General features: G+C 35.5%; 1 pseudogene; it reads left to right on the top strand.

Moving 5' to 3' along the window:
- Positions 1 to 12,338: 12,338 nt before the first annotated feature.
- On the top strand, positions 12,339 to 65,673 carry LOC101053847 (U3 small nucleolar RNA-associated protein NOL7 pseudogene; annotated as a pseudogene).
- Positions 65,674 to 72,089: the final 6,416 nt, after the last annotated feature.

Raw genomic sequence — 72,089 nt, 5'->3', positions numbered from 1 at the left:
GCCAGACTGAAAATAACATCAGAAGTACAATCTCTTGCTGTCACCTTCAAAGAAATTCCATGCCTATAATAATTAGAAAAAAAGTATAATTCAAAGATGTTCTTCTTTTTGAGAAATACTTTCCTTCATGAAATTGGAAGTAAGTAGGAGAGAAAAAAATAGTTGGTGCCATTCTCTCAACAGGGTGCATAACAAAACATAAAAATCAGTTATTAAGTCCAGTTAAATCTAACATCAGACTGACAGAATTAGATTTTCCATTTGGAAAACACACTAAATGCAAGTGATTACTATTAAAGGACTAATTCCAAATTCTTTAAACCCTACATGAAATAGGAAGCATATTTCAAAAGTAAGATTTTTTTCAAGAAATAATATAATGTAATATCTATAAAAAGTTACCAGGAATGTTACCTAAATTCAAATATTTTTGAATAATATTCATTGTAACTTTGTGGATATTTTTATCATTTCATGAATAATGTTATAACCTTTGAGAAATTAAACATTTCTCTAAAATTCTGGATATATATTTTCTCATATTATCATTTGATAATATATCAAACAGGGTAAAATGATAACCCAAGTATCAATTTCAGTGCTCACTTTTTTACATATCAAAATCTGTAAAACTAAGGCATTTTTTATAATTTGATAATATACCACAATTGCATTGTATTCTTTGTAAATATTTTGTCCACATGCTGCCAAAAGTGTACTGCCTCTTGGAATAAATGCCATTTTGAGGTTCATTAAAAATGGTATGGATGATGAAAAGTAATTGTAAGAGTAAGAAAATTATTTTTCTTAGATCATTATAAACTCTGTATTTTAAAGCTTAAGCCTCATACATAAAATGATTTTTGGTCTTCTACCAAGATGGCTGAATAGGAATGGCTCTGGAGTGCAGTCCCCAGTGAGAGCAGCACAGAAGGCAAGTGATGTCCGTGTTTCTAACCAAGGTACCAGCTTCATCTCAATGGGACTGGTTGGACAGTGGGTGTAGCCCAAGGAGGGCAAACCAAGGCAGGGTAGAGTGTTGCCTCACCCGGGAAGAGGAATGGGCTGTAGGGCCCTCCCTCCTACCCAACAGAGGACACTGGAGATGTTTCTGGCCACTCCAGAGCTCTGGTTCAGATACTGCACTTCTCCCACTGTCTTTGCAGCCCACAGACCAGGAGATCCCCACCTGCTGACAGGGCCTGCGGATTTCCAGGGCAAAGCTGGGTGACTGATTCAGCTGGCACTGCCAGTTCCCAGTGCAAATCTGAACAGCCATTCTGACTGGTACCTGGAGCGCCTGCAAGACAGAATCACCCATACCCCTGAGAGAAAGGGAGCTGATGACGGGACCCAGGAGATCTGGCTTTGCAGGTCCCATGCTCAAGTAGACCAGCAAACTGAATTTCACTGGCTTGGGATTTTCGCAGCCAGCACAACAGTTTGAGCTGGACTCTGAATGGTGGAGCTCAGTCCCAGGAGGGCAGTCTGCCATTACCAAGGCAGCTCTAACCTTACCTGTGTAAACAAAAGCATAAAGAAGTTTACACAGCAGGTGGGGTGAGCCCAAGGCAGCTCAACAATGCCTATGCAGGCAGACTGTGACTAGACTCTCTCCTTGCTGAGCAGGGCATCTCTGAAAAAGGCAGCAGCCTTTCAAGGACTTATAAATAAAGCCACACCTTTCTGGGATGCAGCACCTGGAAAAAGGAGTGGTTGTGAGTTCCACCGCAGCAGACTTAAACGTCCCTGTCCAGCAGCTCTGAAGGGAGAAATGGAGCTCTCAGCACATGTGAGATGTGACAAGGGACAGACTACCTCTTCAAGTGGCTCTCCTCCCCTGTATATCCAGAGTCACCCCATACAGGAGAGCTCTGGCTAACATCTAGTGGGTACCCTTCTGAGACAAAGCTACCAGAGGAAGGAACAGGCAGCAATCCTTGCTGTTCTGCAGCTCCCCAAGGTGATTTCCAGGCAAGCAGGCTCTGGAGTGGACCACCAGCAGTCTTGCAGCGGGGCGGACGAGCCAGACTGTTAGAAGGAAAACTCAAAAACAGAAAGAAATAGCCTCAACATCAACAAAAAGGACTTCTACTTAGAGACCCCATTCAAAAGACACCAACTTCAAAGATCAAAGGTAGATAAATCCATGAAAAAGGGAAGAAACCAGAGCAAAAAGGATGAAAACACCAAAAACCAGAGTGCTTCTCCTCCTCCAAGGGATCACAACTCCTCACTAAGAGAACAAAACTGGGTGGAGGATGAGTTTGATAAATTGACAGACGCAGGCTTCAGAAGGCGGGTAATAACAAACTCCTCTTAGCTAAAGGAACATGTTCTAACCCAATGCAAAGAAACTAAGAATATTGAAAAAAGGTTAGATGAAATACTAACTAGAATAATGAGCTTAGAGAAGAACATAAATGACTTGATGGAGCTGAAAAACAGCACGAGAAGTTTGTAAAGCATACAGAAGTTTCAATAGCCGAATAGAACAAGCAGAAGAAAGGACATCAAAGATTGAAGATCAACTCAATGAAACAAAGTGAGAAGGCAAGATTAGGCAAAATAAGTGGAAAGAAATGAACAAAGCCTACAAGAAATATGGGATTAGGTGAAAAGACCTAATCTACATTTAATCAGTGTACCTGAATATGATGGGGAGAATGAGTACAAGCTGGAAAACACTCTTCAGGATATTACCCAGGAGAACTTCTCCAACCCAACAAGGTAGGCCAACATTCAAATACAGAAAATAGAGAGAACACCACAAAGATGTTCCTCAAGAAGCACGACCCCAAGGCACATAATTGTCATATTCACCAGGGTTGAAATGGAGGAAAAAAGGCTAAGGGCAGCCGGAGAGAAAGGTCAAGTTACCCACAAAGGGAAGGCCATCAGACTCACAGTGGATCTCTCAGCAGAAACCCTACAAGCCAAAAGACAGTGGGGGCCAATATTCAACATCCTTAAACAAAAGAACTTTCAATTCAGAATTTCACATCCAGCCAAACTAAGCTTCATAAGGGAAGGAGAAATAAAATCTTTTACAGACAAGCAATCGATAAGAGATTTTATCACTACCAGCCCTGCCTTACAAAAGCTCCTAAAGGAAGCGCTAAATATAGAAAGAAATAACCAGTACCAGCCACTGCAAAAATGTACCAAATGGTAAAGACCATTGACACAATGAAAATACTGCATCAACTAATGGACAAAACAACCAGATAGTATCAAAATGGCAGCATCAAATTCACACATAACAATATTAACCTTAAATGCAAATGCACTAAATGCCCCAATCAAAAGACACAACTAGCAAATTGGATAAAAAGACAAGCCCCATTAGTTGCACTGTATTCAGAAGATAACCATTTCACATGCAAAGACACACATAGACTCAAAATTAAGGGGTGGAGGAGGATTTACCAAGCAAACAGAGAACAAAACAAAACAAAACACAACACAACAAAACAAAACAAAACAGGTTGCAATCGTAGTCTCTGACAAAATGGACTTTAAAGTAACAAAGATGAAAAGAGACAAAGAAAGGCATTACATAATGGTAAAGGGACCAATGCATCGAGAAAGGCTAACCTAAATATATATGCACCCAACACAGGAGCACTCAGATTCGTAAAGCAGTTTCTTAACAACCTACAAAGAGACTTAGACTCCCACACAATAATAGTGGGAGACTTTAACACTCCACTGTCAATATTAGACAGATCAATGAGACAAAAAATTAACAAGGACATCCAGGACTTGAATTCAGATCTGGACCAAGTAGACCTAAGAGACATCTACAGAACTCTCCACCCCAAATCCACAGAATATACATTCTTCTCAGCACCACATCACACTTACTCTAAAATTGACCACATAATTGGAAGTAAATCATTCCTCAGCAAATGTAAAAGAACGGAAATCATAGCAACCATTCTCTCAGAACACAGTGCAATCACATTAGAAGTCAGGATTAAGAAACTCATGCAAAACCGCACACCTACATCAAAACTGAACAACCTGCTCCTGAATGACTACTGGATAAATAATTAAATAAAGGCAGAAATAAAGATATTCTTTAAAACTAATGAGAATGAAGACACAATGTACCAGAATCTCTGGGACACATTTAAAGCAGTGTCTAGAGGGAAATTTATAGCACTAAATGCCACATGAGAAGCAAGAAAAGACCGAAAATAGACACCCTATCAGCACAATTAAAAGAACTAGAGTGACAAGATCAAACAAATTCAAAAGCTAGCAGAAGACAAGAAATAACTAAGATGAGAGCAGAACTGAAGGATATGGAGACACAAACACCTTTCAAAAATCAATAAATCAAGGAGCTGTTTTGTTGAAAAGATCAAGAAAATAGAAAGACCACTAGTCAGACTAATAAAAAGAAAGAATTGAATACTTGCAATAAAAAAATAATAAAGGGGATATCACTGCCAACTCTCCAGAAATACAAACTACCATCAGAGATTACAACAAACTCTATGCATATAAAGCAGTAAATCTAGAAAAAATGGATAAATTCCTGGAAATTTACACCCTCCCAAGACTAAACCAGGAAGAAGTTGAACCCCTGAATAGACCAAAAACAAAGTCTGAAGTTGAGGCAGCAATTAATACCCTTCCAACCAAAAACTCCAGGTCCAGATGGGTTCACAGCAGAATTCTACAAGTTGTACAAAGAGGAACTGGTACCATTTTTTTTAAACAATTCAAAACAATAAAAAAAGAGGAAAACCTCCCTAACTCATCTTATAAAAACTGACATCATCCTTGTATGAAAACCTGGCAGAGACACAACTAAAAAAGAAAATTTTAGGCCAATATCCATGAATAACATTGATGCAAAAATCTTCAATAAAATACTGGCAAACCAATTACAACAGGACATCAAAAAGCTTATCCATCATGAAGAATTTGGCTTCATCCTAGGGATGTAAGGCTGGCTCAACATATGCAAATCTATAAACATAATCCATCACATGAACAGAAACAAAGACAAAAACCACATGATTATCTCAGTAGATGCAGAGAAGGCCTTTGACAAAATTCAATAGCCCTTTATGCTAAAAACTGTTGATAAACTAGGATCAATGGAACATATCTCAAAATAGTAAAAGCTATGTATGACAAACCCACAGCCAATATCATACTGAACAGGCAAAAGCCAGAGGCATTCCCTTTGAAATCTGACACTAGACAAGGATGCCAGCTCTCACCACTCCTATTCAATATAGTATTGGAAGTTCTAGCCTGAGCAATCAGGCAAGAAAAAGAAATAAAGGGTATTCAAATAGGAAAGGAAAAAGTCAAATTGTCTCCATTTGCAGACGATATGATTGTATGTTTAGAAGACCCCATCATCTCAGCTCAAAATCTCCTGAAACTGTTAAGCAACTGCAGGCAAAGTCTCAGGATACAAAACGTATGTGCAAAAATCAAAGCATTCCTATACATTAATAATAGACTTAAAAAGAACCAAATAAAGAACAAATTGCCATTCACAATTGCTACAAAGAGAATAAAATACCTAGGAATACAACTAGCAAAGAATGTAAAGGACCTCTTCAAGGAGAACTACAAACCACTGCTCAATGAAATAAGAGAGGACACAAACAGATGGAGAAACATTCCATGCTCACGGTTAGGAAGAATCAATAACATGAAAAAGGCCATACTGCATAAAGTAATTTACAGATTCAACGCTATCCCCATCAAGCTACCAATGACCTTCTTCACAGAAATGGAAAAAACCGCCTTAAACTTCATATGAAACCAAAGAGAGACCACATAGCCAAGTCAATTCTAAGCAAAAAGAACAAAGCTGGAGGCATCACACTACCTGACTTCAAACTATATTACAAGGCTACAGTAATCAAAACAGCATGGTTCCAGTACCACAACAGAGAAATAGACCAATGGAACAGAACAGAGGCCTCAGGGGCAATGCCACACATCTACAGCCATCTGATCTTTGACAAACCTGACAAAAACAAGCAATGGGGAAAGAATTTTTTGTTTAATAAATGATATTGGGAAAACCGGCTAGTCATATGCAGAAAGCAGAAACTGGACCCCTTCCTGACACCTTACACTAAAATTAACTCCAGATGGATTAAAGATTTAAACATCAGACCTAACACCTTAAAAATCCTAGAAGAAAATCTGGCAAAACCATTTAGGACATAGGCATAGGCAAGGACTTCATGACCAAAACACCAAAAGCATTGGCAACGAAAGCCAAAATGGACAAACGGGGCCTAATTAAACTCCACAGCTTCTGCACAGCAAAAGAAACAATCATTAGAGTGAATTGGCAACCAAAAGAATGGAAAAAGTTTTTTTGCAATCTGCCCATCTGACAAAGGGCTAATATCTAGCATCTACAAAGAACTAAAACAGATTTACAAGAAAAAGCAAACAAGTCCATTCAAAAGTGGGTGAAAGATATGAACAGAATCTTTTCGAAAGAAGACATATATGAGGCTAAGAAACATATGAAAAATGCTCATGATCACTGATTATCAGAGAAATGCAAATCAAAACTACGTTGAGATACAATCTTATGCCAGTTAGAATGGTGATCATTAAAAAATCTCGAGACAACAGATGCTAGAGAGGATGTGGAGAAATAGGAACACTTTTACACTGTTGGTGGGAGTGTAAATTAGTTCAACCATTGTGGAAGACAGTGTGGTGATTCCTCAAGGTCCTAGAAATAGAAATTCCATTTGACCCAGCAATGTCATTACTGGGTATACATCCAAAGGATTATAAATCATTTTGTTATAAGGACACATGCATACAAATGTTCATTGCATCACTGTTTACAATAGCAAAGATTTGGAACCAACCCAAATGCCCATTGATGATAGACTGGACAGGGCAAATGCGGCACATATACACCATGGAATACTATGTAGCCATAAAAAACGATGAGTTTGTATTCTTTGTAGGGATGTGGATGAACCTGGAAACCATCATTCTCAGCAAACTGACACAAGAACAGAAAATCAAACACCGTATGTTCTCACTCATAGGTGGGTGTTGAACAATGAGAACACATGGACACAGGGAGGGGAGCATCACACACTGGGGTCTGTGGGAGGGGGAAACTAGGGGAGGGAGAGTGGGGGGTGGGGAGTTGGGGAGAGATAGCATGGGGAGAAATGCCAGATATAGGTGATGGGGAGGAAGGCAGCAAACCACATCGCCGTGTATGTACCTATGCAGCAATCTTGAATGTTCTTCATATGTACCCCAAAACCTAAAATGCAATAAAAAAATATATATTTTAAGAGAGATATTATAATGGCAGATGTATGTCATATATTTTGTAAAAAAAAAAAGAAGAAAGAAATGTATAACACAAAAAGTACTTCCTAATATAAACCATGAACTATAGTTAAAAGTGTACCAGTATTGGTACAATTGTCATAATTATGTCAATTGTTGTAATTGTGCCACACTAATGCAACACATTAATACTAGGGGAAATTGAAGTACAGGAGGTTCTAATTATTTTTTATAAATCTACTACTGATCTGAAATATAAAATCTGTTAATTTAGATTAAAAACAAAATACATCCAAAAGAAGTCTACATAATTAGAAATAAAAATAAATCAGACAATTGTCAATAGTTAAACAAAGCTAGTTGATTATCACAACATTTTATCTAATGAGAAGAAAAGGATGAAAAGAGACAACTTGAATAAGCAGGTCATTGCTCAAGGCTAAGCTCCAGCACATAAAAAATGCTAAATAAATTTATATTTCCGCAACAGTTTGATACTCACCACTAATGACTAGATGTTGAATGAAAATTAAACATTGAAATATGATATTCAATATTATCTTAGATTTAAATAAGATCTACAATTCCTTGAATAATTATCTCCTAGTCCTTTTACTATGCTTCTGACTTTTTCTATTTCTTTTTTTTAATTATTATACTTTAAGTTCTGGGAACATGTATAGAATGTGCAGGTTTGTTACATAGGTATACATGTGACATGGGGGTTTGCTGCATCCAATACCCTGTCATCTACGTTAGGTATTTCTCCTAATGGTATCCCTCCACTAACCCCCACCCATTTCTGCTCTCCTCTAGATCCCATTCCCCTACAGTCCCCAGTGTGTGAGGTTCCCCTCCCTGTGTCCATGTTCACACAAAAACCTAGACACATATGTTTGTAGTAGCTTTATTCATAACTGCTAAAATTTGGTAGCAACCAAGATGTTCTTCAATAGATTAATAAAGAAAAGGTGATACATTCCCATTGTTCAACATCCACTTATGAGCGAGAACATGCAGTGTTTTGTTTTCTGTTTTTGTGTCAGTTTGCTGAGAATAATGGCTTCCAGCTTCATCCAATGTCCCTGCAAAGGGCATAAACTCATCCTTTTTTATGGCTGCTTACATAGTATTTCATATTGTATTATGTGCCATATTTTCTTTGTCCAGTCTATCATTGTTGAGCATTTGGGTTGGTTCCAAGTCTTTGCTATTGTGAACAGTGCTGCAATAAACATATGTGTGCATGTGTCTTTATAATAGAATGATTTATAATCCATTGTGTATATACCCAGTAATGGATTTGCTGGGTCAAATGGTATTTCTAGTTCTAGATCTTTGGGTAATAGCCACACTATCTTCCACAATGGTTGAACTAATTTACACTCCCATCAACAGTGCAAAAGTATTTCTATTTCTCCACATCCTCTCCAGTATCTGTTGTCTCCTGATTTTTTAATGATCGCTATTCTAACTGGCATGAGATGGTATCTCAATGTAGTTTTGATTTGCATTTCTCTAATGACCAGTGATGATGAGTTTTTTTTCATGTTTGTTGGCTGCATAAATGTCTTCTTTTGAGAAGTTTCTGCTCATATGCTTCACCCACTTTTTGAATGAGGTTATTGATTTTTTTCTTGTAAATTTGTTTAAGTTCCTTGTAGATTCAGGATATTAGCCCTTTTTCAGATGGGTAGATTCCAAAAATGTTTTACCATTCTGTTGGCTACCAGTTCACACTAATGATAGTTTCTTTTGTTATGCAGAAGTGTTTTAGTTTAATTGATCCCATTTGTCTATTTTGGCTTTTGTTGCGATTGCTTTTGGTGTTTTAGTCATGAAGTCTTCGCCCATGCTATGTCCTGAATGGTATTGCCTAGGTTTTCTAGGGTGTTAGGTCTTATGTTTAAATCTTTAATCCATCTGGAGTTAATTTTTGTATAAGTTGTTAGGAAAGGATTCAGTTTCACCTTTCTCCATATGGTTAGCATGTTTTTCCAACATCATTTATTAAACAGGGAATCAATTCCCCATTGCTTGTTTTTGTCAGGTTTGTCAAAGATCAGATGGTTGTAGATGTGTGATGTTATTTCTGAGGCCTCTGTCCTGTTCCATTGGTCTATATCTCTGTGTTAGTACCAGTACCATGCTGTTTTGATTAGTGTAGCCTTGTAGAATAGTTTGAAGTCAGATAGAGTGATGCCTTCAGCTTTTTTTCCTCAGGATTATTTTAGCTATGGGGGCTCTTTTTTGCTTCCATGTAAAGTTTAAGGAGGTTTTTTTCCAATTCTGTGAAGAAAATCAATGGTAGCTTGATGGGGATAGCATTGAATCTATAAATTACTTTGTGCAGTATGGCCATTTTCATGATATTGATTCTTAACCATCACCATGAAATGTTTGTCCATCTGTTTGTGTCCTCTCTAATTTCCTTGAGCAGTGGTTTGTAGTTCTCCTTGAAGAGGTCCTTCACATTCCTTGATAGTTGCATTACTAGACATTTTATTCTTTTTGTAACAATTGTGAATGGGAGTTCGCTCATGATTTGGCTCTCCGTTATTGGTGTATAGGAATGCTTGCGATTTTTGCACATTGATTTTTGCATCCTGAGACTTTCCTGAAGTTGCTTATCATCTTAAGGAGATTTGAGGCTGAGAAGATGGGGCCTTCTAAATATACAATCATGTCATCTGCAAATAGAGACAATTTGACTTTCTCTTTTCCTAATTGAATATTCTTTTTTTCTTTTTCTTGCCTGACTATCCTGGCCAAAACCTTCAACACTATGTTGAATAGGATTGGTGAGAGAGGGCATCCTTGTTTTGTGCCAGTTTTCAAAGGGAATGCCTCCAGTTTTTGCCCATTAAGTATGATATTGGCTGTGGGTTTGTGATAAATAAATCTTATTATTTTGAGATACATTCTAGTGATACCTAGTTTAGTGAGAGTTTTTAGCATACAGGGCTGTTAAATTTTGTTGAAGGCCTTCTCTGTATATATTGAGATGATCATGTAGTTTGTGTCTTTGGTTCTGTTATGTGTCTTTGGTTTTATTTATGCCTACTATAGCAAAATATGCCTGTTTATCAATTAACTCCTTGCCTTTGTAACTATTACCTCTGCTTTTAATTTTTAAATTTAACCCAATCGTGTATTGGGGGTTGTTCTATCTTTTATTCAACTGCCCGATCATATATTATCACTGTCAACTAGAGATTGATGTGATTAGATGGGAATAAATCAGATGCTACCTTAGCATACAAACATATATGATCATTGAGTCAATGATATCTTTCATTATTTTTAAAAGACTGTTAGAGTCACTCACCTAATAATATGAGGCTATTTTTTTCATCTAGGATATTATATTAAAAATATTACCAGCACTTTTTTCTTTCCAAAGCATCTACTGCCTTGAAGTTACTTAATTTAGTAATATTTATTTTTTTTTGATAGTAAGTTATATGTAGCTCAATTGTAAGCTTTCACAATGCTTTAATAAAAAACAAAATTATGGATAAAATTTGCTTTGTCTGATACCATTGTAAGTAGTGAGGTTTTTATCTTTTTGTTTTGTCTGATACCATTGGAAATAGTGATGTTTTTATCTTTGCTCCCAATCATGGAATTAATGTTAGTTCTATAGGGCTCTCTGTTTTAAAGAATCCCATTGTCTTTTCTGACTATATTGATAACAATAGAACACTGAACTGAAAATTTCTTAGCAGTGTAGTCTTCTTTGAAAGAAAAAATCCACTTTCTTTGATACTTTCTTAGCAGTTGTCATTCCATTACATTTCAATGTAAACCATTTATTCTGCATTAGTGTTAAGCTCCCCTGTAATTGGCAGATGTATCATATCATGGTGTCCTTGAGCTTCTAACTGACTGCCAGTTCCATAGTTCCATTATCCTGAATGCCACATTTGGTGACAGTGCTCAGAGAATACTCAATTTTACTGATGTTGTTTAGAGACCATTTGGAAATGGAAATTATTTATGTCTTTTTTATTCTCAGTTTGTCATCTCTATGCAGGATAGAGTCATCACTGTACCTTATCAAAAATAAAATAAAAAGTGGTATTAAATGCTATGCCAAAGGCTTTAGGGATTATAGTTTATTTCCATTGTTGATTATCGTTCATTAAAAACCATAAATAATTGCAAGCACTTCTGAAATTATAGATGGCAGTAGCTACTCTGATAAAATCAATAAATCTAATTGTGTATTTGTCATTAAACATTGAATACCAACCATTGTGGAAATACTTTTCTTATTTGTAGCTTTCATTATGAGACATGGATTTTTATAAGAAAAATTTAAAAAAATTCTTAACTGAAATTGACAAAATTTTATCCCTAATTTATATTTACAATTCCACATGTCTTAAATATCTGTTTTCTAATGTTTAAACTTTACATAGAAACACAGATGTTGATTTGGTACACATTTCAATGATTTTCATGCTATTGTTTTTGTGGTTTCAGCATTAAATTTATTTCTTAAATAAAATATTTATTGTATCAATATCCTTGTATTCAAACTACAGTTAATAAGTTTCTTGTTTAGATGTCTTTCTTTATTATCCATCATGTAATTTAAAATATTATCTTTCCTTAATATTACAAAACAGTATTTGCTTAAGAATCTTAGTTTAGTTTATATACATTCTCATTTATTCCTCCAACAGTGATGTTTACTTCCTAATTGCTATAGAAATTCAGTCTTTTATTTCTTTCATTATGTGTTTTACATTGTACACAAATGCACAAACATTTAAATTAAAAGCTTAAAAAATGGTCATGCAGCATTAAATGGCTTACAGTTAAAATGACTTCTCTGTCTAAAATATTTCATTGAAAGCTATTTCTATGATATTCCCTAAGGGTATTGATTTGATAGCCAATATTTGTGTGTACGTGTTTGCATATATATATATATATATATATATATATATAGTCAAAAATATTAAAAATGGTTTCTCAAAACTCCAGAGAAACAAAACTTTGAGAATTCAGAAATGGCCCAGGAAATGATAGAAGGCTTGGATTTGGGGATAATTATGAATGATGAGAAATACAAATCAGCAAAGTTGAAGAATGTAAGAGGAACTTGGAAGAATACTGATTATAGTACAGTTGACTCTTGAAAATTACAGGCTTGAATTATATCACTCCACTTTCATAATTTTTTACAAGTAAATAGATTGAAAATTTTTTGGAGATTTGCAAATATTTGAAAAAAAACCTTACAAAGAATCTGTGCAGAAATATCCAAAAAAGGGAAAAAAGATCTGTCATAAATGGACAAAGTACATGCATATACTAGCATATTTTATCATTTATTATCATAAAATACAGATTATTGTAAAAAGTTAAAATTGATCAAAACTTACAAATACATATACAGATTATACATAGTGCCATTCACAGCTGAGAGAAATATAAATAAATGTAAATATGTAGTATTAAATTATAACTGCATACAATTACCTGTAGTACATACTGTACTGCTGTAATAGTTTGGTGGCCACCTCCTATTGGTATTGTGGTGAGTTCTTGTGTTGCAGGTAACCCCTTACAACACCATGTAATGCTAATTATCTCCACTTGAGCAGTTTGTCTCTAGTAAATTGTGTATGGCAGTAAAATGTGATCCCTTGCAGTTCTAATATATTTTTCGTGTGTTTAGTGTAATATCATAAACCTTGAATAACACCATGGAATCCATGCAAAGTGCCACTAGTGATGCTGAAAGTACTCCCAAAAACAAAGGGTCATGACATTAAAATGTAAAGTTGAATTGCCTGATATGTACCACAGATTTAGGTCTGCAATTGCAATTGCCCAGCATTTCAGACAGAGGACTTCTTTTTTTTTGTAAACAGATGATGTAAACTCATAGTATTATTAAATACAGTATAGTACTGAAATGTATTTGCTTTTCCTTTTATTTTCTTAACAGCATTTCTTTAGCTCATTTATTGTAAGAATGCAATATATAATTCATATGTTATCTGTAAGGCTTTTGGTCAACAAGAGGCTATTAGAAGCTAAGTTTTGGGGAAGTCAAAAGTTATATGTGAATTCTCAACTGTGGAAGGAGGTGGGCGTCTGTGTCTCCCAACTTCCTGTTTTTAAAGGGTCAATTGTATTTGATTTGTTCCTTGTTCTGATTTGGGTTCTAATCTCTGCTTTCCTATCACACCCCTGCTATCTCAAAACTTTTGTAAAAGTGTCACCACTGTAAACTTGCATTGACTTTTCTCTGAGAAATTAAAGTTGAAAAATACACAAGCGAACAGAGCTGAAGGCGAAGCAGTCAGCTTTGACAGATGATAATTGAGACTAGTTCTGGGAGCAGATATCAGGAGGAAGAAATTATAGATGAACATAACCAACTGTTTAGGAACCCTCAGAAGTATGATGACATGATAGTAGGAGATTTTCAACAGGATCTGGGATGGTACCTGGGACCATTTTATTTGGATTATGGAAACAAAGTAACTGTAAAACAGAAGAAGACCAGGAACCCAAAGGGTTATATATGTTAAAATATTGAAAAAAAAACTTTAAATGATTTTAAGCATATGTGGAATGCTAACGATTTGAACAGGTGTATATCTTCCTTAATTACATTAATTAAAACATTCTTAGAATAGTGATTCTGATTAAAGCCGGCAGATAAAACTGAAAGGGAAAGAGACATAAAGAATGACAATTTGCTAATCCAGAGTAGACCAGCTGTTGCAAATGAAAATTTTACAACAAAATTCAGAAATATGGAAGCAGTAATCAGATGAGGTAAAAATGCCAAGTAGAAATTCATGAATAAATTAAATAAAAGAATGAAAATTCAGGGGGGCCGGGCGCGTTGGCTCAAGCCTGTAATCCCAGCACTTTGGGAGGTCGAGGCGGGTGGATCACAAGGTCAAGAGATCAAGACCATCCTGGTCAACATGGTGAAACCCCGTCTCTACTAAAAATACAAAACATTAGCTGGGCATGGTGGCACGTGCCTGTAATCCCAGCTACTCAGGAGGCGGAGGTTGCGGTGAGCCGAGATCGCGCCATTGCACTCCAGCCTGGGTAACAAGAGTGAAACTCCATCTCAAAAAAAAAAAAAAAAGAATGAAAATTCAGCCCACTTACTTCCTCCCTTCCCACTGCTATGTTCCTTGCACAACTTATGTGAATTGAAAGGGAAGTTGTTTAAGTAACTTCAAGAATAATAGGAGTGTTTACTCAGTTATTAAATCTGACATTGAAATTGGGAAAATGATTTGTTCGGTAACTCTGTAGAACATCATTGTGGAGACGTGTATGTGAGACGTGTAGTTCTAATAAAACCTCTGCATCACAAATTCAAAAAGCTGCTCCATGGCTGATGACCGACAGATTTATCCATAGTCTAAGCACTTTTAAAAAGAAAGAAGATAATATCTGAAACGTTGATACCTAGTCATAGAAATCACAGAAATCAGTTTTGAACTGTTACCAGGGATGGCAGAAGAATATGCACTGAGAAGTGAGAAGTTCTAAATTGTTTACTTAGTAAGGAAACGGACTTACTTAACCAGTCTGGCAGTTTCTATTCATTCCTCCTTTTGTCTACTTGCTTTGTTTGATGCAGGTCAGGGACAAAATCTATTATATCCTATGCATTTGCTAAGCATGTCTTCCTTTCATTATCACGTATTTTTGTGTTCAAAGGATATTTGATGTATGTGGCAGCTTTTGTACCACAGGATGAAAATAAAGAAAAAATCAAATAATACTTTGAATTCACATCAAATACACACCAACATTTCAGAAGATAAACTGATTAGAGTTTGCTAAATTCCACGAGCAATTTATTTTGAATGAGAGAAAATAATTAGTCCTGAAAAATGTTTTTTATCTGCAATTGACAGAATAAACAATTATAGAAGATCCATTCAATATGCTCTATCCCAATTAAAAACAAATACTCCTGATCAAATACCAGCGGAGACCTAAAGATTGCCATCATTTTACCTCACTCAATTTGTGTTTTTCCACAGAAACTATTTTTAATGACATTTTCTAATTTGATAATAAAACTATTCATATTTATATTAAACTCATCTTCATTTCTCTATCGTTTTTGCTTCAGTTGGCTGAGACTTTTCCTTTCCAGTTAACGAAGATTGGTGTTGCAAGCTTAATATATATGGAAATATAGAACATAAATATCAGACATATTTCTTTATACTTAAATATATACTTATAAGCTTATACTTATAAGTATAAGCATATTTATGTCTCATAATTTTTTCTACAAATAAAAATCAAGGAAATAGATATAATTAAAGTATATATTAAGTTTATTTCTTGAATTACTAATTTAAAATAAGTACTTTAAAAATAAAAAACATGTTATTTCTTATTAAACCAAAATTATTTCATGCTTTGATTATAAATAGCAAAGTAATAAGAAAATAAACAAATGAGAAAGTCCCAGTACAAAAATGTTACTAAAAATTTAAATGTCAAAATATGCCACATTAACTTTGCATTCATATTTTAGTATTTTTAAAAATAAATATTGATCATTTTCAAATGTGCACCCAAAATTATCCTATAAAGGTCTCAGAGAGATCATATTACATTCTACACTTAATTTAGTGTTTGTTATTCAAAGACGTGCAGAGAAAGATATTTTTGATTAATGGTATCAGAGGCAGAATGTTCTGCATGTAAAATTTGTGAGCTGAATTGGTGGTGAGAAATGGATCACAAAAACTAATATGTCTGTGTATGAACTTTATACGTGTAACAATGGTTTAATAAGTATATCCTTAAGGAATGATCATCTAGAATTGCCTTTTGGGCCTAGTTTTATGATGGGTCAAAGAAAGAGAAAATTATACTGTTAACCAAGCCAAAAAAAAAAAAAAAAAAAAAAAAAAGAGAGAGAATGTGACTTCCCAGGTCCTCAGTTTTTACTCTAATCTTTCTTTCTTTTTTAAGATTTAATGATGAATCTGATATTTTTAAGGATTTGTTATGTTTCACTTTTATATTAGTTTCAAACATTCTTCCTTACCACTTTATAGGATCTCTGTTTGAAACCATAAAACCCATAAATAATACTTCAGCTACTTCATACTTCATTTACTTCATACCATAAAGTAGATCTCTATGTTAACGTGCATTGGTGATTAAAAATAGCATTTTTTGTAGCCATTGTGAATGAAAGTTCACTCATGACTTGGCTCTCTGTTTGTCTATTATTTGTGTATAGAAATGCTTGTGATTTTTGCACATTGATCTTGTATCCGGAGACTTTGTTGAAGTTGTTTATCAGCTTAAGAGATTTGGAGCTGAGACGATGGGGTCTTCTAAATATACAATCATGTCATCTGCAAACAGAGGCACTTTGACTTCCTCTTCTCCTAATTGAATACCCTTCGTTTCTTCCTCTTGCCTGATTGGCCTTGGCCAGAACTTCAAATGTTACATTAAATAGGGATGGTGAGAGAGGGCATCCTTTTCTTTTGCCGGTTGTCAAAGGGAATGCTTCCAGCTTTTGCCCATTCAGTATGATATTGGCTGTTGGTTTGTCATAAATATCTCTTATTATTTTGAGATACGTTCCATCAATATCTAGTGCATTGAAAGTTTTTAGCATGAAGGTGTTGAATTGTATCGAAGGCCTTGTCTGCATCTATTGAGATAATTGTGTGATTTTGTCATTGGTTCTGTTTATGTGATGAATTACATTTATTTATTCGTGTATGTTGAACCAGCCTTGCATCCCAAGGATGAAGCCAACATGATCATGGTGGATAAGCTTTTTGATGTGCTGTTGCAATCGGTTTGCCAGTATTTTATTGAAGATTTTCACATCGATGTTCATTAGGGATATTGGCATAAAATTTTCTTCCTTTGTTGTGTCTCTGCTAGTGATGATGGTGGCCTCATAAAATGAGTGAGGGAGGTGCTTCTCGTTTTCTGTTATTTAGAATAGTTTCAGAAGGAATGATACAAGCTACTCTTTGTACCTCTGGTAGAATTCAGTGGTGAATCTGTCTGGTCCCGGGCCTTGTTTTTTGGTTGGTAGGCTATTAATTACTGCCTCAATTTTAAAAGTTGTTATTGGCATTTTCAGGGATTCGACTTCTTCCTGGTTTAGTCTTAGAAGAATGTACGTGTCCAGGAATTTATCCTTTTTTTTTTTTTTTTTTTTTTTTTTTTTTTAGATTTTCTGTTTTATTTGTGTAGAGGTATTTATAGAATTCTCTGATAGTAGGTTGTATTTCTCTGGGATCAGTGGTGATATACCCTTTGTCATTTTTTATTGTGTCTATTTGATTCTTCCCTTTTCTTCTTTATTAGCCTGGCTAGAGGTCTATCCATTTTGTTCATCTTTTCCAGAAACTGACTCCTGGATTCATTGATTTTTTTGAAGGGTTTTTTGTGTCTCTATCTCCCTCAATTCTGCTCTGATCTTAGTTATTTTTTGTCTTCTGCTATCCTTTGAATTTTTTTGCTCTAGCTTCTCTAGTTCTTTTAATTTTGATGTTAGGGTGTCAATTTTTAATCTTTCTTGATTGCTCTTGTGGGCATTTAGTGCTAAAAATTTCCCTCTAAACACTGCTTTACCTGTGTCCCAGAGATTCCAGTACATTGTACCCTTGTTCTCACTGGTTTCAAAGAACTTATTTTTTTCTTCCTTAATTTTGTTATTTACCCAGTAGTCATTCAGGAGCAAGTTGTTCAGTTTCCACGTAATTGTGCAGTTTTGAGTGACTTTCTTAATCCTGAGCTACAAAGAGAATAAAATACCTAGGAATACAACTTATGGGGATGTGAGGGACCTCTTCAAGGAGAACTACAAACCACTGCTCAGGAAAATAAGAGGGGATACAAAAAACGGAAAGGCATTCCATGCTCATAGATAGGAATAATCAATATCATGAAAACGGCCATACCACCCAAAGTAATTTATAGATTCAATGCAATCCCCATCAAGCTACCACTGACTTTCTTGACAGAATTAGAAAAAAACTACTTTAAATTTCATATGGAACCAAAAAAGAGCCCATATAGTCCAGAAAATTCTAAGCAAAAAGAACAGAGCTGGAGTTATCACACTACCTGACTTCAAACTATACTACAAGGTTACAGTAACCAAAACAGCGTGGTACTTATACCAAAACACATCATATATATATATATATATATATATATATATATATATATATATATATAGAACAGATGAGAGGCTTCAGAAATAATGCCACACATCTGCAATCATCTGATCTTTGACAAACCTGACAAAAACAAGCAATGGGGAAAGGATTCCCTATTTAACAAATGGTGTTGGGAAAACTGGCTAGGCACATCCAGAAAACTGAAACTGAAGTGCTTTCTTACATCTTACATAAAAATTAACTCAAGATAGAGTATTTTGTATTAGGTCTTTTGTTTAAGACTTTAAACTTCCCAAGTCAAGTGATTCTCTTGCCTCAGCCTCCTGGGTGGCTGGGATTGCAAGCCTGAGCCACCAGGCTTAACTAATTTTTGTATTTTTAGTAGAGATGGGATTTCACCATGTTAGCCAGGCTGGTCTCAAACTCTGGCCTCAAGTGATCCACTCGCCCTGGCCTCTCAATGTTCTGGGATTACAGATATGAGCCACCATGCCCAGCCCAAAATAGTGTTTTATTGATATTTTTTACATAGTTAAAATAGTCAGAGAAATATTCATTATTATTTAAAACATAACAATTAGTCTTTAGGGTTTTCCTAAATATGTACTCATAATTCAATTATATGTTGAATTAATTCATGCACACACATATGTGTGTAGGAGTGGGTAGGTTTGTGTTTTATTTAGCCATTTTAATACTGTTATTTATAGGCCACTAGTGAATTAGAGAAAATTATCCTAATAATTATAGGTTCTCAAACCCACACATTTGGTAAAATCTGGGCTGAATGAGGCTTCATGAATAGTAGAGGTCAAGATCTTGTTCATGAGCCACTGATTGTTCGTGTTCTAAATAATCTCCGATTTCCAGAGGAAATAGCTATTGTCCATGTTACAGGACATCAACATGATTTTTCTTTTGAAAGTGGAGGGAATAACCTGGCAGATCAAAAAGCTAAGGAGGCTGCTGTTTCTGAAACACTCATTTTCCATTTGACTCCTTGTCTCCCTCCCTTCACTGTAGTTCCTATTTTCTCTTATGCTGAGAAAGAAAAATTAGCCGAGATTGGAGCTCAGGAAAATTTAGAAGGAAGATGGATACTCCCAGATCAAAGGGAGATGTTATCTAAGCCCATTATGAGAGAGGTTTTGTCTCATTTGCATCAAGGGACTCATTGGGGCTCCCAGGCTCTGTGTGATGCCATTCTTGGAGTTTATGAGTGTATAGGAATTTATACCCTAGCCAGACAAATCACAGATGGCTGTTTAATTTGTAAGAAAACAAATAAACAGGTCCTAAGAAAATTACCCCTTAGAGGAAGAACTTCAGGCTTAAGACCATTTTTATTTATTTAATTATTTATTTGTTTTTTAGATGGTTTTGTCTTCTTGATGAATTGAAACTTTATCATCATTAAATGTCCTTTATTCTTGCTAATATTGAACTTTTGTCTTGAAGTCTAATTTTTTTTAGTACAAACACAATCATACCAGTTTTTATATGCTTACTGAATATACAGTGTATAGTCCTCATTTTACTCAAAACCTATCTGCATTTTTACATTTTAAGTGTACTATTTTTAGACTGTATATAGTTGAGACTGGAACATGCTTACCTAAACACATTTATGTGTTTGAAGACACACACACACACACACACACACACACGCACACACACACGCGCACACACACACACACACACACACACACCTTATTGCGATCTATAAGCAAGCCATGATTTTAACATATATGATATAATCCTTGATTCCTTATCCTCTCTAAAGTCACCTGTCCTCTATATCTAATTAATCAGAAGTAGAGCAAATGGTAAAATGAACAGCAATCCAGGCTTGTCACTGAACAAACTGTGGAATCTCAAATAATTTATTAATATTCCATCCCTAAGTTTCCTCATAAAGTGGAGATAATAGCATCTCACACTGGTCTTTTGTGATTGTGAATTACTAGTGTACAGAGAGCATTTGGACTTATACCTGGCACACAGTAAGCTTTGTAATGAGTAACTATTATTATAATTACCTCTGTTGAGCCAAAATAGTGAACAAAAGGAAAAGTTAAAAGGGACTTTTTTTGTGTGTTGGTGGAGGGCACCTTATTAGGGATTGATTCAGCAAATTCAAAGGAAACTACGCAGAGTAGCTAGATCCTGTGGAAGTGAGAGACAAAACTAGCATAATTTTATGGAAATAATTTTTATTTTAGATGCAATGATGAATGTAGCTAAGAACAATGAAAATTCTCACCAATTTGTGATTAAGTCTTAATGGAGCTTCATGACACAGAAAAGAAGGCTAGTTATTTTATGAGTATTTCTGGACTCTGTTTTGTGCCGTTGATATCTGTGTCAATTCTTTTACTATTATCAAACTGTCTTACTACAGCTTTACAGTAAGTTTTGAAGTAAAATGGTGTCAAGTGCTCTCTGACTTTGTTCTTTTTTAATACTAGTACTGTTTTAAATATTCTGGGTCTCTTGCCTTCCCCTATATTTAAAATCAGTTTCTCAATATCCACAAAATAATATTCTAGTGTAATCAGGAAACAATTGTAAAATTCAATAAATAGTGTTATATCTAGGATTTAACCATCATGAACACCACAGGGATGTAGATAGCCTCACTGAAAAAAATCTTTCATCTCGTCAATCATGTTTCTGCAAGTCCTTGACCACAAGAGTTTACAGAAAAACATTTTCATAAAAGAGTTGGTTTTCTATGAGTATTTTAGAAAAAATTAATTAATGCATTAAATAATTATTGATTAGTGGAGAAATCCTTGTAATGAATTATGCAAAGCCATTTTGTAAGAATCAAAAGCAAATTAGTTTCACTAATACATCATTTTACAATATATTTTTCATGACATATGTAAATATTGCTTCTATATTTTCCAAATCTATTTCTTTAGTTTCTTTGACATGTTTATTAAGAGAAATATTAAAATTGTCAATACTTTTCATTCAAAAAATAGTGTCAATCTTACCAGTTGACAAGGAATCATTATATTCCATCTAACACTCTGTTTCTATAAATTTCATCATTCAAAGTTAAGGTTTTCATTGCTTACACTAAAATTTTAAACTCTTTACTTTCATCAACTAGAAACTTTGGGCATTTAAGTACTGAGAGTTAATGTTATATTCTCTCCTCACTTTAAACGGTTTTTTTTTTAGCATGTTTATTTCAGTATATGTTTAAAAAATTATCTTTAGAATTTGAAGTGTATTTTTTTAACTCTGCACACTTTCGACTATGTATTTTGTTGTTCTTTCTCCGTCTTCTGGTATAAGATAAAAATGAACAGTATAAATGAAGATATAATGGATATATACATATAAACATATATATGAATATGGATATATATAAATGAACATATTATACACACACCCACATACAGACAAAAGGAAGAGTTAAAAAGGGTAAGTTTTTGTATAGGCAGTGGACATGACATTAGGGAATACAGTCAGAAAATTCAAAAGAAACTGCTTGGAACAGCTAGATTTTGTGGAAGTGAAGGACAAAACAAACAAATTTTCATAAAAATTATTTTAATTTTAGATTCTATTGGGAATCCAGCAAAGAACAACAAAAAAAAAATCAAGTAGAGATTATACAGTTTTGATTGCATTGTAAATTGTTTACATTATAGTTCTAATTAATCTTTAACAATACTTATGATAATTTTTTTTTTACAAATTTCCTGATTGATTGTATCTTGGTTTCCTTTTGGTGATTTTCAGTTGCATTATATATATTAAAAATTATTGAATTTTATTGAGATTTTGATGACATTATTATGTTTTTTTCTAGGCTTCTAAGTACAATTTAAAAAAGAAAGGTATATTATTTGTTGCAATGTCCCAATAGAATCTAAGCCCTAAAATATAAATAAATAGTAAAACAATGTGATAGGTCTCTAAGAGTCTTTAATGAAAATCATAATAAAATCTGTGCTTTAAAAGCTTAATTTGGCTGGGCACGGTGGCTCATGCCTGTAACCCAGCACTTTGGGAGGCAGAGGTGGGCGGATCACCTGAGGTCAGGAGTTCAAGACCAGGCTGGCCAACATGATGAAACCCCGTCTTTACTAAAAAATACAAAAGTTAATCAGGCTTGGTGGTGCTGTCTGTAATCCTAGCTATTTGGGAAGCTGAGGCAGGAGAATTGCTTGAATTCAGGAGGCAGAGGTTGCATTGAGCAGAGATCACGCCACTGCACTCCAGCTTGGGTGACAGAGTGAGACTCCATCTCAAAAAAACAAAAACAAAAACAGCTTAATTCTATTACCTTATTTCAATACATAATAATGCAGCGACAGTCAATGTAATTTGGTAAAAATATCTGCTTTTAGATAATTTGTAAAGAACTAAGATTTAGGAATTAAGATTACTCGACTCTCACCACTGATGTTTATTTATGTTTTACGTCTAATGATTGACTATATGGTTGTTTTCTCTAGTAAAATATTCATTTTTTAGGATTATTTTCTGAAGATTTATTTTATGCCTTTGTTTTAACTATGTTTTTGTTTCTTTATGTGCCTTGTTAGTTTGAGTTGAGATCCGTGAATCTGAAAAAAAAAAAAAAAAAAAAAAAAAAACCACCTCCCCCCGTCTTTGTGAAGTGAGTTTATAGAGGGAAAGATTTTCACCAGCCTGTCTAGCTGGAGATTTGGGGGACTCTCACGCTTTTCTCTCAATGCGTTTTCCCCAGACTTGTTATAGTGGATTTGCTTCTTTCTTTTTTCAGGTGCTCATAGTTCTTGCTCCCTCAGGTGTGTGTCTGTGGTCCTGCAGGTTCTCTGGGTCTGCTGTATGCCTCTCAACTCATTTTCTTTCTCATCAACCCCCAGGCATGTAGATTACACTGAGTCCTGCCATTGCTCTAAGGCAGCTGAGACAGAGAACAATCCCTCAGGAAACTCTCTAGAAAGACAGAATTTTGAAGAAACACTCCATTCTTGTTACTTCCCATTCCTCCCATTACCTCTTGAGGGACAAGTGGCCATCCATCCGCTCACAGCTTCTTCTGCTGTAAGCAGGGCCTCTGAGCAGCAGCAGGTCATCCAGCTCTGTTTTGTGCTCAGTTGTGCCCAGGCAACTCGGGTATGTTGGGTATCATCAGTACTCTGAGACAGCTGAGACAAAAAGGAGTCCCTTAGGTGAGCCTCAAGAAACTAGAATGTAGGACCCATGCTACATTCTTTCCTTTTCTTCCTCCAGGAGGGAGTCTCTGAGAGTTTCTACCCTGGCTCAATTCTGAGCCAGATGGAGGGACGATGGTGGGTGAATGCCATGAAATTTCCTGCAAACATGTATTCAGCTAGTTTTGTACCTGCCTGTGGTGGTGCAGAATCCTCTCCCTCATTCCCAGAATTTTCAGAAAGGGAATTGGTCCACATATTGTTGAATCTGTGTCTCCCTGTGGAATAAATGGTCTGAGTCTTCCAATTCTATCATCTTTCTGACATTGTCTCTAATCAATGGCTATTCTTGACTTGGACTTTGCATGTTATATTTTTTTCCAGCTTGTAGAATGTAGACAAAAACACAGCCTGTGTCTGTAGCTATGTTAAACAGTAAAAAGATGATTAATAGGCTACAAGAGGGAGGGAGAAGAGACAGGCAGAGGACGAGAAAATAAGAGCAGGGCAGTGGAAAACAGAGAGAGAAGTTACTTGGTAAAGCAAGGCAGGATATTCATATAAAGAGGCTGAAAATTAGGCAGACTTCTTTGTCTGGAAAATAATTGAAGGACATGATATGACCCTGTGCAGTTGCCAAAGAATAACACTTTCATTTATGAGCATAAACACACTGTGTTTCTGAGGAGTGTTCTATCATGAATTAAAAACAGAAGACAAAAAGCACATATCTGTGGATCACAGCTTAGAATTATGGTATATTCTCTGATCAGAAATATTTCAATAAACAGGCACAGGAGACCTAAAATTAATATTTTATTATATTTGTAATTCAGCATAACTGTCATATTTTGCTATCATTATAACCAATATAAAGTTGGTTATTAATTTTTAGGCAGAAATATATAAATTATAAAACTTTACTTAAGAAAAAGTATATGAGCAACTGCAGTAGATATAAGAATCTGGACACAAAGAAGTGAAATAATAATAGTAAAATTACTGAGAAAGGAAAGATTTTTTAAGATTCTAATGTCTTCTCAAAAGTTAAAACTCTAAAAGTCATGGTGCTATTACGTGAAAATAAAATATAATGAGATTAACCTTTATCTTCTATAAGAAATTGGCTTTTAAAGAGGAAAGATTTTAGTTGAGTTTTGGATTGTTTAGTCATAACTTTTACTTATTGTGATCTGGGAGACAAAATGGGGCACAAGGATTTGAAATTACATTACACATTTATCTCATCTTAATGTTTGCTGCAAAATGTTCTTAAAATCTCTAAACCCAATGATGTCTACCTCAAAGTTGAGGTAGATTTTAGTGATTGCCAGAATGTGGTCTATGAATCAAATGTATTTCTGATGAGAATCACAGAGATTACATTAAAATGTAGTAATTGAGTCTTTCTTAAAACTGGCCATCTAAACTGTGAGTTGTTCAGGTAGGGCAGGTGACAAATGAGGATTTAAAAGTTGACACCAGAAAGTTCACTGGATGAGAAATTTGACTTTCTGGTGAAATAAAATAGTATAGCATGGTGTATTCTAGTCATCAATAATTAGGAATGCTGAAGACATAGATATATATTAGCTTAAAATCTTCCTTAGGTGCTGAGTCATTAGATATTGCAGATGCTATAAAACTAGAGAAGAAAGACCCTCACAGGCAATCTGACTTTTGCAGCCATTTTACCCTGGGGTAAAATTCTTATTTGCTTATTTGGGTGTGGGAAGGAGGGTGAGGATCTGAGCACAAAACTATATATGAACAATGCAGGGAACAGAAAAACCAGCAGAGTTCTCTTCAAACAATTTGAGATCTTGAAATATTTGACTAGTTTTTTGCTCAGGATAGTTGCTGAATTCTGACCAAGAATGCAGGTTACACTTAAGTTAGAAAAATCCCTGATTTAATTAAGATTCTCAGAAACCATATCAGCTGAATAGCTGAATGACTTCCTTTCACTGGGGAGGAAGATACCATCATTTGAGACTCTATTGTTTTTCTACACAACAATCTCTAGATAATAAAATCACAGGGCATACCAAAATATAGTACAATATGATTTCTTAAAATCCAGAGTATAGACAAACACTATAAAAATTCTTAAGGCATCCAGACCTTGATAGTAAATTATGAAGAATCTAGAAGCACTATGATAATGTGTTCAAAATGTTGAAACAATAAAGAAAATAGAAAAAAAAAATGAGGAAGTTAACCAGATAATGGGACTTTACAAAATTACCAAACGGAAGTCTTAGAAATTAAACTTACAATGTTTAAAACTGAGATCCCATTAAAGCAATTTAAAAACATAGTATACACAACAGAACATGTGCTATTAAGCTAGACTGGCCCATAGTAAATAATGCAAAGCACTAGAGTAGGGGCAGGGGTAGGACCATGGAGGGCCACATACTGAAAAGAGGGAGGGGAGGTAGGAGAGAGAGAGGTAAGAGGGAAGAGATCCATCATTCTTGTAACTGGAGCCACATAGAAGGAGTATGAAAAAATGCAAAAGAACACTTAAATGATAATGACCAATAATGTTTAAAAAATGGGTGCCACCTAAACAGATTTAAGAAGCACACAGTAAATGCCCAGCTAAATACCATGCCTAGACATATCATAGTAATAGTGTTGAACTCTAAAGACAAAATAAGTAAGAAGCGCTAAGGGAGGAAAAAAAAATTTTCTTCAGGGAATAATTAGTAATTAAACAATTGTATTCTATTATAAGATACCAAACATGCATGTAATTTACAGGGTCCTTTCGAAAGGAATATTAGACACATGGTATGCGCTAAAATTTAATAGAGAGTAAAAATGGAGCAATAGGAAATTATAGATTAATCCAAGAGCAGGCAACAGAGAAGAGAAAAAAAAGCATTACAAATAAAAAAATAAATAAACAGAAAATTAAATGTAAGACGGTAGTGAAATTACATATATAGATGTACACATACACACATACATATGTGACAGTCATTATATTGTCACAGGTAGCAGTGACTACCTAAGGCTGGTGGCGTGGGAGTTAGAATAATTTACCAAACAGTCGTAGGTAAAGAAAGGCAGATTTATTCGAGAAAATATGAAAATATGTTGCAAGGGTGCAATAGGCAAGCCAGCAAAAAGAATCTGATTCCAAGGAAGCAAAGGCTTGCTGAGGATTTTGTAGAACAGTGCTAGTTAGCTACATGCTGAAGAGGGCTTTGCACAAACACCAAAGTTTCAGTGAGCTAACTTGCAGGTGTCGTGATAAATTTGGCACAGGAAGATCATGACTTACTTGTGTAGGAGAGCTGTTTCCTGGACCAGAAGAAAGGCGGGCTTAGGGCTTATCTGCCCTCTCTTTTTGCTTTACCTCAGTACTGCCAGCCAGACTACTATTCTCTAATTAGGACTCCACATATATGAGCTATAATTGAACTAAATATCATACATAAAACAGTGAGAAACTCATATTGGGTTTATAAAGCCAGCTTTGGAAAAAAAATACACTTTAAATATAAAGACAGAGAACTTGTAAATGAAAGAAAAGTAAATGAAGGAAAAGAAACACCATGTAAATATAACTCAAAGAACAAAAAAGCTAACAAATATTGTGGATATATATTCAATCAAAGGTTACACAGAGTCTGGCTCCTGTAACAAAACCCATGTGTGATTTTTCAGGTCATATCCTAGGCAAGTCCTCACTTAACATTTTAGATAAATTCTTGGAGGCTTCAACTTGAAATGAAACAATGTACAGCAGGCCATTAAATAACTCCTTCCTTTAACGCTGTTATTTCCTTATAACATTGATGAGTAAAAGAAGTTGGTTTGGTTATACGTCTTTTCCTCTGAAATTGTAATTTCCAGTAACCTGTCAACATTGGAAGCATGTTTATCTGGGGCTTTGGCTGAAGCCTTCCTCAGGTCCTTCTGCTGAGATATGGGGGAGGAATTAGGCTTGAGGACATTTCTTTATTATGTGTCAGTACCTAATTTTATTGTGCTTTACTTTACCGTATTGTGCTTTGCAAATATTGAATTTTTTACTAATTGAAAATGTGCATAACTCTGCCTCAAAGAAATCTACCTGCACAATTTTTCCACCAGCACATGCTCGCTTGGTGTCTCTGTCACATTTTAGCAATTCTTGCAATATTTCAAAGTGTTCAGTTATTATTGTATCTGTTATGGTGATCTGTAATTAGTGGTCTTTGGTTTCATTATTGCAGTTGGGGGAAATGCCACAAACTGTACCCATATAAGACAACACTTTACTGATAAATGTTGTATGTGTTCTGACTACTCCACTGAACAGTCATTCCTTCATCTCTCTTTCTTGCCTCAGGTCATCCTCTTGGAAGAAATAAAAAATATTAAAATTAAGCCAATTAATAATGATAATGGTCTTTAAATGTTAAAGTGAAAGAAAAACTTGCATTTCTCTCAGTTTGAATCAAAAGCTACAGAATAGTAAGCTAAATGAGGAAAGCACATGGAAAGCTGGAAAGAAAAAAGTTAGGCATCTTGCACCCAACAGTTAGCCAACCTGTGAATGCAAAGGAAACGCGCTCAAAGGAAATTAATGTTGCCACTCCGGTGAACACAGGAATGATAAGAAAGAAAGGCGGCTTTATTGTGAATACGGAGAAAGCTTTAGTGATCTGGATAGAGGATCGAACCAGCCAAAACATTGCCTAAAGCCAAAATCTAATTAAGAAAGAAGGCCCTACCTATCTTCAATTGTATGAAAGCTGAGAGAAGTAAGGAAGCTGAATATGAAAAGTTTGAAGCTAGAATAGATTGGTTCATGAAATTTAAGGAAAGAAAATGTTTCCGTAACACATAAGTGCAAGGTGAAGAATCAAGTGCTTAGGGAGAAACCACAGCACCTTCTCCAGAAGATGCAGCCAAGATAATCGATGTGGTGGTTACACTAAACAATAGATTTCTGATGTGGACAACACAGCCTTCAACTGGAAAAAGTTGCCTATTTGAACTTTGATAGCTAAAGAAGAAAAGTCAATGCCCGGCTTCAAAACTGTAAAGAACTGGCTGACTCTCTTGTTAGGAGCTAATGCACCTGGTGAATTTAAAGTTGAAACTACTGCTCATCTATCATTCTGAAATGATAGATAGGCCCTTAAGAATTACACTAAATATGCTCTTCTTTGCTCTAGAAATTGAACAACAAATCCTGGATGATTGCAACAATCATCAACAAAGGCTAGATAATTGGTAGCCTGTTTTAGCAATAATGTATTTTAATTAAGTTATGTACATTGTCTTTTTGACATCATGCTATTGACTACAGTATCATGTAAACATAACTTTTACATGCACTGGTTAACTGAAGTATTTTAAGTACAAAGTTGAGACCTACTGCTCAGAAAATAAAAGATTATTTTCAAAATATTACTGCTTATTGACAATGCTCAAGAGCTCTGACAGAGATGTACAAGGAGATTAATGTTGTTTTCATGCCTACTATCATAGTATCTATTCCAAAGCCCATGGATAAAGGCATAACTTTTACTTTCAAGCCTTATTTAAGAAGTACGTTTTATAAGACTGCCATACATAGTGCTTTTGCTGGTGGATCTGGGGAATGTGAATTGAAAATCTTCTGGAAATGATTCATCATTCTAGATGCAATTACGGACATTTGTGACTTAGGGGAGGAGTCAATATATCAACATTAACGGGAGTTGGAACAAGTTGATTTTTACCTTCATAAATGGCTTTGAGTAGTTCACAAATGTCATAGAAGATGAACCTGCAGATGTGGTAGAAATAGCAAGATAACTAGAGTTAAAAGTGGAGCTGGAAGATGTGACTGAATTGCCGAAATCTCATAACCAAACTTGATTGGATGAGGAGTTGCTTCTTACGGATAGGCAAAAAAAGCGATTTGTTGAGATTGAATCTACTCCTGGTGTAGATAGTTTGAATATTGTTGAAACGACAATAAGGGATTTAGAATGTTACACAAACTTAGTTGATAAAGCAGCTGCAGGATTTGAGAAGATTGACTGCAATTCTGAAGAAAGTTTTACTATGGGTAAACTGCTACTGAATAGCATTGCCTGCTACAGATAAATCTTTCATGAAGAGTGAATTACTGTGGCAAACTTCATTGTTACGTTATTTTAAGAATTTGCTACAACCACCACAAGCTTCAGCAACCACCATCCTGATGATTCAGCAGCAATCAACATCGAGGCAAGACCTTCCTTCCACCAGCTAAAAGTTTCCAACAGCCTGAAGGCTCAGATGAATGTTAGCATGTTTTAGTCATAATGTGTTAATTAAGTCCTGTGCATTGTCTTTTAGACATAATACTATTGCACACATAATAGACTACAATATCATGTAAACATAACTTTTATATGCACTGGAAAATCAAAACCATTGAGTGATTCATTTTATTGTGATATCACTTTATTGTGGTGCTCTGGAATTGCACCCACAGTACTTCCAAGGTATGTCTGTACTAAGCACTTTCCTACGCCTAGACCTTCCTTCTCTAACTCAACAAGCCCCAGGTCTATAAGGCTACGGAAGCCTTTACTTCGTGGCTCCCTTGGAAGTGAAACAACCCCTGTGTCGGTGCAGGTCTAACTGCACCACTCAGTGGGGAAAAATCTGAGTTGGTCAGGGATGGAGAAGGAACGGGGACCAGTGCTTTCTCAGGCTTAGCCTCTTGCTTATCTGTACTATCACAGTAAGTGATTAAATGCTTGCCTCCTTTTGCTCGTTTTCTCAATTGGCTACTGTGACATCTGGCAGCTCAACTCTCTTAAATCCTGCGGAGCTTCTGACTATACACGAAGGAAAGAGGTATTCTAGAGATAACGAGAGTCTCTCATAATGATAAAATCCTCTCTGAAGAAATCCTTATTCCAAATCAGTAAGCGCATTCTATGTAAAGTAAAATTAAAAAGAAAAACATAAAAAGATAATGGGGGCCATCTACATACCTTTCTCAACAGCTAATAGAACAAGCTTTGACACAAGGTATCAGTAAGGATATGCACATTTAAAGAATGCAGTTAACCAACTTTACCTAACTGGCGTAAGTGGAACACAGTACAAACCAATTTTGTAAATGATTTTAGAGTAATAACTACAGCTCCATATAAATAGCCTAGGACCTAGCTATTCCACTCATGGAAAAATACTCAGCAGAATATGTACACATTTTCACCAAAGATATGCACTAGAATGTTCATAAGCTTGTGGCAGCAAAAACCTGAAAATTAGTAAATGCTTAAGAGTAGATGGAAAAATGATTGTAATATATGCTTATGCAATTGATTATAATTTAGCAAAGAAAATATATGCAGGCACTCAGCAATTTGAATAACTTACAAATATGATGTTAAGTGGAAAAAGACAGATATTAAAGCACATACACTGTATGATTTCACAGATATGAACATCAAAAACTGGATGAATGAATCTCTGCTGTTACAAGGCAGGATAGTTGGTATCCATTAGCAAAAGATGCAATAAAGAGAGTGCGTGTGTCCCTCTCTTGAACTGGTAATTTTTGTTGTTGTTTGTTTATTTCTATGTGTACTGGTTGCAAATGAGGAAAAACATTGAGCTCTTGATAGGTACATTTTTTCTGCATTCATATTATACTTCAAGAAAAAAATTTGAAAACAATAATGTTGGAGTTTAGAATTTAAAGCGTTTCTAAACAATAATGCATTACAAATAATTACAGAAGCAAAGTTATTGTGTAGCTGCCAATGTCCATGTGTGATCCATAGAATGGAGCTTTAATCTCTCATTGAGAGCCAGTTACATAAAGATACAGTTACTGGATACAGGTACAGCAAATTGTATTTCTACTGCCATAAACAAGAAACTCTTGACAATAAAAAATCTTGATATAACTATTGCTACTGCTGCATATAGAAAAGTAATGCAGTTTGTCAATGCCTCATTCAGTCCTTTCCTCCCTCTCTCCTCCCATCCACCTCTGTTAGAAAAAATGTACTCAGTTCTTAGTCTTTCATGCCACTGGGTTCTGATTGGAAGTACTGATGAGTGATTCATAGTTTCACTTTCATCTTTAAGGGAATCTTGCCCACAGAGTACAGAGCATCTATGTAGGGATATTTGCTCTGCTTCATGGAGACAGAACTTGCCCATTTATAGGTACTGGGACCTGAGGAATTGTTAAATAGTGAGTTTCATCCTCACAAATGTTGACAAATGTCCATACCTTAATGTATTCTGTGATGGATTTAATTTCAATTTGGTTATGCTAAGACTACATTTCCTAGAATCCTCTCCCTCATATACTTCTGGGTTAGTTTATTAAAACTGAAGTTGAGAAAGACAGGAAGGTTAAGGAAGCAGAAACAACCATGCTTAATTGATTAGTGGTGGTGAGAGACAGAACTTTAGAACGTGCAGAAGCAATAATCATGAAGAGCCGAAGCTTTCTGTAGGCTTCTACCCTATCTCCAGCACTACCCATTCTTCAGCAGTGATCACGTGTTTTTTTGAGACAGAGTCTTGCTCTGCTGCCCAGGCTGCAGTGCAATGTGGCGATCTTGGCTCACTGCAACCTCTGCCTCCCAGGTTCAGGCAATTCACCTGCCTCAGACTCCCAAGTAGCTAGGATTATAGGCACCCACCACCACGCCCGGCTAATTTTTGTATTTTTAGTAGATACAGGGTTTCACCATGTTGGCCAGCATGGTCTCAAACTGCTGACCTCAAGTGATTCACCCACTTCGGCGTCCCAAGGTACTGAGATTACAGGCGTGAGCCACTGCACCCAGCCAGCAATCACTATTCTAACTGGACATCACTGGCTTCTATATTTGCAACAATCACAGGGAAAACTGGTTTAATTGCACCATGGTGCAAGAGTGTTCTATTAACAAATCTATTGCTATAGCATTCATTAAGAGCCTGTTTAATGTTTTTTTATATAAAATAGTTTATATTTAGTGATAAATAATACATTTTAATATTTTTATAAACAAATTATCATTCTTAACCAAAGTAGCTTAGAAAAAACAGGTTGACTTACATTCTCATCTGTTAAAGGTAACAAGTTATTTATATCTTATTTTGAAAAATAAAATTCAGATACTTGCTACTCTGGACAAAAACAATGAATAAATATGAAGCTTAACATATTTTGAAGAAACAATTTCTAAATGAACTCTATTTTGAAAACAATTTTAAAACAATAGTCTTGTACTCTCTAAAGATGGGAGTTGATATTTAAAACATTTAAATGTTTCTAATACATAGACTATGGAGGGAAAATGTTTATTACTGTCTTGATTACAAAAATAATATATTAAATTATTGTTTGAGTATTCTATAAGTAAGTGTATCTCTTAAATATTGCATTGTTCCTCTGTAGCATCTTTATTATATTCTAAAAATGGGGTCACAGAATATGACATTTACCTGAGGGCAATGGTTCTATTCCATTTTGTGGCTACAGCTTAGGTGTCTGAAAGTGAATATGAGAATCATAAAGCATTTCTCACCCAAAAAGGAAAGTTGAATTTATGATCCAGTGTAAATCCTCAATCAGTTGGGAATATCAAGAAATATGTTTCTTACATTTTTTAAACTTAAATAGAAAACAAGACTACAATAAAAGATTAAAATCATTTGGTGAGTTTATATTTTTAACTATAATGTTTGATTTTGTTAAAGAACACATATGATCAACCTTAGTATTTTCTGAAACAGTTTATTATTATATTTTCTTATTTTTATTGTGCACATTGTTATGACTATTTTTCGAGATTTCATGTGTTTTTTTTTTTGAGATGGAGTTTCACTCTTGTTACCCAGGCTGGAGTGCAATGGAGCAATCTCGGCTCACCGCAACCTCCGCCTCCTGGGTTCAAACAATTCTCCTGCCTCAACCTCCTGAGTAGCTGGGATTACAGGCACGCGCCACCATGTCCAGCTAATTTTTTGTATTTTTAGTAGAGATGGGGTTTCACCATATTGACCAGGGTGGTCTCGATCTCTTGACCTCGTGATCCACCCACCTCAGCCTCCCAAAGTGCTGGGATTACAGGCTTGAGCCACCGCGCCTGGCCGATTTCATGTGTTTTAAACATTAAATCACTTTGTTTTATTATCTGTTTAAGTTCTACTTGGATGTGTAATATCTCAAGATAGTATTCTGTTATTACTTCAAGTATTATGAAAATGATTTTGAAATGATTTTGAAAACTCAGTTATAAATAATTACTGTAGAAATACAAAGACAATGTGTTGTAAGGTATTGTGAGCATTACAAATTTGAATAAGACACTGTCCTACCATATTTTCATTTTAATTGATTAATAAAATATAGTTGGTATGCAATGAGTTTCACTCATACATTATTTTTGCAACACATCTACAGCTTTTTATAACTTAATGTGTTATAAAAGACCTTGACTTACACTGTCTCCTAACCCCTTTTTTCCTTGATTTAGAATTAAATACATACCCTTGAAGGAGGTGGTGTGGGGTTAACAAAAGGATGATTTTTTTTTTTGTATGTTTTGGAAAAAAACAATTCATTTTCATAGAAACAGTGTTATTGTTACAAGAAAAATAAATTATTTTGTTTTCTAAATCCATACCATATTTAACTATTACTCTACTTCAGAAACATTGGAAAGAAAACAAGCTAAAATGTAATAGCAAATATTTATAAGATAACTTTGTGATGTAGTGCAAATTGTGAGGAGTACAGGAGAACTAAAATCCAACGATTTCTTGAGATTGAGGTGCACACAGCTCACAAAATACAGTCTCTCAGGCTTCAAAACGCTGCACACTCTCTGAAATGCCAGAAGCACTATTTATTTCTTCTTTTTTGCCTTACTGCACACTGTCCCCAGATGATGTTGTATGTGGTATAAATTAGACAGACAGTTTATTGAATATACTTTTAGTCCATCTTCTATAACACACAAGGCATCACTTTCAAGGTGTCACTTCAGAGGAATAAAGGCAGACTAGAGCAATATTTTAAGTTTGACTGGGTGAAAAATGGTTTGGAAAAGTTCAACTACAATATTGTGATAGCTCAGCAAGATACACAAAACACTGAATGCAGTTTAACTATGATTATTGAGTTAGTTGGTTGTATTTGCATAAAATCTGATGTAATGGATGCATATCCCTCTTGAAAAATTTGGGGGTTCAGGCATAAATGTATTTCAGTCAACTTATGCTTTGTCCCACTGTCATCTTTATTTCCAAATCATGACTCGTGCAAACCTCTTCATTTTTGCTGGATCATGGAGAGTGACAACTAATGGTGAGTGTGGAATAGTTTACTTGTCTTACATATTTGATGATTATTACAAGTCAGACTCTATATACTTTATATATATATTTTTAGTTGTACTTTAGGTTCTGGGATAAATGTGCAGATCATGCAGGATTGTTGCATAGGTAAATACATGGCAATGTGGTTTGCTGCCTCCCTCCTCACTTCACCTGTATCTGGCATTTCTCCCCATGTTATCCCTCCACAACCTCCCCACCCCTCACTCTCCCTCCCTTAGCGCCCCCCCCCAACAGACCCCAGTGTGGGTTGCTCCCCTCCCTGTGTCCATGTGTTCTCATTGTTCAACACCCACCTATGAGTGAGAACATGTGGTGTTTGGTTTTCTGTTCTTACGTCAGTTTGCTGAGAAGGATGTTTCCAGGTTCATCCATGTCCCTACAAAGGACATGAACTCATCATTTTTTATGGCTGCATAGTATTCCATGGTGTATATGTGCCACATTTTCCCTGTCCAGTCTATCGTCAATAGGCATTTGGGTTGGTTCCAGGTCTTTGCTATTGTAAACAGTGCTGTAATGAACATATGTGTGCACGTGTCTTTGTAATAGAATGATTTATAATCCTTTGGATATATACCCAGTAATGGGATTGCTGGGTCAAATAGAATTTCTATTTCTAGGTCCTTGAGGAATCACCACACTGTCTTCCACAATGGTTGAACTAATTCACACTCCCACCAACAGTGTAAGAGTGTTCCTATTTCTCCACATCCTCTCCAGCATCTGTTGTCTCCAGATTTTTTAATGATCACCATTCTAACTAGCATGAGATGGTATCTCAATGTGGTTTTGATTTGCATTTCTCTAATGACCAGTGATGATGAGCATTGTTTCTTGTTTGTTGGCTTCATAAATGTCTTCTTTTGAAAAGTTTCTGTTCATATCCTTCGTCCACTTTTGAGTAGGTTTGTTCGTTTACTTCTGGTAAATCTGTTTTAGTTCTTTGTAGATTCTGGATATTAGCCCTTTGTCAGATGGGTAGATTGCAATAATCTTTTTCCATTCTGATGGTTGCCTGTTCACTCTAATGATTGTTTCTTTTGCTGTACAGAAGCTCTGGAATTTAATTAAATCCCATTTGTCCATTTTGGTTTTTGTTGCCAGTGCTTTTGGTGTTTTAGTCATGAAGTCCTTGACTATGTTCTGAATGGTTTTGCCTACATTTACATTTTTAAGAAAATAGTGCTAAAGTTACTTTTCAAAGGAATGAGACTTTCAAATTCACATATTCAGTCATTGTAGGTTAACACTTCCGCAGAGACAGAGGTTGTAAGAAGAGGGTATAAATAGCTGCTTCAATTATAACAAAAGTACCAGTAGTGTCTCTAGTATTTACAATACTCAGGCAATTGAAAGAAAAGAGACTTCGTTTAGTCTAAACTAAAATGTGCTTTGAGAATAAATATCTACTTGTAAGTTAGCCTGAATTTCCTTTCAGAAAAAGCTAAGATAAATGTAAATAATATGAAAAGAGAAACACATATAGATTTTTGAGACGAAAAACGAGAGTGCATAGCATCCTAAATGTTGATATAGTTTTGTCTAAGCACCAGGGGTTTTACAAAAAAAGACATGTTTGGTGAATAACACCATGAAATAAACTCATTGGGTGTTTGTTTTTAAATTTTAAAATAAATCCTGAAAGTTTCTAGTAAAGTATACAAAGAATATTGTCTATTCAAAGGCAGCACAAAGAGAAAGCCTGGAACAGAAATTGTCTGCTGACTACAGGGTTTGAGGTTTCTTACTCAACTATGTGGAAGAAATAATCTGACAGGAGAGAAGACTGAGAGGAGGAAAGGCATTTCTGAATCAGTATCATGTCTTTTCCTTGCATATTTATTTGTTTTTCTTTCTTCTCAGAATTACTGAAAGAATAGATTATCAAAAAGGGAACAATGATGGCTGAGTTTCTTCTTAGAGGAGAGTGTGGATCCATCTGTCTTTGTGCAAGGTTGTAAAGGTGATACAGCCCAAGTTTACCATCCATCTGGCCCTTCATCATAACAAACAAACCTACGTCCTTCTTTGAGTGAAAAAATAACAGTGTAGGCAGTTGAAATTGTCTCTCAGTGAAAGGTAGGCACTAGGAGACTGAATTGGGTTCACTAAAATAAGTCACCAGAACAGCACAATATGGAATATACAGTGACAGAAGAATATTCAGACATGTCTTCAAAGTTCTGGAAGACATTTAATCAAAAGCAGAAACTTAAACCCAATGTTCATCTACTTTGTGTCCATTATATTCTCTGTCTGTTGACATGGAAAGCTTCCTGTCCTCTTTTTCCCTTGCACCTGACTTATTACAACAAGCCTAGGACTGAATCCGTTATTCTGCCAAGTATTCTAGAAGGGTAGACTTTTGAAAAGGTCTCCATCTTTTCAAATTTCAAACATTAAGTCATAGATTTGATAAACTGAATTCAGAGCTCTTTCGAATAAATTCTAATTTTCTGGTTCTCTCATCTCATGTAACCCCAAGTGAAACTTACCAGTCCATGTTTCACATGTAAGTGTGATGTAGTGTCACACTTGGCTGGGTTAAAGAATACCTAGAAGACTGGTAAAGCACTATTTTGGGGTATGTCTGGAGGACATTTTCAGAAGAGATAATCTGTGAGCCTGAAAGGACTAGCTTGTTGTAGGACTTCTCATCCTCCACTGTGTAAGACAATTCCCCTTATAAATCCCATCTCTTATATTTACTGTATCTATATCTAACTATCTGTGTGTGTGTATATATATATATGTATTTTATATAGATATATACACATATATATGTGTGTGTGTGTATGTGTGGGTGTGTGTATATATATATTCCATTGGTTCTGAGTAACACTGACAACAAAGTCACTATAATTTCTGGATTTCTGACTCTCTAATATTCCTATTGATTAGTCTAATGTATTCTATTTGCAACTCCTACTAGTTATTAAGAAACTTCAAATAGTAATCAATATTTTCCCAAGAACAATTTCTTTAAATTCACCTATTTAATTAAGACACATTTTCCCTAAATGTGACACCACTTTTAGTTTTATATTTTAAAAGTAGAATCTCATTATCCCCATTTCTAAAATATATCTGTCCCAAGAGAAAAAAACATTCTCTCTTCTCTTCATCCTGGCACATTTCTCAATTTTTTAAACTCTCAGTCAATAGTTTTTCCTACACACACACACACACACACAATATTATATATATGTAATATATAAGTATATTATATGTAATATATTATATATAATATATGTAAATAGCATATACAGCAACCAAATCTCTTGAGAAGTTTCGCAATATTTAGGCTTTCTCAAAGCCACTATTTCCAAAGTGAATTTCTCTATCAGACTTCAGTGTATGGCATATAACTCACTCTATTTCATGATGAATTACTACCATAAACATTGATTTTGAGGTTCGGCCGTTGGTGCCCATTCAAGCCTCTGGGAACTTAATGGAGGGTCACTATGGCTTCTAGGAAGCAAAAGAGTAAGAAGGTGAAACATAATTTGTGAGCAGACTTCACAGACTCACCAATCACATCACCACTTTTTTAGGGTACTTTCTGTCTGTATGCTGTATCGGGAATTCTTTTTATCCACCCTAGGGTTTCAAAATATGAGACAAAAAACAAACAAACCAACAAATAAAAAAACAGGGATCAGGGATTGACTTTAGTGTCTAATCTTGATTGATTTCCTCTTTCAGTTTTTCAAAGAACTCTCTGATACTTTTCTAAAGGAGATAGATAAATAGATAGATAGATAGATAGATAGATAGATAGACAGACAGACAGACAGACAGACAGACAGACAGATAGATAGATAGATAGATAGATAGATAGATAGATAGATAGATAGAAAACACTTATCTGACAGCTCTCCATTTTATCTGGGGTTATATACTTCAAATTCTGGCAAGAATGGTAATTCCTCCATCACGAATCATTTCAGTAATCAGTAATTAAACAGCTAAACAGGGGTCCCATATTTTATGAAAATACCAAATCCAGAGTCTGGCTTCTAGAAACATACCCAGAAATTAAGGTGATTATGTTCTATTTTATTTTCCTCATTCATAGTATTTTGCTTTTCCATAGAAGTACCACTTTCTAAGTTTCTTTAAATTGATCACGTATCATTTCAAGTTAACTTATTTCCTTATTTTATTCCTACTACTTCAGCCTCTTTTTGCTTTCCCTAGAAGTGGCTTCTCAGGTAACAAGAATGTAATAAACCTCCTATATTAATTAAATAAAGAAATAAACCCCTCATGCTTCTAACAGCCAATTGAAGTCTAATTATTCTACCACAAAATAGGACTTTGTAAATCAAGTACATTACTTCTTCTAAATTCCTTTGTTCCAAATATTCTTTTTTAAAATTAAAGTTCTGGGGTACATGTGCAGAACATGCAGGTTTGTTACATGGGTATACTCGTGCCATGATGGTTTGCTGAATCCATCACCCTGTCATCTACATTAGGCATTTCTCCTAATGCTATCCCTCCCCCCGCCCACCAGCCCCCAACAGACCCCAGTGTGTGATGTTCCCCTTCCTGTGTCCATGTGTTCTCATTGTTCAACCCCCATTTATGAGTGAGAATGTGCCGTGTTGGGTTTTCTGTTCTTGTGTTAGTTTGTTGAGAATGATGGTTTCCAGCTTCATTAATATCCCTGCAAAGGGCATGAACTCACCCTTTTTTAAGGCTATAGTATTCCATGGTGTATATGTGCCACATTTTCTTTATCCAGTCTACCATTAATGGGCATTTGGGTTGGTTCCAACTCTGCTATTATGAACAGTGCCGCAATAAACATATGTGTGCATGTGTCTTTATAACAGAATGATTTATGTTATTTCAAATATGTTGTCTAGCAATTGTATTTAGATTTATAGCTGCTTTAGCCCATTTTACAATAATGGAAACACATTTTTATTTGTAATTATTTTTGCATATTAATTTGATGTTTGATGTTTTTAAAGTTCTTTATCATTTTCACATAAATAACTGAGATTGCATTGTGTTTTATTGGAAAATATAGTCTCTGGATGATATATATTCATTCTCTGGATTATTTGTTATCAATGACGACACAATCTTTATATACGTACTTGATCAATGAAGTTACTTTTTCTGTAATAACCCAAATAGCAATACTAATTCAGTATTATTGATCCTGTGATTGGTATTATTCACTCATTAACATACTAAATCTTAAATTATTAGAAAAATCTAATGCAGTTTGAATGATATTGATAGAGTTGGCTGAAGTAGATGCACATGACGTAGAGAAAAATAAGGGATTATTACGTGGAAGAGTATTTGAGCTATTTTGTTGGAGAGAGTATACTTGAGTATACATACAGTATACATCTTATACTTGAAGCTGATAGAGGAAGACAGCAACAAAACTGTAAATGACTTAAGTATGTGTTTGAAGTGATAAAATTTCTAAAAAGTATTTTGTAAAAGAAGATGCTCACATGCAAAATGAAAGTGATTGTTTAAAAGTACGTTGCACACCACCATCTCTAAATAAATACGTTCATATTTTACTTTTTCTCATCCTTGGGAATGCCTACATAGGAAACAAAAAAAGAAAACTAATGGACAACTGGATAGACTTGGAAACAATTTTAAAATAGCTTAGAGTTGGGGGGAAACTGGAGAGTCCAGGCTGAAAATAAAGTTATAGCTAAAAAGTTAGAACAAGATATCCAATGTACCAGACAATTCTTAGTGAGAATGCAAGGACTTATAATCAACCTAGCTCTAGACACTAGCACAAAGGTATCTGAGTCTAAGGTTGCAGGAGTGGTAATGCTCACAGAGTACATGTAAAAGCACATGGGTTCTTGGAACTGGTCGTATCACATTATAGCATGTCAGCTCCAGGGGAGCCACACATGTAAGATAAAAATGAGTCTCAGTCTACAAAGACGACTTAAATAGTATTACAGCTGCGGACTAGAAATCCAGGTACAGAAACCAAGGGAATAATAGAGTCATTTAAACGGGGACTTCCCAGAAATCTGTAAAAGAAAGCCTACAGCTAGAAAATTTGTAATCTGCTATGCACGATAAAGAAAGAGGTAAGCATCAGTGGTATCTGGAGTCTGCTTCTACAAACTTGTAAGAACCAATGGTTACATTTTAAGGAATTTGTAAATTAGTTGATAAGCATGATATTTTGTGTAACCCAGACAAAGATGAACTCAGGAGAGGACACCTAACCTCTCTGAACTTCATGTAATGCATATTTTTACTTTTTGCTGTAATAAATGTTGGCTTTGAGTATAACCAGAGTTATACAGATGTGAGTCCTCCCAGATATTTCTGCAACTTTCAGACGGTTGTGGAATCTCTGAAACAGATTTGAATATTCCTTTTTTCCTTCCTTCCCTTCTTCTCTCCCTCCCTCCCTCCCTTCCTTCCTTCCTCTCTTTCTCTCTTCTCTCTCCCCTCCTCTCTTTCTCTCCTTCTCTCTCTTTCTTTTCTTTTGTTATGGATTGAGTTCTCCCTCTGTCACCCAGACTGGAGTGCAGTGGCACAATCTTGGCTCACTGTAACATCGACCTCCTAGGCTCAAGTGTTGCTCTGACCTCAGCCTCCTGAGTAGGTGGACCAGCTAATTTTTGTAATTTTTCATACAGATGAGGTTTTGCCTTGTTGCCCAGGCTGGTCTTCAACTCCTGAGCTCAAGGGATCCTCCTGCCTCCACCTCCCAAACTGCTGGAATAGCAGGCATGAGACACCACGTCCGGCCAGGTCTTCAAAAGTGTAATGTACCTTGTTGCAGGTCACATTTTGTATTTTACCCTTGGATGCCTGCTGTGACTTGAATCTGATTATAGGTCTAGAAGTAGACCTACCCCAGGTCCTGAGGAGAATCAGTAGTATGTGCAAGGCACTTGCAGAGGCCGTATTTCATGGGAGGCTGACATGCTCAGGCAGTGGTGAAAGGGCTGCTTCTCCTGGCAAAGAAAGCTGAGCAGAATACAGGAGTTTGATATTCCCAGCTCCATTTGGATCCACCTCTATGTCCCCATTTCATTTTTCAGTATCCAATTCCTTCTTAAGCAATGCCTTGCCATTAACAGAACACAACCTGTGAAATTGGGACTCGAATTTGCTTAATTTTTTTTATTTTATTATTATTATTATTATTTTTGAGACGGAGTTTTGTTCTTGTTACCCAGGCCGGAGTGCAATGGTGCGATCTCGGCTCCCCGCAACCTCCGCCTCCTGGGTTCAAGCAATTCTTCTGCCTCAGCTTCCCGAATAGCTGGGATTACAGGCACGCACCACCATTCCCAGTTAATGTTTTGTTTTTTTAGTAGAGATGGGGTTTCACCATGTTGACCAGGATGGTCTCGATCTCTTGACCTCGTGATCCACCTGTCTCGGCCTCCCAAAGTGCTGAGATTACAGGCTTGCGCCACTGCGCCCGGCCTTTCTAATTTGCTTTATTATTCAGCCACACACAGGATGAGACTCTGGATCTGGTTTCCATAAATCTTATCCCTGCAGCTATAGGTCATAAAGGATTTTTCTGGGAAAGATATGAAAATATGGGGGTCACTAAGAGGAACTTGAGCAGGAATTTTATGTCCTGAGCTCATTAGCTCATTATTTTCTTTCACCATTTTTTCCAATACACTTAATGAAAAAAACAAAAAATACCATGATATACCTGAAGTTTAACTAGAATGTTCTAAAGTTACGAATACAAGGACATCTAGAACTTTACCACACATACATAACTATACACACACACATATACATAATAAAATATACAAGTATATATATTATGTAGAATAACATATAAAATTTTTATACTTTATATATAAAGTATAAAATATTTGTTTGGGCATATCTAATAGCAATATTTTGTGTATCTCAATTGCCACAATATGCCCTGTACTACAAATGCCTTCCTTATCACTGGAAATGAGTGTTATTAGTACTTTAAATCTAGTCACATTATAGAGCCAATTTTTATTTATATATTATATATGATTTATTTAGAGATGGAGTCTTCCTCTGTCACCCAAGCTGGAGTGTAGTGGCATGATCATGGCTCACTGCAACCTCTGCCACCTGGGTTCAAGCAATTCTCCTGTCTAAGCCTCCAGAGTATCTGGACTACAGGCACATGCCACCATGCCTGGTTAAGTTTTGTATTTTTTTTAAAATTATACTTTGAGTTCTGGCATACATGTGCAGATCATGCAGGCTTGTTACATAGGTATACCTATGCCATGGTGGTTTGCTGCATCCATTCCCCCATCATCTACATTAGGTATTTCTCCTAATGTTATCCCTCCCCAATTCCTCCACTCTCTGCTACCCCTCTCCTAGCCCCACTTTATGCCAAATTTACATATTTACATGGAAAATAATTTATGCAATTTTCAGTACTGTATGTTGACTGTATACTTTTAATGGAACATACTTTAAGGACAAAGATAACTGCAAGTCAATCTTGAACTTTATTTAGGATTCTTGTTTGTATGGTATTCATTTTGTAATTCTGAAATCACTTTATCGGTACCAAATGAAGCTTCAGATTAATAAAGCTCTGTGAATAAGGTTGGAAACCAAAATTTTTACTAAAAAGCAAGAAAGTAAATAAAAATTTGGTAATGTATCTGAAGCTGCAGCATCAATATGAAATACATATATTTATATAATATGTATATTATATAATAATATATATATTATTATATAATATGTATATTATATAATAATATATAATTATTATATAATATGTATATTATATAATAATATATAATATTATATAATATGTATATTATATAATTATTATATAGTATGTATATTATATAATTATTATATAGTATGTATATTATATAATTATTATATAATATGTATATTATATAATTATTATATAGTATGTATATTATATAATTATTATATAATATGTATAGTATATAATTATTATATAGTATGTATAGTATATAATTATTATATAATATGTTTATTATATAATTATTATATAACATTGTTTATTATATAATTATTATATAATATGTATATTATATATTATATATTGTATATATTATGTAATATGTATATTATATATATTATATAATATATAATATATATAGAGAGAGAGCACTCAACAAGTAATAGGGTCATGTCCACAAGAAAAACAGCCAATTTGTAAGGGTTCCTACTGGTCTATGTTTGAGTAGTATAAGCCTCAAAGTAAGACTGATAACGATAATGTCTATGATATATTCAATAATTAACTTTCAAAACCTTGCTAATCTACAGTTATACTCAATAAAAGGTGAAGGAGGAAAAGAAAAATTCTTCTTTACTGAAGGATATCCATTAATTAACAGATGAGGAATGATAAAATGAGAAACTCCCAATTAGTTTACTACATTGATCACCAAAAGATGCTAAAACCAGAAGGTGAAAAGTTGCTGGGGGACAGGATATATACACAGTTTTAGGTTGTTACCTCACAGGTTTCTTGGTAATTACAAAGGGATGCATATACTTTTGCCATGGAGAGAACTCTCTCTTAGCATCCTTCTTTTTTTTTAGTGATGGAGTTTCACCATGTTGGCCAGGCTGGTCTCGAACACCTGACCTCAGGTGATGCACCTGCCTTGGCCTCCCAAAGTGCTGGGATTACAGGTGTGAGCCACCGTATCCTGCTGTTCACTTAGCCTTTTAACCAAGAAAGAGTTGAATGTTTAATTATATGTTTCTCTTTGTACACATATATAGTGCATGCATGCTGTTCATTTAGCATCTTAACGAAGGAAGAGTTCAAGCTTGAAGTCACCTAATCACCTATAGCAGAACAGCTTGACATTACATAGCTTTAGATATGATGCAGTAGGAAGTACAGAATCTCCACTCTGTGGTGCTTTGTCAGCAATGTTGGACCTAAATCAAGCTTTGAGGAACAGCAAGATAAATCTGTAATGCAGAATGTTCTAGAATGGCCTGGATCCTTCAAAAAATTTTGTGCCATGTATAAGAAAGAGAAATTGGGATGTGGCAGGGGGTTTCAGATATTTAGAAATTAAACAGGTATTACAGCCGTGAGCCTTACCTGAATATTAATTGGCTTCTGAATGAGAAAGTTGATAAAAATAGGGGAAAAAACAGTGAACTCTGGTGGTTTACTGTATACTGTGTGCTGTTAAATAAAAGTTGATGTTCTTTGGTGTGCTAATGGTGATGCATTTGCATAGAGAAATGTCCTTCTTTGGAAATTTTGCTTAACTATTTAGAAGCGATGTTTCACTACGTTTGCATCTTAGTCTCAGATAGTAGTTGGTTTAGAGGGAGTAGTTGATATGAGATCGTCTATAAAGAGAATGTGTCTTTTCCGATATTGACCATTAAGTTGCAATATGGAGAGAATAAAGATATAATGGAGGAAGAAAAAATTGGTCAAGGGGCATGCATCAGCATTTTTTTAAGGAAGTTTTCAGTAAGTTTCTTCATGATACCTGTTGATTCCATTGACCAGAACTTTGCCATACATCTAAATGTCCACAAGAAAGAGTGGAAATGTAGGAATCTATTCTGATCATGAGCACAGATACATTTGAAGGGTCTATCATTGAGATCGAGGAGATAATAGATAGTGGGACTACATCAGCAACACTAAGACCCGTATAGACATTACGGAACTTTACCAAGTGTTCACAGAGCTTCTCTCATGTTCCTCCACTTTCAAGAGAACTCTCGGTCCTTGGTTTGGTTCTTATGCTGTTTCTAACAAAATTCAGCTAATTGACTAGTCCACAGCAGTGCTTTTCCTATTTTTGAAAAATCGAGTTGATTCTCCCACAGAAAACGTAGTTAAAATAGATGTAATTCCTCGGAGCGATGGCACGGCACAGAAGAAGCGCAGCGCAGTGAAGAAAAATGAGGACTTTGAAGAGAACAGCAGTTGCCTGGGAAGGAACTTGACTGAGAGAGAAGTCCTTGCCCACTTCCACAAATGGGAACATTTAGAGGAGGGACGAAAGCAGGGCCTGCCCAAAGCTAGATTTTCTGGGAGATTTTTGAGTTAGTATTTGGAAGTGAGAGGAGGAAACAAGGAAGGAAGGAAGGAAGGGAGGGAGGGAGGGATTTATTTTTTTCTCTCTATCTACTTCCTACAGCGGTTGCGGGTTGTGCCTGTGGCATGAAATTCCTAAAGCTCTAGTCTGCAAAATTGTTGAACAGCTTACAGTTCATCTGAGGTGGTAGCCTTTATAACGAGCAGTAGTTAGAAAGGATATAGACCAACAGTTTGCAATTAGTGAGTTCATTGTGATACCCTTGATGTAATTTGATATTTATTGAATGTCTGCTTACATTACTGGCGCAGTACTTATTTGGGAATTTGCAAACTAAAGATATGCATTTCCAGGTTTTAAATTGCCTATGGTCCAGTGGTAGAAGCTCTGCTTCCAAATATAAACAGCCAAGCATATTACAAAAGCACAGAATTAGATATGTTTTTTGAAATGAAAGAACCAAAGACGTCTTTTAAAAAAATAGAAGCTGAACTAAACTATAAAAACATGAAAAGTCGACTGTGGTGGCTTGATCCTGTAATCACAGCATTTTGAAAGGCCGAGGCCAGAGGATTGCTTGAGGTGAGGAGATTGAGACCAGCCTGAGCAACGTAGTGAGACTTCATTTCTACAATAAATACAAAAATTAGCTGGACATGGTGGCATATGCCTGTGGTCCTAGCTACTTGGGAGGCTGAGGTAGGAGGATTGCTTGAGCCCAGGAGAGTCCAAAGCTGTAGTAACCTATGATCACATCACTGTATTACAGACTGGGTGACAGAGCAAGATCTCATCTCACATAAATAAATAAAATAAAAGGATGAACAAAATGAGCTAGATAAAAGAGCTACGTGTAAAGGCAAAAAAGACAAATGACATGAAGAGAAAGGACTATATGTTAGAAAAAATAAAAGTGACTTGGTGTGTGTACAACATGCAACATTAGGCACAGACTGGCAAAAAATAAAGTTGCAGAGGAAAGTCGTGACAATATAATGAAAGGTTTTGAAATTATTCCCCAAAAAATCTGTGTGTGTGTGTGTGTGTGTGTGTGTGTGTGTGTGTGTGTGAGAATTCCTAATTTCTAGGTTTCTGAGGCATTGGACTATTCATCTAATTCCTGACATTATTTTACCATTGATCAATGCATTGCTCACTTGCATGAATACAAATACGTTTATAATTGTTTGCTTTTAAGAATATAATTATCTGCCTGGCACAGTGGCTCCCAGTACTTTGGGAGGAAAAGGCGGTCAGATTGTATGAGCTCAGGAGTTCATGACCATCCTGTGCAACAGAGTGAAACCCCGTCTCTACTAAAATACAAAAAAATTAGCTGAGCATGGTGGCGGGTGCCTGTAATCCCAGCTACTTGAGAGGCTGAGGCAGAAGAATTGCTTGAATCCAAGAGGCAGAGGTTGCAGTGAGAAGAGATTCCACCACTGCATCTCAGCCTGAGCAACCGAGCAAGACATGGTGTCATAAAAATATACATATTTTTTACTTTATTTATTTGTCATGTTGGGTGAGTATATATTTATATATATTTTTAAATTTTATTTAGTTGTCATTCATTTTATTTTACTTATTTGATAAAATATATATTTTATCAATATACCACTGACCCAACATGACAAATAAAATATTGACAATAGTTTATTTACTCCAATATGATATGAACCAACTCTATTTTTCTTCCTGCAAGCACCCAGGATAACAATGATCTTAACTCTGTCTTTGTCCTTGTTTTTCTTAAAAATGTTAGTTTGGTTACATTTCTAGCTATTACTATGAGGTGTCTTGTTTTCATATTAGAAATTTTTATTTTTGAAAATTGCATCACATTTTATGTAGTCTTTCAGGATTTTTAAAAGGATTCATCAACATTATCAGATATAGCTGTAGCTAATTTTTAATTTTTTATTGTTTTAAAGTCTCACACCTGTTTTAGCTGTTGTCCTGTTGATGAGCATATTTCTGCTATTCTGAAGAATGTTGCTATTAACTTTCTTATTATCCTAGAATACATTTATATTTGTTTTTCTTTTATGTGTATTCAACAGTGAAAATCATGGATAGTAACAGGTATAAAATCTAAAATTTCCAGGATAATGTAAAATTATATTTAAAAGTAGCTGTACAAACTTGCTGTATATAATATCAGCATAGTCTGCAATATATGAGTTTGTGATTAATCACATTCCTGCAAGCACATGATGCTGTCATACTTGATTTTTGTCTGGAAAAATTTTTGAAATCAAATCTTGTTCTGGTTTCAATTTCCGTTTATGTAGTCATAAACATGATTGAGTTTTTTATTTTCATAGTGATCTGTAGGAGTTTTTTAAAAATAGTTCTTTATTGGTTATACATGCTACAAATAACCTTCCCTACAATCGAACTTGTATTTTCAATTTCTATAAAATGCTTTTGATTTAGAGGCTTTTACATTTCAATGTCATCCCTGTGGTCATTTTGTTGTTGTCATTGTATAAATGGCAAATTTTTCTTATTTAAGAAATGCTTCACTACCACAAGCTCAGAAATACATCAATTAAATTTTACAAAAATCTCTTAAAATACTATTTTTACATTTAAATTCTTGATTTATATATATTTAACTTTATTTATGATGTAAGAAAGGAATCCAAGTACATTTATTTCATATGAATATTTTCTTGCTCTATTTTATAAGAATATTTTCTTGTTCTATTTAATAAAAATAATTATTTTTTTACTGAACTTCCAAGCTAACTCTGCCATGCTACAAAGAACCATAAAAGACTGTAGCTGAATTATATTCTATGCATAAAATTATTCAGTTACGTTCCATTAACACAGGTGGTTAATGGAACGCAGTTGAATAGGTTATGTTATAATTAATACCCTTTTAATTATTGTGGTTTTATAAGTCTTGATATCCTGTAGTGCAAGGATTCTTTCTTTGCTATTCAAAAATGTCTTGCTTTCTTGTCTTATGTATCTCTCACACAAATCTTTGAAATATTTTATCAAATATATTAGCAGTTTTTACTTGAATTGCCTTAAAACAATTAAGTGGAGAGAATTGTGAAAAATCAGCATCTTTACAATACTTGTTTTTCTATTCATAAACATGAATCTTTTCCTAATTCTTTAGATTTTTATATTTTCTATAAAAATTTACACCATTTGCCTCATAAAATATTTAAAATACTCTTATATTTTTCAAAACATATGTATTCTTTGGTATTATTCTCATGGTTTACTTTGAGAATATTAGTTTATTTTGAAAATACAGAATTGCAACTAACGTCTGTATATAAATCACATATTAAGAAATATTACATATTTTTATTCTAATAGTATTGTTTAGTTTTAAAATGTATACAGTTGATATTCGTAGAATAATGACAATTGAATTTCCTCCTAAACAACATTTATGACTCCAGTATTACTTGGAGAGTTGCTCTGTAATTATGAACTTATATTGCATTTTGCTACATGTATTTTTATTGAAAATATCATAGTATTTTACTACTTAATCTCTCGTGTGAATTTCACTGTAAATTCTTAAAATAATAAAATATCGTTGTCCTCTTGAGATTAATCCAATATAGTCATTGCGTATTTGCATTTTTATAGTTTTGGAATTAGTTTGCTACAATTTTGGTTAAGAATAAGCTTTTCTCATAATAACTATTAGTATTGTGTTATCAGGAGTGTGTTGGTTATTCAGCCTATGAAAATGGTACATCTGTCATTTATTTAGGACATCCGTAATTACTCTCAGCAATATTTTGAGTTTTCAGTGAAAGCATCTTGCATATACTGTGTTAAATGTATCTTGAAGTATTTTACATTTATGCTATTTTAAATGATGTATTATCAGCCCCATAAAACATCATAAGAAAAAATGCTATATTAAAATTTTAATTTCCCTTGATAATTGTTAGTATAAAGAAAAATGAAATTTTCATACTTACACTAAATCTTGCAAACTTGATACTAGTGACTATTTTGGAGATTCTTTAAGATTCACTAAGTATACAATCGTATCATCTATAAATAAAGACAGTTTTTTCATTTCTTTCAATAGGTAAAATCTGTATGTCCTTATTATTATTATTATTGTTATTATTATTATTGCTTAATCAAAATAGCTAGGATCACTAATACAGTGTTAAGTATACGGTCTGGGAGCAGATGCCCGTGCCTTATTTTTTATCTCAGAAGGAAATAACTTTGTATTTTCCCACGAGTGTAACACTAGCCATGAGATTTTTATCAATGACCTTTACCTGTTAAAGAAAGTTCCTTTCTATTTCTAATTTGCTGAGACTTCTAAAATTATATTTTTAAAAAATGGTGTCAGGTTGCATTTTTAATTACTATTTCTACATCTGTTTAGATGTACATATGGCTTGTTTTTCTTTAAGTAGGTGGAACTTTTTATTTGTGGATAGTATGGATGAATTTTCAAATATTAAGCCATACTTGATTTATTATCCTTTTGATTTTATTATTGAATTCTATTTGGTAATATTCTGTTGGTGATTTTTGCATGTATTTTAGTGGTTTTCCTCAGTTGGAATGACTTTGGTTTATAATGATAATGTGAACCTTATAAAATGAGCTAAACAATATGTCTTCTGCCTTTACTTTTCAGGAAGTTTTTGTATGAGTGATATTCTTTCTCAGATTTTTTCATAGAAATCACTGATGTGTCATCTGGTTTATGTGTTCTTTGTGAGAAGGTTTTTAATTACTAATCCAAGCTTGAGTTTCTTTTTAAGTTAATTTTATCTATCTGCATCTTTCAAGGAGACTTTCCAACTCGCTTATCAAGTTGATTAGAATAAAATTCCTCATAATTCTCTCTTATGATTCTTTTACAGTCTATAAGCTTGTTGTGAGGTCTTCCCTCTCATTGCTGATACTGCTTATTTGTGTCTTCTCTTTATCTTACCTGATTAGCTGATGAACTATCAATTTTTTAAAATTTTGTTTCAAAAACAGCCTTTGGGATTATTCATTTTTTCCTTTGTCTATTTTCTATATCAATTATTAAAATTTTTAATTTTAATAATTAAAATCAAAAAGCCTTGGGAATAATTTTTTTTTTATTGCATTTTAGGTTTTGGGGTACATGTGATGAACATGCAAGATTGTTGCATAGGTACACACTTGGCAGTGTGGTTTGCTGTCTTCCGTCCCCTCACCTGTATCTTTCATTTCTCCCCATGCTATCTCTTCCCACCTCCCCACTCCCCAGCCCCTCCCCCATTTCCCCCCAACGGACCCCAGTGTGTAGTGCTCCCCTCCCTGTGTCCGTGTGTTCTCATTGTTCAACACCCACCTATGAGTGAGAATATACGGTGTTTGATTTTCTGCTCTTGTGTCAGTTTGCTGACAATGATGGTTTCCAGGTTCATCCATGTCCCTACAAAGGACGTGAACTCATCGTTTTTGATGGCTGCGTAATATTCCATGGTGTATATGTACCACATTTTCCCTATCCAGTCTATCATCGTTGGGCATTTGGGTTGGTTCCAGGTCTTTGCTATTGTAAACAGTGCTGCAATGAACATTCGTGTGCACATGTCCTTGTAGTAGAATGATTTATAATCCTTTGGATATATACCCAGTAATGGGATTGCTGGGTCAAATGGGATTTCTATTTTTAGGTCCTTGAGGAATCGCCACACTGTCTTCCACAATGGTTGAATTAATTTACATTCCCACCAACAGTGTAAAAGTGTTCCTATTTCTCCACATCCTCTCCAGCATCTGTTGTTTTCCGATTTTTTAATGATCGCCATTCTAATTGGTGTGAGATGGTATCTCAATGTGGTTTTGATTTGCATTTCTCTGATGACCAGTGATGATGAGCATTTTTTCATATGTTTGTTGGCCTCATGTATGTCTTCTTTTGTAAAGTATCTGTTCATATCCTTCGCCCATTTTTGAATAGGCTTGTTTGTTTTTTTCTTGTAGATCTGCTTTAGTTCTTTGTAAATTCTGGATATCAGCCCCTTGTCAGATGGGTAGGCTGCAAAAATTTTTTCCCATTCTGTTGGTTGCCGATTCACTCTACTGACTATTTCTTTTGCCGTGCAGAAGCTGTGGAGTTTGATTAGGTCCCATTTGTCTATTTTGGCTTTTGTTGCCATTGTTTTGGCGTTTTGGTCATGGAGTCCTTGCCTACATCTATGTCCTGAATGGTTTTGCCTAGATTTTCTTCTAAGGTTTTTATGGTATTAGGTCTGATGTTTAAGTCTTTAATCCATCTGGAGTTAATTTTGGTGTAAGGTGTCAGGAAGGGGTCCTGTTTCTGCTTTCTGCACATGGCTAGCCAGTTTTCCCAACACCATTTATTAAACAGGGAGTCCTTTCCCCATTGCTTGTTTTTGTCAGGTTTGTCGAAGATCAGATGGTTGTGGGTATGTTGTATTTCCTCTGATACCTCTGTTCTGTTCCATTGGTCTGTATCTCTGTTTTGGTACCAGTACCATGCTGTTTTGATTACTGTAGCCTTGTAGTATAGTTTGAAGTCTGGTAGTGTGATGCCTCCTGCTTTGTTCTTTTTGCTTAGAATTGACTTGGCTATGAGGGCTCTCTTTTGGTTCCATATGAAGTTTAATGTGTTTTTTTCCAGTTCTGTGAAGAAGGTCATTGGTAGCTTGATGGGAATAGCGTTGAATCTGTAAATTACTTTGGGCAGTATGGCCATTTTCACGATGTTGATTCTTCCTAACCATGAACATGGAATGTTTCTCCATCTGTTTGTATCCTCTCTTATTTCGTTGAGCACTGGCTTGTAGTTCTCCTTGAAGAGGTCCTTTACGTTCCTTGTTAGTTGTGTTCCTAGGTACTTTATTCTCTTTGTAGCAATTGTGAATGGCAGTTCGTTCTTGATTTGGCTCTCTTGAAGTCTATTACTGGTGTATAGGAATGCTTGTGATTTTTGCACGTTGATTTTGTATCCTGAGACTTTGCTGAAGTTGTTTATCAGTTTCATGAGATTTTGGGCTGAGAGGATGGGGTCTTCCAGATATACAATCATGTCATCTGCAAATAGAGACAATTTGATTTCCTCCTTTCCAATTTGGATACCCTTTATTTCTTTTTCTTACCTGATTGTTCTGGCTAGAACTTCCAGTACTATATTGAATAGGAGTGGTGAGAGAGGGCACCCTTGTCTAGTGACAGATTTCAAAGGGAATGCTTCCAGTTTTTGCCCATTCAGTATGATATTGGCTGTTGGTTTGTCCTAAATGGCTTTTATTGTTTTGAGATACGTTCCGTCAATACCTAGTTTATTGAGGGTTTTTAGCATAAAGCATTGTTGAATTTTGTCAAAAGCCTTCTCTGCGTCAATCGAGATAATCATGTGGTTTTTGTCTTTGGTTCTGTTTATGTGGTGAATTACGTTTATGGACTTGTGTATGTTGAACCAGCCTTGCATCCCCGGGATGAATCCTACTTGATCATGGTGGATGAGCTTTTTGATATGCTGTTGCAATCGGTTTGCCAGTATTTTATTGAAGATTTTTGCATCTATGTTCATCATGGATATTGGCCTGAAATTTTCTTTTCTTGTTGAGTCTCTGCCGGGTTTTGGTATCAGGATGATGTTTGTCTCATAAAATGATTTGGGAAGAATTCCCTCTTTTTGGATTGTCTGGAATAGTTTCAGAAGGAATGGTATCAGCTCCTCTTTGTATGTCTGGTAGAATTCAGCTGTGAACCCATCTGGACCTGGGCTTTTTTTGGGTGGTAGGTTCTTTATTGCTGCCTCGACTTCAGACCATGTTATTGGTCTATTCAGGGTTTCGGCTTCTTCCAGGTTTAGGCTTGGGAGGTTGCAGGTGTCCAGGAATTTATCCATTTCTTCCAGGTTTACTAGTTTATGTGCATAGAGTTGTTTGTAATAATCTCTGATGATGGTTTGGATTTCTGTGGAATCTGTGGTGATATCCCCTTTATCGTTTTTTATTGCATCAATTTGGTTATTCTCTCTTTTCTTTTTTATTAATCTGGCTAGTGGTCTGTCTATTTTGTTGATCTTTTCAAAAAACCAGCTCCTGGATTTATTGATTTTTTGAAGAGTTTTTTGTGTCTCTATTTCCTTCAGTTCTGCTCTGATCTTAGTTATTTCCTGTCTTCTGCTAGGTTTTGAGTTTTTTTTATCTTGCTCCTCTAGCTCTTTCAATTTTGATGATAGGGTGTCAATTTTAGATCTCTCCTTTCTTCTCATGTGGGCACTCATTGCTATATATTTTACTCTAGAGACTGCTTTAAATGTGTCCCAGAGATTCTGGTATGTTGTGTCTTCGTTCTCATTGGTTTCGAAGAACAGCTTTATTTCTGCCTTCATTTCATTGTTTATCCAGTCAACATTCAAGAGCAAGTTGTTCAGTTTCCATGAAGCTGTGCGGTTCTGAGTTAGTTTCTGCATTCTGAGTTCTAACTCGATTGCACTGTGGTCTGAGAGACTGTTTGTTATGATTTCTGTTCTTTTGCATTTGCTGAGGAGTGATTTATTGCCAATTATGTGGTCAATTTTAGAGTAGGTGTGATGTGGTGCTGAGAAGAATGTATATTCTATGGATTTGGGGTGGAGAGTTCTGTAAATGTCTATTAGGTTTGCTTGTTCCAGGTCTGTATTCAGGTCCTGGATATCCTTGTTGATTTTCTGTCTGGTTGATCTGTCTAATATTGACAATGGGGTGTTAAAGTCTCCCACTATTATTGTGTGGGAGTCTAAGTCTCTTTTTAAGTCATTAAGAACTTGCCTTATGTATCTGGGTGCTCCTGTATTGGGTGCGTATATATTTAGGATCGTTAGCTCTTCTTGTTGCAGTGATCCTTTTACCATTATGTAATGTCCTTCTTTGTCTCTTTTGATCTTTGTTGCTTTAAAGTCTATTTTATCAGAGATGAGAATGGCAACTCCTGCCTTTTTTTGCACTCCATTTGCTTGGTAGATCTTCCTCCATCCCTTTATTTTGAGCCTTTGTGTATCCTTGCATGTAAGATGGGTTTCCTGGATACAGCACACTAATGGGTTTTGGCTTTTTATCCAATTTGCCAGTCTGTGTCTTTTGATTGGGGCATTTAGTCCATTGACATTTAGGGATAGTATTGTTATGTGTGAATTTGATACTGTCATTTTGATGCTACCTGGCTGTTTTGTTGGTTAGTTGATGCAGATTCTTGATTGTGTTGATGCTCTTTTACCATTTGGTGTGTTTTTGGAGTGGCTGGTACTGGTTGTTCCTTTATATGTGTAGAACCTCTTTCAGGAGTTCTTGTAGAGCAGGTTTGGTGGTGATGAAATCTCTGAGTGCTTGCTTGTTCACAAAGTATTTTATTTTTCCTTCACTTATGAAGCTTAGTTTGGCTGGATAGGAGATTCTGGGTTGAAAGTCCTTTTCTTTAAGGATGTTGAATATTGGCCCCCAATCTCTTCTGGCTTGCTGAGAGATCTGCTGTGAGTCTAATGGGCTTCCATTTGTGGGTAACCCGACCTTTCTCTCTGGCTGCCCTTAGCATTTTCTCTTTCGTTTCAACCCTGGTGAATCTGACGATTATGTGCCTTGGGGTTGCTCTTCTTGAGGAATATCTTTGTGGTGTTCTCTGTATTTCCTGGATTTGAATATTGGTCTGCCTTGCTAGGTTGGGGAAGTTTTCCTGGATAATATCCTGAAGAGTATTTTCCAGCTTGGATTCATTCTCTTCATCACATTCAGGTACACCTATCAGACGTAGATTAGGTCTTTTCACATAGTCCCACATTTCTTGAAGATTTTGTTCATTCCTTTTTGTGCTTTTTTCTCTGTTCTTGCCTTCTCTTTTTATTTCATTGAGTTGATCTTCGACCTCTGATATCCTTTCTTCTGCTTGGTCAATTCGGCTGTTGAAGCTTGTGCATGCTTCACGAAGTTCTCATGTTGCATTTTTCAGCTCCATCAATTCCCTTATACTCCTCTCTATGCTGTCCATTCTCGTCAGCAGTTCGTCCAATCTTTTTTCAAGGTTCCTATTTTCTTTGCGTTGGGTTAGAACATGTTCTTTTAGCTCATTGTAGTTTCTTACTACCCACCTTCTGAAGTCTGATTCTGTCATTTCATCACCCTCCTTCTCCATCCGGTCTGGTTCCCTTGCTGGTGAGGAGTTGTGATCCCTTTTAGGAGGAGAGGTGTTCTGGTTTCAGGAGTTTTCATCCTTTTTACGCTGGTTTCTTCCCATTTTTGTGGGTTTATCCACCTGTTGTCTGTCTCTGTCCCAGGGAGTTGGAGCTTTATGAGTTTCCGTTGTACTACTGCCTTTTCTGATTTTTCTTTCAGGTCGGATCCGCCCAGCTAGCAGCACGCCTAGCCACTGCCTGCCCGCAGGGGCTTTGCTGAGCTGCTGTGGGCTCCGCCCAGCTGCCCTGAGCTCTTCCCTGTAGTCCTTTTTATATGGGCATAGTTAGAAGTGTCTGGGCAACGGTGGCCCCGCCTCTGTTATGGCGGATTCTCTCTGTTGTGGCAGGTTGCCTCGGCAACGGCAGCCTGCCTCCGTAGCGGTGGAGAGTCTCAGTAATGGCGGAAGCCCCTCCCCCACGGAGCCGGACTGTCCCGGTTCAGCTGTGCTTGGTTTGGAGGGCTCAACCCAGAGGGTTTCCAATTACTGTTTTTGTTTTCGTTGTTGTTGGGGGTGGAGGGGTGGGACCAACCGAGCCTGATCACCTGGCTCCCTGACTCAGAGTCTTTTCTTTTAAGTTGCACGACCCCGTGTTCCGGTCCCTTGTTGAAAAGGCGCCGGGATCTCCCGTGCCGCGACTCACGGAGTCGGCTCGAACTGCGGCGCCGGCTCCTGGCGGATTTTTTGCCTAGGAATCTCCTGGCCTGGCTCGCTATTTCAGCTGACTGGGCAGCTCTGCCGTCTCAGGGCTCTGCTCGCCAGCTAAGAGGGCTCCCAGACCAGTGGCTTTTGTACGGAGAACCGCAGCAACAGGGAGTGGTCACAGCAGCCACACGGGCGGAATCAGCCCCACAGGGGCCAAAACAGCCGCACCGGCTGGGACTGCGACGCTGGCGACCCCTCTGCCTGGGTATCTCCTGGTCTGTGGGCAATAAGAGTTCGTCTGGAAATGCGGCGTCCACTCACCGTCTGCACTTTCACTGGGAGCTGAAGTCCTGAGGTGTTCTTAGGCGGCCATCTTCTCAGCATTCCCCCAATAATTTGTTTTTTATATACTTTTTAAGATAGATGGTTTGATTATTGACAGAAATAGGCCTCTTTTTTTAACATAAGAACTTAAGCTATACATTTTCCTTTGAACACATCACTAGCTATAGCCCACAAATTATGATATGTTTTTAATCAATCCAAAATATATTCTAATTTATTACAGATTCTCCTTTTTTTCCTATGGGTGATGTATTTTTGCATCATATATTTAAATATGTGATAATTTTCCAAGTAAATTTATGTTACTGATAATTTAATTTAAATTTGTTCTGATTAGAATGATCTGTATATTTTAATTTTTTGAGTCTTGTAGCACAATATATAATCTATGACAATGAATATGCCATGTGCAATATAAAGAATATGCATACTACTATAGTTTTGGGTTTAATAAAATAAAACATCTATTGGCTAAGGTCAATTAAAAGAATTGTTCAAATATTTTTTTTTTTTTTTTTTTTTTTGATACGGAGTTTCGCTCTTGTTACCCAGGCTGGAGTGCAATGGCGCATCTCGGCTCACCACAACCTCCGCCTCCTGGGTTCAGGCAATTCTCCTGCCTCAGCCTCCTGAGTAGCTGGGATTACAGGCACGTGCCACCATGCCCAGCTAATTTTTTGCATTTTTAGTAGAGACGGGGTTTCACCGTATTGACCAGGATGGTCTTGATCCCTCGACCTCGTGATCCACCCGCCTCGGCCTCCCAAAGTGCTGGGATTACAGGCTTGAGGAATTGTTCAAATATTCTATATGATTTCTGATTTTCTCTTTTTTAATCAGTTATTGAGAAGGGTGTTGAAATACTAAACTATAATTACCAGTTTGTCCATTTTTTCCACATGTTAATAATGCTTTATATATTTTGGCATCTGTAATTTCACAAAAGATGTTTAGGATTGCTATTGCTTTTTAATAAAATGACACCTTTATTATTATAAATTTTTTCTCTAATAATGTTTTTTCAAGTTCATACTATTTGATATCACTATAGCCCTTTCAGATTTTTTTAGTTTTGCCCTACTATAATAAATGTTTTCCTTTGTTTTATGTTTAATCAATTTTTATATTTATATTTTAAATGAGTTTCTTAAAAGTATTATAAAGTGGATTTTTTTCACTCTGGCAAATTATTTCCTTTGAGTAGATTCATGTGATTTATATTTAATGTAAAATTCAATATAGTTTTATTAATTTAACATCTTACTCTATACTCTTTATAGATTGTAAACATTTTAAAAATATTTTTCTTTATTTTTATTATTGTAGTAATTTTTATGATTGATTCATCTCCAATACTGGACTCTCAACTCTGCTTCTTTTTATTCATTGCTCTAGGGTATATAATTTTTATTTTTAACTTATCACATCTTACTTTGAAATATTATATTACTTTACCTATGATACAATTGTTTATTGTGAAAGGTTAAATACATTTCTTGCCATAACATTCCAACCAGAGTGAACATTCACGATAGCAACGATTAGTTACAGTGATAAAATTGACAGAATCATAAAAGGTAATTAGAAATACAGGCTGATAAATACTAAATTTGTTGAAGTAATTCCTCAATTCCTGAATTAAAAAATTTTATTGTTTTAATGTTCTGTGTCTTTTACTGCAGACACTATGTTGTATATAATGAATAGATTTTAATAATGTTCCATGGAAAGCAGGAAGTCACCTGGCCCCAACAAAGCCAGAAAAGAGTGGTCCTTGTAAATATTACAGACACTCATGGGGGTCCTGACACAACTGCTGAGGAAAGCTCTGAATTCACTTTACTACATAACAAGGGAAGTCTCATCCTACATTGCATGTAGAACAACAGCATATATCTTCGGCTGCTCTACGAGTCAGAAAAAAAATGTATGTCATGTTAAAATGATAGCTTAGTAGTTTACTTGAGCATTATACATCTAGGATACCAGAGTAAGAGTTCTATAAGGACCTTTTTTGGTTAATTTTATCTGCCATGCATATTCAGTAGTTACAGAATTGTCCAACATACAGTAAACACTCAATGTGTATGTTAAATGTCTGAAAGTGAACAATTAAAAGTAGATACACAGTGAGTACCTTGTCCTAATCACGAAATTGTCCAGTTGAGGCAACTTTTATTTGATGATCTGTGTACCTAAAATATTGGTACACACATAAAATATGCTTGTAACTACATATGAAAGTTTGAAACAGTTGAGACAATTTAATTAACTAACAGACAATCACATATAAAGATGCATTCACTTATATGTTGACAGCCTCTGGCTAAATTGTTTTGTAATCGTCAACTTACACAAAATTCTCTGTTTCTGGAAAATTCTTGTCATCAATTGTAGCACTAAAGTTTGATAGATGCGACAGGCAATTTACATCCAGTACTCCTCTATATTTCTTTTAGGGGGAAAAAGATATTTCAATAAGAAAGAATACGGGACAATTAGCAAATCAAACTCAAGGATAAATCTAGTCCAATTATACTTTTAATAGTGTGGAAGATGTTTTCTTTGACATTTGTCTCATAAAAGAGATAACAGAAAAGAAAATTGAACATGACAGTTCCACTTTTGTGGCAATTACTAAAGTGAAAAAAAAGTTGAATGTAAAACTTTCCATTCTTCTTGTTGAAAATTTAAATCTGATTTTTTAATGATAGCTTTCTTTATGAAATGATAATCTCCAAGATGAAATAGAAGAGTCTTACAAATCAATTGCTATTGTCATTGTTAGTGACCTAAAATAATGTGTAAAATGGCTTCTTTAATGTAATATATTTAAAAAACTATATTCTATCAGTATGCATTAATTATTGGTACTGTGAGAAAAAGAGCAACTATACATCTTTTAAAATATTGTGTTTTATCCATAAAATACTATCTTTTTTTTTTTTTTTTTTTTTTTTTTTTGATACAGAGTTTTGTTCTTGTTACCCAGGCTGGAGTGCAATGGCGCGATCTCGGCTCACCGCAACCTCTGCCTCCTGGGTTCAGGCAATTCTCCTGCATCCTGCGTAGCTGGGATTACAGGCACGCACCACCATATCCAGCTAATTTTTTTGTATTTTAGTGGAGACGGGGTTTCACCATGTTGACCAGGATGGACTCGATCTCTTGACCTTGTGATCCACTCGCCTCGGCCTCCCAAAGTGCTGGGATTTCAGGTTTGAGCCACCGCTCCCGGCCATAAAATACTATCTTTAACTTAATAATAAAATCTAGGAATATTACATAATAATATTACTTTTATAGCAAAAGGAGGTAGTCAATAATCAGTTTTGGATTGTGAGCAAAAAAACCCTAAAGATAGTACATTAAGCTATTATTTTTCATTTCATTGAAGTATAGCATACATACTAAAAATTGCATATTATAACTGTTCAATGTAATATGTTTTTAAAGAGTGAATAAATCCATGTATTCAGCACTTAGATCATGAAAGGGCAATTGCCAGCATTTTCTAACTCTCTCCTGCATCTATGTAGTCACCACTTGTGTAAGGGCAATCACTCTCTGAAGTCTAAAATGTTATATTACCTTTGCCTATTTTTAATTTTATATAACAGCCAATACACTTTGGTGTCTGGCATCATTTCTTTAACATGGCTATGAGCTTCGTTAATGGTGTTGTTGATAATTTTGGTTTTTAAATTCTCAATTCTGTATATTATCACATTACATTAATTTACCATAAATTAATTTTCCATATATCTTCTGACAGATGTTTCAGTCAATTTAAATCTTTGGCTTCTGTGAATAGTGGTGCAATTAAGATTTTTGTGTGTGGGGTTTAAATAATATATACACACAGTTTTGTTGGTTTAATATTGCTAAACATTTTCCTTGAGTTACGTTACTATTTTCACTGTTTTCTTCAAAGCGGAATTACAGTTGTTCAACATTTTTTTTTCACAATTGACATTAATTTATTTTTATCTATTTATTAGAGACTTTAGTAGCCGTATATTGACATCACGAGTAAATTTAAATTACGCTTTCATAAAGACAAGTTGAATATTCTTGTTTGTAAAATATCTGTTCAGGATTCCTTTTGTTGAATTTTCTATTGATTTTCTACATTTTTATTATTGATTTGAAACATTCTTTATATTCTGCACAAGATTATTTTACAAACAAGAAACATACATCTGTGAGGAAAGTCACCAAGTAATTCACTGAAGGGGAAAAGCCAGAAATTTCTAAATTCCAGAAAAGAAAACTGCATGTGGTTTTGATAAACAAGTACAAAAACTAGCACACTGGAGAGCTGCTTAGAGAGGAGGGAGGGGCAGAGCTCCAGGCAGTGCAGAGCCTAGAGGGTTTGGTGCAAGAATGCCTGTAGTGAAACACAGCCAGCGATACCCAGCTCCAGCTTTGCCATGATTCCCTAGGAGACTTTAGCCTTAGCAGAACTGTCAAAGCTGAACAGAGCAAGGGCTATCTTTCCCGTGAGACAGATCTGGTCTGACCTGAGCACCCCTTTGTCTGCTGGCCTCTTCTGGGGCCCTAGCCAGGTCAAACTTGCTTGCAGTGAAGCCTCAGGTGTCCAGCAAGGGTGCTTCCTTGGGGCTCCTGAACTGGAAGACCATACCTCACTACCAGAAAGCCCTAGCAGAATGGCACTTGCCAGTGCAAACCAGCTCACCAGCATCTTCCCTGCACCACAGCCTCCCATGTGCTGCTTTACAAGCACGCACTTACCCATGGCCACCCCCCACGTTGCTTGAACATGATACATGCACATAGGTGGACCTTGTCTCCATGTCCCTGCTGGTGCATGTGTACATGAGCCTACCACTATGCCACAGCTGTTGGCATCAGTGCACCCTGCTGCAATGCCATTGCCAATGTGAAGGTGTACCAGGAGACTAGTAGCTCTGCCCTCTTCCCTGTGCCACCATTGCTACCCATGTGATCACATGCATAGAGACCACCAGTCCATGCCCACTGGTTTCCTGCTTCCACACAGACACTAGTGGACTCATCTCTTACCTTTCATACCATGCCACCATTGCTGCCACTGTAAACACCCACAAGCGGGCTGGCACCCTATGCCTGCCAGCAACCCTCCTCAGCTGACAAATGTGCACTAGACTATACTGCTACTGCTACTGACACATTTAAGTGAGCAGGGATTCTATTGCCACTACCAGACAAAGCATTTGACTAGCCCCGCCCATCAGTGTTGTGACCAGCAGTCAGAGAACACCTTGACCTCTGTAGAACAGCAGGTTCCTAACATCAAGGTGCCAGAGAACAAATCAGGGGGGCTAATATCAGCACCTCGCACTCCAGATTTAGAGCACACAGCACAGGAATCCGGAGCTGAGCCTTGACCCCCTAAAATCTTCCAGAAATAAAGCTAGTCAAGTAAACCTACCTTATTCAGTCATCAAACCCCCAAGAACATCAAAGAAGATAAAAGCAGCAACAAAAAAATAAATAAAATCTATCCAATAGACATCAACTTCAAAGATTGAAGGAGTATTAGCCTAATGAGAAAGCATCGGCACGCGAACTTTGGCAACTCAAAAAGCCAGTGTCTCCTAGTCTCCCAAAGATTATACTAGTTTCCCAGTAATTGTTCTTAATAAGACTCAGATGGCTGAAATAACAGAAATAAAATTTTGACTATGAATAAGAATGAAGATTATTGAGAAGGCTGAAATCTAATTCAAAGATTTGAAGGAATACAACAAAACAATACAGGATATGAAGGGCAAAATGGACATTTTTTTAAAAAAAGAAATATCTCATAGAGCTGCAAAACTGACTTCGATAATTTCAGAATGCAATCAAAAGTATTACCAGCACAATCGACCATGCTGAGGAAAGAATCTCAGAGCTTGAACACTGGCTGTTCAAAATCACTCAGTAAAGACAAAATAAAGAAAAAAAAAATAAAGAAGAAAACACAAAACCTCCAAGAAGTGTGGAATTATATGAAGAGACCAAATGTATGACTCACTGATGTCCCTGAAAGAAAGAGAGAAACTAAACAACTTGAATAACTTCTTTCAATATATTATTTATAAAAATTTCCCCAGCCTCCCTAGAGAGGTCAACATTCTAATTCAGGAAATACAGAGGACTCTTGCAAAATGTCACACAAAAAGCTAATCAACAAGATACATAGTAATCTGGTTCTCCAAAATCAAATAATTAAAAAAATTAAAGGCTCCTAGATAGAAGACGCAAGTCACCTACAAAGGTCATCCTATCAGCTCAACAGCAGATCTTCCAGCAGGGATCTTACAGGCCAGAAGAGACTGGGGGCTTATATTCACCATTCTGAAGGAAAAGAATTTCCAACCATGAATTTCATATCTAAGCAAACTAAACTTCATAAGTGAAGAAGAAATAAGAAGCTTTACAAACAACCAAATGCTGAGGGAAATTTTTTTTTTTTTTTGAGACGGAGTTCGCTCTTGTTACCCAGGCTGGAGTGCAATGGCGCGATCTCGGCTCACCGCAACCTCCGCCTCCTGGGTTCAGGCAATTCTCCTGCCTCAGCCTCCTGAGTAGCTGGGATTACAGGCACGCGCCACCATGCCCAGCTAATTTTTGTATTTTTAGTAGAGACGGGGTTTCACCATGTTGACCAGGATGGTCTCGATCTCTTGACCTTGTGATCCACCCACCTCGGCCACCCAAAGTGCTGGGGGAATTTTTTACCACCAGAGTTGCCTTAGAAGGGGTCCTGAAGGAAGTGCTAAATACGGAAAGGAAAGATGCTTAGTAGCCATTACAAAAACACACTTAAAGCCATGGATCATTGACTCTGTGAAGCAGCCACACAAACAAGTCTGCATAATAACCTGCTAGCACTGTTATAACAGGATCAAATCTTCACAATATTATCAATCAAATCAATGCTAACTTTTAAAATAGGCCAAATGCCCCAATTAAAAGGCACAGCTCATCGAGCTGGATGAAGAAGCCAAACCCAATGGTATGCTGTCTTCAAGGGAACCCTCTCCCATGCAATGATACCCGTAGGTCCTAAGTGAAAGGAAGGAGAAAAAATCTACTGAGAATATAGAAATAAGAAGACAGAAAAAAGTTGCAGTTCTAGTTACAGACAAATAGACTTTAAACCAAGAAAGATGAGAAAAGACAAATAAGGGCATTTCATAACGGTAAGGGGCTCATATCAATGAGAAGACCTAACTAATCCAAATATATACAAACTAAACACAGGAGCAACCAGATTCATAAAGCAAGTTCTTAAAAACCTACAAAGAGATTTAGATAATGGCACAATAATAGTGGGAGACTTTGACACCTCACTGACAGTATGAGTCAGATTATTGAGGCAGAAAATTAATAAATATATTTGGGGTCTGAACTCAACATGTGACCAAATATAGCTAATAGACAGCTACAGAATTCTCCACCTCAGTACAACAGAGTATACCTTATTCTCATCTGCACATGGCACACACTGTAAAATTGACTATGCAATTGAGCAGAAAGCAATCCTGGGCAAATTAAAAAAAAAAGGAAAGAAAGAAAACATGAGATTATACTAACCATACTCTCACACCACAACACAATAAACATAAAAATAAGTGCCTAGACAATTATGCAAAACCATAGAATTACACAGAAATTATACAATCTGGATCCAGTGCTGCGAGGGCCATAGTGCAGTTCCGACCCAGCGCTCTGGTGTCCTCGAAGGTGATGGTGGAGAAGGGCCAGCTGGCCTTGGAAGAGGAGATGGAGCACGGGCTGTTGCTCTGGCAGTCCAGCAGGGCCCGGCCCCAAGTTGCTGGAGGAAGACTAGGAAGGGGACTATGAGTTTGATAACAAGGCCTTGGAAGAGCTGACTCTGGCCAGCGCCTAAGCGGAAGCCAGAGAAGAGTCCCAGCAAGTGAAGGAGATCGTGTGCAGGGATAAAACGATCCTGAAGGAGAAAAGGAAGCCAGACGAGAAGCTGCTCATTGAACAAAAGAAAACAAAACTCCTTCCAGAGACTATTTTAGAGAAGCTAATGACAGTTTCCCAGACTAACATAAAGAAGTTGCCAGGAAAGGTGAAAGAAGTTCATATCTAAAGAAAAATGAAGACTGTGAAAAAGGAAATGACTCTAAGAAAGTTAACGTACAAAAAGTACAGTCCATCAGCCAGAATACAAGCTACTTGGCCTTAAGGCTGTAAGACAAGCTCTAAGAGATTCAACGCAACAAGCAGCACAAGCCTTCATACATCATTCTTTAGATGGGTCAGGAACCAACAGGACTACTGTGAATAAGCTCCTGTCTCTTCCCAACAAGAAGTTACCAGTGAAAAGGGCTGCTGTCCAGTTTCTGAATAATGCTTGAAGAATCCAGAAAAAAACAAAATCCCAAGAGGTTTAAAAGCTGGCGGATGGTCAGAAAGATGAAAACTAAGAAGTAAATGAAAGCTAAATGAAGACTCTCTACTTTTGTTCTTGCCAGTGTCTCCTTAGCTGTTCACTCATCGCCTGCAGCTCTCGTCCAAAGTGGATCATTCTTTCTACGGCGGCCTGACCTCCTCCACACAACTGGCCTCTCAACTGATTTGAATCAACCTCTGTAAGAAAAAACAGACAAGTATTTTACTACCTTATGGAATGGAGTATGATGAAGACACGAACATGTATTACTTATACCATTTTCTACATTTTAGTAACTATTCCCTAATATTTCACCTAAATATGCAGATTGTTAAAAATTCGTCTTTAATTTAATATGAAGGTGCGGCTAAAATAGATGCTTCATTTACCTCTCAAGAGTCTAGGATCCAGTATTTAGCATGCAGTTGAGAGTTAGAAAACAACCTTTCAGTGTTGGAGTGTACTTATGTCAGAAAAAATTTTAGAAAAAATGTAATTCCCTAAACTACAATAAGCAACATTAAAAAAAAAGAAAGAAAAAAAAACCTGTTAATAATAATGCCTCTCAGCCTGCCTTAACTGACATGGAGAGATGTAATAAAATGTTCCTGAAAGCTAAGAGAAGCTAAATGACTACAATAAAATTACAAAAGACAGCGTATTATACTAATTGAAAGGATTAAATGCACAACTTTTAGAAAAATACCACTTTGAGAAAATAATTTTATGTATGTTGATTAACAACAAAATAATTTAACTATAAATTGCTAATAATATATAAATTATTAATAATGAAGAAATTAACAATGATGATGATGGCTAATATTTCCCAAGATTGTTCATTTAGTTTGCACGACTTATGAGGTTGTTATTATTATACCCATTTTATAGGTGAAGGAACTGTGACACAAAGCAGTTGAATAATTTTTCCAAGGGCTCACAGATAGTAAGTGGCAGTTGCAGAAATCAAATATAGGTAATTTGGTTCTATAACTCCTCCTGTTTATTACTATACTTAAATTGCCTTTCAGAAATAGAGGTGACTGATATTGAAGAGTAAAACAAATCTACATTTCTTTTTAAAAAACAATACTTTTAATACCTCTCAATCTCAAAATAGTAAGAAATCTAATGTTGCAATGGAATTCCAACAAATAAGTAATGTATAATTTTCACTCTCCATTTGATAGGTTTGCTGATGAGACAATTTACTACATAAATTGTCTACAAAATAAAATCATGCATGCTAAAAAAATTATATAATTATATAACTTGTTCATTTAACAATGTATTTAGTCACTTATTGTTATTAGTATGGACTCGTGGATATTTTACCTGATTAAACATGTTTGATATAATTCCGTAGTAAACTTTTAATATGGAGTTCTATTGTTTTTAGAAATCAAAGTTACATGCAATTATATTGCAACATAAGTGTTTGAATGATAGTATATTAATTCTGTGCTAATATACATATTTAACTACAGACATTAGAGCTAATACTATACAGACGTTGTCAATGGGTAATTTTTTTAAAAAAAATTAAGTGAACATTGAAAAACATGCTTAGTCTTCTGGAAAACAGTTGTTATCTCTGTGCTCTTGTCTATATGCAAATGCATTAGTTCTTCATAACATTTAAATTAAGGGGCAAATAGATGTAAGAAGCAGACATTCTAAGAAATATATTTTCCAGATTATATTTATAATTTTATAAATGGTATCTACTATTATTTAGTGACTTTATAAAAGTGTATAATTAACCTGTATGCCAATTAAAATATATTTTAGTTTGTTTCCATAAAAGGGATATGTAACAGAATAGGTAAGACTGATAGCACATTATAAATGTTATTTGAATTAAAAAGAGAAGTTAAGTTTTCTAATATCTGTGCATTTATTTGACTTTACAAGTGGATTTTAGGACCCTCTATGCATGCGCTATCCATAAAACCTTCTAATTGTCTGCTAAAGAGTTACAACAAGTCCTTATCTTATGCACTACACTCCCAATAAAGGTGTCTATGCTTTTTCATTTTTATATTGTTATTTACAAAATATATTAACTGAACCATTCAGTCTTGTCATCATCTGATGTTTTTGTTCATTCAGTCTTGTCATCATCTGATGTTTTTGCTCTTCTTTAACACTCTCCTGAATGTTGCTGCTCTGCATTCGAAGTCACAGACCAGATATTCTAGAAGAAACATCAGGAAGCATGGTTTTTCATAGTTTACTTTCTTATTGTGCTTTTTTTTTTTTTTTCTGACAGAATCTCCATCTGTCACCCGGGCTAAAGTGCAGTGGCGCGATCTTGGCTCACTGCAACCTCTACCTCCTGGGGTCAAGTGATTCCTCCGCCTCAGCCTCCTCAGTAGCTGGGATTACAGGCACCCACACCACACCCAGCTAATTTTTTGTCTTTTAGTAGAGACGGGATTTCAGGTGTTGCCCAGGCTGATCTTGAACTCCTGACTTGTGATCCACCCACCTTGGCCTCCCAAAGTGCTGGAATTACAGGCGTGAGCCACCATGCCTGGCCTCAACTCTGCTTTTATAATGGGTTAGGCTTAGAAGAACCACCGTTGTCCTTTGCTAAAAGGCATTGAGTTAATTTTTTAACATTCTAACAGCAACAGATTTGTGAAAAATCAAACCAACTTTGCAGGTAGTGTCATTGCTAGAGTTTATATTGATTCTAATGAAAATATTATTTATACCTATATTTATATCTATGTATAGGTGACCTTGTTTGCAAAACTACTTAGAATGGTTGCCAGATACCTTATAGTTGTTTTGTTTTTATGGAGATATAACTACTCACAAAGGTCAATATAAATCAGCTCTCCTTTGCACCAGGGTCTAATCATATAAAACCACATGGGTAAAACTGAAGATGATTGAAGCATAATAGTCAAAGATGAACCTCATTTAATTAAGTATTTTAAAGTTCCTGTTCTATGTATGAAAGAAAATGTGTACATAAAGTCCTCTCCCTCAAACTTGCACCTGTTTTGTTCTGAGTGTGTGTATATATATATATATATATATATATATATATATATATACCATCTTCAATTGTCTCAATATGTATGTGTATATGTCATAATGTAAATTAAATCATAATGTAAACACTACCATATATAGATATATGCTGATATATGAATATATGATGATGATGTGTATGTGTATACACACACACACACACATACACACACACACACACATATATATATATATATGTACTGAGACAACCGAAGGAGTCCAAAATTCATTTCTGAAGTTTTATAAAATATCTTCAGAAGATAAAGTTACTTTCTGTCTTTGGTATGTTTAATATTTACATATGACCCTTAAAATTTATTTTGAACATCAACAAAAAATGTGTTATATTAGTAAATTTTGTCTATACTATAGAATCTATCCATATTTTTAAATGACAAATACAGCAATATATATGCTGGAAAAGCCCAAGTTTAAATACAAATTTTCCTGAAATGAAGTCATTTTCACAGTGATACGAATTCGCCTGGATAATCTGCACTAATAAAGCAAGAAGCTTAAAGAATATCAGTTTATGAACAAATCTGGTTTAATGTGTGTTCTTTTTTTTAATATATTTTATTGCATTTTAGGTTTTGAGGTACATGTGAAGAATATGTAGGATTGTTGCATAGGTACATAAGTCTAATTTGCACAAATACAAGAAATGTTAATATAGATTGACTCAAGTTCAGTTCGTGACACCAGCACAAAATGCATATATACCTTTCTTTACAAAAACAAACTTATCTGCATTAAAAGAGGAACTTCAGATATATAAAAAGCTGCTCAACATTATTAATCATTAGGCATATACAAATCAATTCCACTAACGATACCATTTCATACCCACCAGAATAATTATTATCCAAAAGTCAAAAGATCAATGTTGATAAGAGGGTGTGGAGAAAGGGAACTCTCGCACACTCTTGATGGGAATGCAAATTGATGTAATCATCATGGAAACAGTATGAAGGTTTCTAAAGAAACTAGATTTACTGTATGACCTGGCAATCCCTCTCATGAGCATATAGCCAAAGGAAATAAAATTACCATCTCCTAAAGATATCTACACTCCTATTTTTTATTTCAAAATTATTCACAATAGCCAAGATATGAAAACAATCTAAGTGGCAGTCGATGGATTAATGGGTGAAGAAACCTTGATACATGTGTACAATGGGATATTATTCAGCCCTGAGAAAAAAATGAGATCTTGTCATTTGTCACAACATGGATGACCCTGGAGGACATTCTGCTAAGTGAAATAAGACAGACACAAAAGGAGAAATATTGCATGATCTCTCTTATAGGAGGAATACAAAACAAAAAATGTCAAATACGCAGATGGTTTCTGGATTATGATGGTTTGACTCACAATATTTTTACATTATATTGGTGCAAAAGTGATAGATATTTAGTAGGAATTTCATTTTAAATTTTTTATTTTGATATTTTCTGGGCTAACAGTACAGAAGACTCTCTGGGCTGTGGCTGGGCATTGGAGTGATGCCGAGCATTAGCAGTGAGTCCTGTGATCATGAGGCTAAACATCAGGTACTATATTCTGCTGTGTACCGTTTTCAATAAATTAGATGAGATATGCAACACTTTATTATAAAATAGCCTTTGTGAAGGATGGCTTTGCCCAGCTGTAGACTAAAATAAGTGTTCTGAGCATATGTAAAGTGGGCTAAGCTGAACCCCAATGTTTGGTAGGTTGACAGTATTAAATGTATTTTCAATTTAGTATTTTTTCAACTAATGATGGGTTTATTAAGGCATAACTCCATCATAAGCTGAGGAGCATCTGTCCAGAGGAAGAAAACCAAACAGTGGTACCCAGGAAAGAGGAGACTCGGTAGAAGGAAATGAGATGTGGGACTTAGGATACAAAGTAACAGATGTGTAGAATGAATAAGTCTAGAGATCTAATGGTACAACATAAGGACCGGAGAAAATAAAACTGTATTTTATTTGAGATCTATGCTAAATGAGTAGGTTTAGCTGCTCTTGACTCAAAACCAAAACCAAAACAATTGGTAACTATGTGAGATGATTGGCTTGAGTAAGGTAAAGTTTTTACTATATATATATGTGTGTGTGTGTGTGTGTGTGTGTGTGTTTTATAACACCATGTTGTATATCTTAAACATACAGAGCAAAAGCTATTTTAAAAAGAAAATGAAAAGAGAGACTTCAAAAATGGGATGTAACTTTGTGGTCTAATGCGGTTAGCTGACCCTCTGGGAAAAACATTAGCATTCTTGAAATGATGCTTGAGCAATTTCCTGATGGACTCTAATGAGCATGCTAGACCTTCTTGGAAATTCATTCAAAGAAAGTCCATTTTACTAAGATGCTTTAAAGACCTTTAACCAGTCTTGCAAGGAATCTAATGACCTTTCAGCAGATGTGTTTTGTTCTTAATGCAGCCTAAAAATTGGTATGTAACACTTTTTACTTTCAAGACAAATACCTGCCAAAAGGGAGCTTTTTCAGTTAGCTTTTTCATAATGTCTCTTCAATTTTAGCAAATTTGAAAGAAAATTGATTCATGATCAAAATTAACCAAGACTTGGTAGTCTTTAATTATTACATGTCTTGCCATTATTGAAAATTATTTTAAGTATCTTAATCTTTTGCCTGCATATGCTTTACAGTATTATTCCAAATTGTTATCTGTTTTCACACTTCATTATTTCCCAATTTATAACATTTTATTTCTTTCATTACAGCAATTTAAATTTCTAAATCATGCAGTCCCTGTTATGATTTTGAAAATAAAAATAACAGAATATTTTTGTCAACCAAATTCAATTAAGATAGACTGCTTAAAAAATACAAATACAAATGAGCAACAAGAACAAAATGTGCTAACAAGATCAAATAAAACACAACCTCCCTGTCTAAGGCTTGATGACAAATCACAGGGTATCTTGTTTTTTCCATTAAGTAGTACACATACTCCATTAACGAGATAGAGGCTTTTCAGATAATAATTCTATCAAGATAACATAAATAAACAATATTGCACATTTTTCAAACAAGATGATATAAACTGCCCCAAAAGTCAATCACCATAATTATGAGTAAAATAAACATTTTTGAGTGATGCTCAAAATTAGAATAAACCAAACTTTTCAGTTGATACTGGAAAACAAAATATTAATTACAAATCATTTTTAAATAAAGCAGAGAAAGAAAAAAGTGACAGAAAGAGAAAAAGGAAAATAGTATTTTGAAATGTGAATATATTATGTAGGCTAAAATAATTTACAGTAGCAAACTGTTGAAACTATCACAAAATGCTAAAAATATATTTCTTCTAAATGAAAATATTTTACCTTTTAGAAAATATTTATAAGAAATGATTTTAATGACTATGAAAAGGAAACATTTTGTTATTGTGTGC

This window comes from Saimiri boliviensis, chromosome 3 (genome assembly GCF_048565385.1).
Source record: "Saimiri boliviensis isolate mSaiBol1 chromosome 3, mSaiBol1.pri, whole genome shotgun sequence".
NCBI lineage: Eukaryota > Metazoa > Chordata > Mammalia > Primates > Cebidae > Saimiri > Saimiri boliviensis.
Note: the sequence above shows the minus strand (reverse complement) of the source record. Positions and strands in the feature narration are given on the sequence as shown.